Source organism: Ceratotherium simum, chromosome X, assembly GCF_057802395.1.
Source record: "Ceratotherium simum simum isolate JZ-2026a chromosome X, ASM5780239v1, whole genome shotgun sequence".
Lineage (NCBI taxonomy): Eukaryota > Metazoa > Chordata > Mammalia > Perissodactyla > Rhinocerotidae > Ceratotherium > Ceratotherium simum.
The window spans coordinates 66,750,628-66,822,716 of NC_141940.1; the positions used below are offsets into that span (position 1 = coordinate 66,750,628).

The 72,089-nt window shown below is 37.2% G+C and overlaps 1 protein-coding gene across 1 annotated transcript; it reads right to left on the reverse strand.

Moving 5' to 3' along the window:
• Nucleotides 1–6,121: 6,121 nt before the first annotated feature.
• GPR174 (G protein-coupled receptor 174) lies at nt 6,122–40,260 on the reverse strand. Its single transcript, XM_087427621.1, has 3 exons — nt 39,884–40,260; nt 27,805–27,897; nt 6,122–11,255 (listed from the first exon to the last, which is right to left on the reverse strand). Exon 3 carries the CDS (start codon nt 10,701–10,703, stop codon nt 9,702–9,704), a length of 1,002 nt encoding a protein of 333 aa, XP_087283747.1. The 5' UTR covers nt 10,704–11,255; nt 27,805–27,897; nt 39,884–40,260; the 3' UTR covers nt 6,122–9,701.
• Nucleotides 40,261–72,089: the final 31,829 nt, after the last annotated feature.

A 72,089-nucleotide genomic window follows, 5' to 3' on the forward strand; every position in this document is an offset into this window, starting at 1 on the left:
TTTGTCTGGAAAAACTTTTATTTCTCCTTCATATCTGAAGGATACCATTGCCAGATAAAGTTTTCTTGACTGACAATTTTTATCTTTCAACACTTTAAATATGTCATTTTACTCTTTCCTAGCTTGTAGAGTTTCTGCTCAGAAATTTGCTAATAGCCTAATGGGGTTTCTGTATGTTACTGTCTTTTTTTTTCCCTGGCTGCCTTTAAGATTCATTCTTTATCATTGATTTTTGACACTTTCATTAAAATGTGTCTTGGAAAAGGTCATTTTTATTGAGATTTTAGGGTGTCCTATTAGCTTCATTGACTTGTATGTCCAAGTCCTTACCCAGGTTTGAGAAGTTCTCAACTATTATTATTTAAATAAACTCTCTGCCTCCTTCTATCTCTTTTTTCCTTCTTGAAGCCCAATTATTCTAATATTTGCTTTTGTTGTTGAATCCCATAGCTCTTGTAGGCATTCTTCACTCTTTTTAAATCTTAATGCCCTCTCCTATTCTAACTGTATTATTTCTATATTCCTATCCTCCAATTCACTTATTCTTTCTTTCCTCTGGTCTGCCCTGCTACAGATCCTCTCTATTGGATTCTTCATCTTATTCACTGAATTCTTCAGCTCCATAATTTCTGTTTGTTCATTTTTTATAATTTCAATCTTTTTGGTAAAGAACTCCTTCTGTTCATTAATTTATTCCTGACTTTATTGAATTCTTTTTTGTGTGTGAGGAAGATCAGCCCTGAGCTAACCTCCATGCTAATCCTCCTCTTTTTTTTTTTTGCTGAGGAAGACTGACTCTGAGCTAACATCTATTGCCAATCCTCCTCCTTCTTTTCCCCAAAGCCCCAGTAGATAGTTGTATGTCATAGCTGCACATCCTTCTAGTTGCTGTATGTGGGATGCGGCCTCAGCATGGCCAGATAAGCAGTGTGTCAGTGCGTGCCCAGGATCCGAACTTGGGCCGCCAGTAGCAGAGTGCGCGCACTTAACCGCTAAGCCACGGGGCCAGCCCTTTATTGAATTCTTTCTGAGTTTTCTTGTAGTTTGTTGAATTTCTTCATAACAGCCATTTTGAATTCTTTATTAGTTAGATAATAATATTCTGTGCCTTTGAGTTCAGTTGCTGGGGAATTATCATTTTGTTTTTTTGATGCCATATTTTCTTGATTTTTTTTATTGTGTGTACCTATGTGTTTCTGCTTTCACATTTGAAGTAGAAGATATCTCCTTAACTAAGCTTTTATGTCTTCTTTTGTACTTGGAATTCATCAGGCTGGCTATTAGAAACCTTTCTTTTGTATTCTAGAAGGTGGTGCTATACCCAAAGTTTGTGGTTTCTTCCTTGCCCCCAACAGTTGCCTATCTTCTGAGCATGCTCTCTGTGAACCAGAGCTGGCTTTCTCTGAAGCACTTGGAAGCATGCACAAGGATCCAGCAGCAGAGAGGGGGGAGATCTGGGTATAGCACTTGGTGCATTTGGGGCACCTTTAGAACCAGTAGGTAAATCCCTAAGGGTGGCACTACCAGAGGCACATGGGTGGACTTTCTGTTGAGTGCAACTTCTTCAAAGCCCTGTTTAATTCAAATCTGTCTCTTTCTCAGTATGCTCTCTCCTCCCAGTTGCAGAGCTCCCACCTTAGTATTCTAGGTGCTAGTGGAGAGAAATTGGTTTCCCCATCAGCATCCCACTCAGCTGGGGTAGCTGGGCCCTCTCTCATTGCCCTCCTCTTTCTCCATGGGAGAGGTCACCTCTACCAGATAAATAAGCCCTGATCTGTGCCTTCTCGGGGGTAGGGCAGCACCGGGAAAGTTTCTCTTACCACCTCTGCTGTGACCAAACTCATATATATTTTTTAATTTTTTTCTCCAAAGTTGTATTGGATTCTCACTTCAGAAGGCTGGACTTACTTCTGCATGTTCTCTCTTGTTGGAGAGTGCCCAATTCAACACTCACCTAGTTCTTGCCTGACAGCAGCAAGAGGAGTCCAGGCAGTTGTGCTGGCTCTGCTGGCTCTGCAACCCATATGGAGGATTATTTATCTCCCACCATCTGCACTGGTGAACGAAATTCCTCTTGGGTGCTTTGGAGTGAAGTACAAAGTTTGGTAAATCCCACAAAGGAGCTCCTGTTGGTGTATGGATGTCTAATTTGTTGATTAAAAAGGAAGATAAAAAGGAGGAACATCATGCTGCCATGTTGTTGATGTCACTCTCCCAACGTATTTGTTGAGCTTCTACTCTGTTGCAGGTAGTGAGGTAGGCATTATAGACATAAAAGTGAACAAATCTTATATTCAAGTAGGCCAAACATACAATAAACAAATAAACAGCATAATTACAAATTATAAGGAGCCATGAGGAAAAAATCAAAGTAACATTAGAAATGAACTTGTGTCTGGAGGAGTGGGAAGCTCTTAGCTGAGTGGTCAACTTTGAGAACTGAAGGATTTTAACTGAAGGAAGGGACAAGATAGCTGTTGAAAGAACATTCTAGGCAGAGGGAACAGATACTGCAAAGCACTTTTTTTTAATTTTTTATTTTTTGGTGAGGAAGATTGGCCCTGAGCTAACATATGTTGCCAATCTTCCTCTTTTTGCTTGAAGAAGAGTGGCCGTGAGCTAACAACTGTGCCCATCTTCCTCTACTTTGTGTGTGCAATGCCACCACAGCATGGCTTGATGAGCAGTGTGTAGGTCCGTGCCCGGGATCCAAACCTGTGAACTCCGGGCCACTGAAGTGGAGCACATGAACTTAACCACTAAGCAACCAGGCCAGCCCCTGCAAAGCAATTTTTGAAGTGATTTTAATTCTTTGGTCAAATCAAGTTTGAGGGCAAGCCTATGCTCTGCACCTGGGTTGGTTCATTGATGGGAGGTTAGAAAACGGAAGTGTTGTTTCCTCTCTGGGAACAAGGTAAAGAAAGTACAGATGGGACACTGACCTGTGCAATCCCTTCCCATATCCTCCTGTTTGATTCCACATGTTGCAGGCATTAAGCTTTGTCCATACACTCCCAGGGCACCACCACAACTTTTTTCTAGAGGCTGATGCTCCTTTTGCTATAGGTATAGGTGCCATTGATGGTTTAGATAACCCCAAAGGGGAAGAGAAGTTACCGCTCCATTAGAGGGAGGTGGTAGTTTTATAAAATGGAATGAGCATGCAAAAGATTGATGGGGTTTATGGTATATATGGAATCCTCAGTGGAAAATGACATCACGAGTACTTCTGATATCCACAGAATGATAGATAATACATGTTATCCCATATTTGTTTTCCATTTTTTCCATAATAAAAGAATTTTTAGCTTAGTTTGTGGCAACACGGAATAATGATTACATTTTCTAGTCTCCCTTGCAGCTTGGCAGGGCCATGTAGCTGATTTCTAGCCAATGAGTTGCAAGCAGAAAGGATTTCACAATTTCCAGTCATCCCCTTAAAAGGAAAAGGCATGTTTTCCCTTTCTCCATTTCCCCAGTCCTACTAGCTATAATGTGAATGTGATAAGAAACTTGACACCATTCAGATGACGGAAAAACCCAAGAAATGTTGGAGTTACAAGACAAGAGCCTGGATATCCAAATATCTTGCAAAAATAGCCACAAACTGGCTAAGACTTTTACATGAAAGAGAAATACATTTCTATCTAGTTTAAGCCACAGTTCTATTAGTCACAGCTGAACCCGTAGCCTAACTAATACGACTTGTCAGCGTAGATTCAAAGGAAGAAAATGTGAAATTTTCAAGGGAAATTTTAGAGAAATATAGCCATCTAACTATGAACAGTATTCATAAGGTTCACATAACTTTGACATAGGTCTCAGAAAAATTTCAAAGTGTACATTTATGTAGATGCATTCTAATACTGCTCTAGGAGTATTGTTTAGTGGAGCATTTTGACCAAAATGTAGAAATTCAAGCTGTCAGCAGTGGTATTTTTACATTTAGTGGAGCTAAATGTACTGGACTCTTTCCCATGGGAGCCATAATAAATTTGGACCACGGAATCCCCGACCTGAATTCAACATTAGTCCCCATCACACTTCTGCAGTAGAAGGAAGGCTCATCTAAGAAAAACAGAGTCAGGTATATAGATGTTTTTATCTAAGTTGGAACTTGTTCAGATTGATCAAAAGAGAATTTTTATAGTTGTTGGGATTTAGTGTTTGATGTCATTACTGAAAAACACCTAAAATCAGGTGTTTTTCTTACCTTCTTATTTCTTATTTCTTACCTTCTCTTGATCATATATTGAATAGTTCATTTAAATGGTACTATAACTTATTAAACTACATAAAGATGGAACTATACAATGTATGAAATGTACTTTAATATAATCTAGGGTAAGGAGAGTGGGTGCAGGCATAGGGGAAAGAAGATAAGCCATGTATTGATGTTGGTTGAAGCTGAATAATTGGTACATGAGGGTTCATTATACTAATTGCTCTTCTTTTGAATACATTTGAACTTTTCCATAGTAAAAGTTCTTATATGAATCTGAATGAAAAAGTTAAACTTATTTAATGACATAAGGCAGTAATATGACTTCACATCATTTTTAACCCAGTATTACATGTTTCACTTTAGGCAAGCATGATGTGGAGAGTTTATAGTAAAACCACTTCCTTCATGCTTTTATTCCCTGAGACCAAAACTTGGACAATTATTGTTTCAAGCTGTTTTTATTTATATTTTTTTCTTATTATTAGATTAGCATTTTAAAAGGTATGAATGATACTGGTCTTTGTATAAGTTGTAGAGATTCAACATTGTTTAGAAAAGGCTGAAAAAAATCTCTCCAATGTGGGCTGGACTCAAACTTGAAAAGCAAAGATCTTAGGTGGGCCTCTCAGCACTGCTTCTGAAGCTTCCCCAAAAAAGAAGACACTGGGCTCAGGGCGATAGGCCTAATGATAGTCTCCCCCTCACCCCTCACCAAGGAGCAGTTGCTCTATTATTCTTTGAACAGGTCGAATAAGGCAAATGTAAGGCCTTAAATAAGGGCTTTGCCTATAGATGAGTCAGCAGATGTGCAATAAGGAGTTATATGAAGAGAACTTAGTCAACAAACAATAGAAAAAGAAATATGGTCTTGGCAAAATCGAATACATGGTTAAGACTGAGGAAGTTCTGCTGAGGAAATTGTCTGTGAAGTTCAACAAAATTACAACTCACTGCCTACCCCCCAAATACACATCACATCCTTGAATAACTGAGGAATGAGTAAATTAAAAGAGCCACATTTACTTGACAGTTTATCTCTCACTCCTCTCTCCCTCAAAATATGATAGTGAAGGCAATGAAGTACCTTCTGGGCTGGTTTCAGGAAGGTACAGGGGAGGCAGATACATGATTTGAGGACATTTGAAGCGTGGGGCAGATCCGTATTTATATCCCATTATTTTCTTTAGGTCTACCAAAACATCAGAAATTTCCCCTTAGGAAAGCCTTTACCACGTCCTAGGAAAATCTTTCTGCAACAGCCAAAATGCATAATTCCTAACAACTGGGTTATTACAGAAGATACCTGGGCTTCCTGAAATTACTAGGGATGTAGGTGAGATGAGGAGGGAGTTGCTAAAGTGGAAGAAGGAGAACTAGGATGAGAGGAGGGTCAGAGACAATTGTCCTGACTTCATATTTTTTTTAAGTAGATGTTTTAGGAAGAGCAGAGGGAGACAGTGGAGGATGGGATTTTTCCTTGCCAATCAACAGGAAAAATCAGACTGTCAGATCTTAACAACCCTTAAGACTAAAGAGGAAACATCCCGTTTGTCACCTCATCTCCTTTTCTGTCCACAGACTATACTCTAGCAAATATAGGGCTTTAAATCAGTCAGATAAACTAGGTCAACAAGTGAGGATGGGGAATAATCTTAGTAGGGTGAGGATAGTAAAGAATCTATTTATGGGAGTAGTAGATAGCAGAGGTGGTGTAGGATGGGGAAATGGCTCATCTTTCCATTTGACAATAGAATGCACGCCTCCAGGGAGAGTAGAGCATCATGGGACTTTTATCCATGTGTGTGAGAACACTGACAAAGATCCTCAAGTATATCAGTTTGCTGAAAAAATGACTAAATATACATTGAGTTCTGGAGGCAGAAAATTTCCATGTAATTACAGAGACCATATTTATTATTAAAATGCATCTTATAAATTATAGATGTAAATAAATTCCAAGTGCAACATTTTAACAGTGTTTTGGAAGTGAAAACAAAAAGATGACATAAAAATGAAGTTGCACAAGAGTTCCACTTATGCACCATTTCAGACCAAGGTAGCTTGACCTGTTGTTCCTAGGGCAGATGGCTCCTTTTCACAGAATTACAGGTTAATAGAATTAGCTGCTTAACGGAATGACAATGAAAACATATAAACTATTTGAGTATAACGATAATAACAATAACAATAATGACAATAACATGGAAATCACTCCAAATTCAAAATCTCTCTCGTTGGAATAATTATGTGTATATTTTGGAATCAGAACTCAAATAACTTTATATAGGAAATGTAAATTTATTTATCTTGAATTGTATATTGCTGTAGTTGAGAGTGTTTGCTTTTTGCACCCTGATTTCATTGAACCCAGAGAGTGATAAATAGGAGGTTTGGAGAGATTTTCCAATGAAAGGAGAAGCTCAGAGAGGAGGCTGCTGTCTGGACAGCAGCTGCAGCAGTACTTCTTGCCTAGTTTAGACTTTTCTCTGGCAATTAGGTCCAGAGTTGGAAGAAGAAAAGTCAAAAATAAAAAGAAAACGAGCAGAGATCTTAGAAACTGATAGCCAAACTTGTGGATATATTTCTTAGAATTTAGCATCCCCATTATGGTAAGCAAAGTAGGTGATCATTTACTATATGTAATCTGAAAGGCACTGCTGTAAGACCCACTTTCTTCAAAACATCTTCCCCTCCAGTCTGCTTCAGTGTCTTTAATCCTTCCATTAAAAGTGAAGGATTAACTTTTTTTTTTTTTTAAATTGTGTATTTTTCAATGTAGTTTAATACTGTATTTTTCTTTTTCTTTTTTTTGTGAGGAAGATCGGCCCTGAGCTAACATCTGCCAATCCTCCTCTTTTTGCTGAGGAAGCCTGTCCCTGGGCTAACATCTGTGCCTATCTTCCTCCACTTTATATGGGACGCCGCCACAGCATGGCTTGACAAGCAGTGCGTCGGTGTGCACCTGGGATCGAACCGGCGAACCCCGGGCCGCCACAGCAGAGTGCATGCACTTAACCGCTTGCGCCACTGGGCCGGCCCCTGAAGGATTAACATTTTGAGTTAAGGCTTATCCCTAAAGCCTAGATTTCAGATATCCCTAGCAAATTAATTTTAAGCTAACATTAGTCATTAGCACCTTAGTGTGAATAAATTGGTCAGATTACTGACTAGAAGAACAAGGGAATAGGACAGAAAACAAAACATATTGGTGATGAGGAGGGGTAGATAAAGTAAATCACAGTACTGAATACAAACCTAGATGGGCAGGCTTAAGGAGAAGGGGTGGTCCTAGCTAAGCAGCATAAGAATAGTGGACACTTGTTGTCTCTTTGAATGATGTAAATGATCTGCAAGGGCTTCTGGACTGCCTAATAAATGGGCTCTAACCTCAACCATTCTTCTAAGAAGTTCAGTAATCTCCTGAAAATATATCATCTCCCCTTTAAAAAAAATACGTTTAAAGTGAAATTAATATGCTAATAAAAATAAATCACTGGTCTCTCAAAACGACCCCTAAGAAGTGTAATTCATGCTAATCTAAAAATAGTAAACACATATAATACAGACAAGACCCTTCCAAGTACCCACAAAATTGTTACTTGTGATCCCATTACAACACTAAATTATATTCAAATACAAATAACTTCAAAGCAAACAGACCAGACACAGTTACAGTTACCCTTTTTAAAACACAATTTAACATTCATTTAATACATCAAAATATGTACCTTACAACGTATAATTAGGAGATAAATAGATATACTATTGCTAGCAGCACAAAATCAGTCTTCTAATAGGGTATTATTTTAACAACAAAGTACAAACAAAATCGACACTTGTCCAGAGAAAACATTTGAAAAAATTTCCATTCATCTTAGACATTAGAATTAATTTTGATTTCACCAGTTTCCCCCAAACATATTAGTATCATAACTGTGTGCCTAAAACAACTCCCTTCCTCTAAATATGATGGAGCCTTTGGTTGATTTTCACATTCCTTCCAGATGACAAGTAGCATGTCTTCATCATATAGCACACAGATTTTAAATAGAGCATTTTTTTTCAAGTTAGAGCTTTTTGGTAAAACATGTTTCAAAGTATTCTAATATTTAAGACCTCAGGCTTAATTACTACTCATACCCTCGGTCTGTTTCCTGCATACTAGTAGCAAACAGATAGCAGGCAAGGCATTGTAAGGCAGTCCAATGCTGCCAAAATTAATCTTCTGCACTTTTCTCCAAAGGTGAAAGAATTACCTTCCCCAGCTGCTGGGAGGTAGACAGTGCAAGCCACAGAATGGTATGACTGGGGCAAAGCTGGACCAAAAAAATTACTGAAGACTCCAGGGTCCACATGCGTGGCTGCCTCCAAACCCTACTCTGGCTTACAAAGGTGGCTTGACAGTTGCCACCCAACTTGAAGTAAGAAATACAATGTGACAGGGCTTTTAAGAGGTGTATCCAACTCTACTTCATCTTTCCACTCTGGCCTAAGCTTAATAATTAATTAGTGCACTACTTCTTCCATAGGCTCAGACAGTGCAGTAACCTGCCAGAGGTACCTCAACGTCACTCTAGAAGCATGGTGGAAACTTCCTCTTCTAGGCAGGTCCATACATCTCCAGGGGTGTTCTTTGGAAATAGTTTAAAAGAACGAGAATGGTGATTGTCTCCTCTCTGCTGTCTCCTTGACCTATACAGGCAATTCGCGTCACATTGTATGGACTTTGACAAGCTAACTGCCCTGGGTAGATTCAATATGGCATCTTATATAATCACAGAGAGTTATTGTATGTGAATCTGTCTCTTGTTCTCACTTTAAACATACAAGAGGCTCGAGCTCAGATTTTTATTCTAGGAATAGGCTTGACAGATGATGTTTCATATTGACATTGAAATGAAGGAAATAGCTATTTGAGTCTTCAAACCCGAGAGTGTAATCACACATGAGACATAAAAATGGTCCCATGTTTATAACACTTTTGTTTCCCCAGAATAATATATTGTCCATCCTACTTAAATTACAACCAAAAATATGATATTGCAATGTAAACTGTGATTACTAGTATAAATAGACAGCTACATTGCCTCTAAAATACAAAGAGACTCAGTGTCCATTGTAACAAAACTAAGCCCTTATTATGACCCCAAGCTAACAGTCTCTCTGTGTCTTAGGTTCACAGATAAAACTGCAGATTTTATTTGAGAGCATATGTCTATAGGATGTCACTGAAGTTTTATAGTTTGTCTTAAAGACTTGATGACAAATTACTACATGTACGAGTCAACATCAATGATGGTGAAGTATAATGCTTTAAATTGGTTCTGTTATGAAGAAGTGAATTCCTTATATAGATAACATAGAGCATAACTGAAAAGCTGTGAGTACTTCCTGTGATTACTTCTCAGTGGCTTGGGGTATTGCAAATGTGTTCTGATATACTTGCATTTCGACCACATTCAGTTATTTTTATTTTTTAGCATAACTCAGTTGTCAGGGTGGAAGTGGTATGGTTGCTCACAAAGGATTTTGCATGGAGTTGGATGCTATCATGCAAATCTTGTCTTGAAAGCCGTCTTCTGAACTCATTAGTGGTGAAGTAGTATATAACTGGGTCAAGGCAGGAATTCAGACTAGCAAGACACAGGGCAACAGAATGAAATATTAGAATCACCTTTCTGGCTAGGCAGCTGTTAATTTCATTGGACTTGACCAAGAAATCTAAAGGAAAACTGAAGTGATAAGGTGCAAAGCAAATTAGGAATACTCCCGCACAGGTTAGAATCATCTTCAAGGCTTTCTTTTTCTCTCCAAGGTCTTGAGTCACAGGATATTTATCTTGCAGTGATAAAACTGTCTTCCAGGTACAATATAGGACAATCAGAAGAGGAGTGACAAACCCAATCAACTCGCCAATGGTCATCATGGCAACAGACTGGGCCAGATTGACATTCCTGGTAGGAAGATCTACAAAGCATTTGGTTCTGTTGCCTGGAGTGTCATCACTGGTTCTGAGGAGAGGAAAGAGCAGACAGGCAAGGCAGATAATCAGCCAGCCAGCAATGCTGACGTATAGGTCATATTTCTGTTTGCAGTCATTGAAGCGAAAGGGGTACATGAGAAACCAAAATCGTCGCACACTGATGCAGACCAAGAAGTAGATGCTTGCATACATGTTGACATACTTCAGGTAGAAACAGAACATGCACAGGCCAGGCCCAAATGGCCAGTCATGATTCAAGTAGTAAAAGATCCTCAGTGGCAGGGAGAGAACTTGTAGTAAGTCAGCAATGGCTAAGTTTATCATGAATATCACAGCCCGTTTGGTTTCTTTCATATAGCCATAAAATACCCACAAGGCTAATATGTTCCCTATGAGACCTGGCACAAGAATAACAGTGTATGTCACTGCATAGATAAAGTATCGAAAATCTGTATTGTCTCCATCTGGCCCAGCACATGTGTCATTAGCAGGCATATTTATTTCTGGGGAAACTGTCTTTGCCAAATGGTGATTCAGAACCTAAATTCACAATCAAATGCTGCTCTTTCTAAAAGACTGATCATCGATAGGTTGGAGAAACTGAGTATAAAATAACCTTGTTACTGCATCGATCTGAGCCTCTACACATGATTTGGAGGTTTTTCAAAGAACTATCTGCCTGCTTGCTGGGGATTTGTCTATAGTAACTACATGCAAATCTAGTGTACAAGCACAGATGACAAGCTGTTAAAATTTTTTCCTCTTGTTTACTCTGTTATAAGGCCTTCTGGGACGTCACAACAGTTGATCCTCTCCCATTTGGATCGTGAATGTGCCATATAGCAGCTCTTCAAATTCCCATGTGACGATAGCCATCTCTTTACAGGTGTTTGGCAAGCTGTTTTTCTTTTTTTGGCTCACATAGAAGAAAGGTTTGTTTTAGTACTCAGTGGGTCCGCAACTCTTCAGAGATGATTAACTTAGATCAGCGTTTGGGGGACTCTTTCAGTTATGTTGAAAGCTAAAAAGTGGAAAACAAAGGCAGAGCTGCAAGTGAAAAAAAATAAGCCAATTATTATCTGGCACTTTTTGCAAAAATAAAAAGCCTATGTGTAGAAAAATCTATTAGTATGAATGGAAAGTTCTGATGTGAGTGAGGGTGATAAGCCACAGTTTCTATAAGAAACTTTAGAACCATATGAACATATAGCTAGAAGGAACCTGAGGGGTAAGCTAGCCCCTTGCTCCTCCAAATGTGATCCCTGAAGCAGCATTACTTGAGAGCTTGTTAGAAATGCAGAAGAATCTCATGCCCCACCTGAGACCTGCTGAATCACAATCTGCTGTTTAACAAGAACCACAGGTGATTCTTATGCATATTAACATTTGAGAGGCTCTGATTTAGATCATTGCTTCACAGACCTCATGGATTGCCAGAGTCATCTGGAGAAGTTTAAAAAAAAACCCACATCTTTCCATAGCTTTCCCAGTATCTCCTCCAGAGATTCTGATTCAGCATGTACGGCCCGAAATTTGTTTTTTTTTAAATCTCCCCATATGATTCAGATATAGCCAACCCAGCATTGGTCCTTGAACCATCATTTAGGGGCCACAATTTGGTCCAAATACTTCCCAGATGTCTGAAAATAAGTGGCAACCAGCCTCTCTTTAAATACTTCTATTTACATGGGTCATTTAGTCACCTCTCAATTATCCAAGACAACAGACCATAGCACCGGTACAGAGAATCAAAATCCTCAGAAAGTTGACTCAGCTGGGTCCATAACCTTTGGTTCTGAGGTAAACAAATTTTTGCTTAGGGACCTGGATAGTTGCCTCAAGGCTGCTGAAATCCAGGAGGACTTAACTGACTTTAAAGATATGTGGAAAGAACAAAAATGAAATAGAAATTATGAAACATACTGCTTTGGATTATCAAATCCATGTGGATTATCAAATCCATGTGGGTTTGAAGTGTGCTTGATTCAGCCCCTGAAGGAATTTTTCTTGTTATTATTTTGCCTCAATTGCCCTGTAAGTAAAATAGTATGTTTTTTACTTACAAATAGTTTTGTTCAGAGATACGGTGCTCACTTTAATTAAAAGCCCTGATGAATGATATGAACTATGGATTCAGATTGAAGAGGCTAAATACTTGAGATTTCTCAGATAAGGAAGAAGTAGAGAGATGGTGTTATAAAATACAGGGAAGCAAATCTGTAAAGAATAACATCGATATTGAAAGAGTGGTTAAAATTAGAGGTTGTTCAGCTCCCAAACTGAAATACATCTTTGAAATATTTTAACAGGTAGTGATTTTGATTAGGTGACAGGCAAAATGAGGTGGCAGACCAAAAAGTCAAAAGCCCTGGGTTTTCCACTTCCTCTTAGCTATTTATATAAAAATCATTGCTTGCTAATGTCAGTGATTAGACATTAGAATTTTACAAATATACGTCCAATCAACCTCTACTGAATATTCACCTCTCCTGTCACAGCCAATAACTCTTAAATCTATGTCTCATCCGAGCTGTAGCTCTCTTTCCAACTATATATAAGACCTCTTCTCTTGAATGTTTCATCATCACCTCAAAATTCAGCATGTGAAAGTGAAGTCATCTTTTGTATTTTATTAAATTATGTCACATCTTGTCAAATCATGTTATCTCTTTATAAAAATCTCCTAATGACTTTTCATCTCACTCAGAGGAAATATCAAAGTTCTTACAATCGCCTACATCATACTACATGATCCAATTACATACTGGATAATCCCCATGTACATACTACATGATCCCCAGTTAACTCTTCTGAGTTCACCTCCTAAGACTCTCCCCTTGCATTCTGCTCGAGCCACTTTTCCATTTTCTTTCTGTTAGGTGAACAAACCATGCACACTCCTGCCTCAAAGCCTTTGAATTGGCAGTTACCTGTGTGGAGAATGCTTTTCTTTTTCACTTGTTTCACTTCCCAGTTATTTACTTGTTTCACTTCCTCACCTCCTTCAGATCTTTACCAAAATGTCACCTTTTCATGAGGCTTTCCCTGATCTTCCTATTTAAAACTGTAGCTCTCTTCCTACAATCTCCATCTCCCTTCAGTATTTATTTTATCCATTATCAATCATAACTAACATAGTCTATGATTTTTTACTTATTCATTTTGTTTTTATATATTTTCCCTACTAGAATGTAAAGTCCATGAAGACAGGGATTCTTGTGTGTTTTGTTTACTTGCTGTATACCAGAACCAAGGACTGTACAAGACACAAAGTAAGCGCTCTGTATTTGTTGAATGAAATAATTTTAGTAACATATGTATGATGCTGGATAAAAATTGGACTGTTAGTAGTGAATACAATGCAGTCTACACAGAAACTGAAATGTAGTAATATCTCCCCGAAATTTACACAATGTTGTAAGCCAATATGACCTCAATAAAATAATTAAAAATAAATTATTTGACTTTAAAAATCATCATATTTCAAACAAATATCATTTCTCAAAACTTCAAACCATATTCCGCTCTAGACTTCCTTATTGCTATTAAGTTCACCAATATTTTCCCAGGTTGTCTCAAAGTCTTGGAAACACTGACTCTTTGTCACCAATTCTCCACTTACACACAAGTTCCTAAGGGGGAGATAGCATACTATGGGGGAAATAATGTATGTTTAGGAATCAGAATGACCTGGGTTTAAATTCTTGCTCTTTCAATTAATAGCTATGTGACTTTGGATATATCACTAAACCTCTCTGATTCTTAATTTTCTCTTTGGTAATAATCATCATAGTACCTAACTTACAGAGTCAGTGTGAGAATTAAATGAGCTGCTGTATGTAATCCATTTAGCATAGTGTCTGGTACATAATAAGTGCTCAATAAACAGTTATTATAACTGATATTATTACTATTTTCTGCAACTGCATTGTTTCTGATAACCATCTCATTTTTAAAATTTGCATTGTTTCTACTCTAGTTCAGGCCCTTATTACTTAATTTGTCTCCCCATCCCTTATCTTTTCCTACTCCATTCTACATAATGCTGTCAGATATTTTTTTTTTTCCTAAGGTGAGCTCTTTAAAAAGCATTAATGGCTCCCTATTGCCCAACAAATCACAAAGCACATAGTTTGGAAGTCAATGGCTTCCTTAAATACAGTGCCATCCACCTTTAGAGCTTTGTCTCCCACTACTCCCCTAACATGCCCAGCACTGTAGCTAAACTGAGCTCCTTACTATTCAAACTGATCTGTTTTGTTTTTTCACAGACAGCTTTTGCTCATTCTGCTACTTCAGCTTGGAATATCTTCTCTTTGCAGATCAGTCCTACCTATTTGTAAAGGCCTTTCTAAAATTTCCTGTTCTTCATGAAAACTTTTGTGGTTAACTCAACACTGTTATGCTAGCCCCCTTTTTAAATCCCCATTTATACCTCTCTTAAAGCACCTACCTTCCTCTGCTTTTTGGTTAGTAATTTGTGTCTGTGTCTTATTTGTGACCCTGCCCCCCTGCCCACCCTACCCTACCAAAGCTAGGCCAGAAACTCCTTGAAGTCAGGTGCTGGGTATCATATACCTCTATATCCCCTGGAGAACCTAGAACCATGTTTGGAATGTGGTGGGTTCATCCAATATTTATTCAGCAAATATTTATTCAGCATCTACCATTTGCCAGGCACCATGCTTGGTACTGGGGTTATAGACTGTGGAAAAAGGCACATGATCGCTGTCTTCTTGGACCTTATAGTCTAGTGATGGATAATGCCACAAAATATGAAAAATGTGGTCATAGGCAATGTACAGTGTACTGTATAAGCACAAAAGAGGGGAACCCACTAAAATATTAAGGACGTATTTCTTTAAGTGAACTGAACTTAAAGTCAAGACTACCCTCCTGAAAGCTGTACTTTTCCTGTTGGTCATTCCCTCATTAGCCACATATTAATGCAATTTCATCTGTATATCCCAGCCTGTAACCTTGAAATGCTTCTGAATAGTGCAGCTCCCTTAAGATTTCTCTGGCTTTCTCCTGGGAGACCTGATGGTTCTTTCCCTTTGTTATGATAACATTATTTTCTAGTGGGGAAAAGTTGCCTGGGATGATTGAAAAGGCTTTCAAACATGGAAAAACCCCTAGTTAGCTGTGCTATAATAAATACATATACTCCTTTATTTAAGAGTGATGAGACAAAAGATGAAGGAGGCATTTTTTCAGAGCATACCACTATTTTTTGAGATTTTCCTTTCTCAGGAAAAAAATTCATATTGTAACAGACATTGGGACAGTCTCCAAGTTTGAATAGATATTTATTTGAAGGACCCCTTGAGCAAGGACCCAGACCCCTTGAGCAAATTTTTTCTTGCTTTGCGAGCCTATTCTTCCTTAATTTTGCTTACTTTCTTGGGAAGAGGAAAAAAGAAGAGAAAAAATGAAACTGATAGTCTGAATTTAGCCTGATTTCCAGAAATCTATAGGTTAGAAACTATGTCATATGGAGGTCTCGTGGGAAGTTATCTTTATTTATGTTTATTTTATTATGTTATTTATATATGTTTATTTCATTAGCTTTATGTTTTTTAATGTTTATTTATGTTTATCCGAAACTGAAGCTTCACTAAATTTTACTCATGATATGGTTCAAGAGTATGTTCCAGCAATATTATATCTTTGGTTGCTTATCCAGGGAAAACCTGGTTCAAATGAATATCAGAGATAGCTTTCTGTGTCATTTTAACTGAGACTTCCTCTGAGCAAGTTATTGTCTATGAAGATGTTAGACTTTCCCCCATCAAAATGTGTTTCTGTATTTTAATAAAGGAAAGTAAATTATTAAAAATACTAGATCGGGCCGGCCCCGTGGCTTAGCGGTTAAGTGTGCACGCTCTGCTACTGGCGGCCTGGGTTCGGATCCCGGGCGTGCACCGAAGCACTGCTTGTCTGGCCATGCTGAGGCCGCGTCCCACATACAGCAACTAGAAGGATGTGCAACTATGACATACAACTATCTACTGGGGCTTTGGGGGAAAAAAAAGGAGGAGGATTGGCTATAGATGTTAGCTCAGAGCTGGTCTTCCTCAGCAAAAAGAGGAGGATTAGCATGGATGTTAGCTCAGGGCTGATCTTCCTCACAAAAAAAAAAAAATATACTAGATCATCAAATGACCTAATTTTTAGTGGTGGTCTTCGAGACATATTAGTGGAAAGTTAAGGCTATATTTTGGAGTGTGGAGCCTTGCCTGGCAACCATCCAATGACACATCATAGGCAACCAATTGCTGAAAAGCCAACTTTATTTTAGAGTTCTGGTTACATATACACTTTAGTAAGCCAAGAAAAAGCAGACCTAGTGCTGCAAGTGACTGCAAATGATGTGTGGCTGAACAAGGTGTGTACATGTGTGTGGGAGGCAATTGTACCATTATGATATCTGAGTAATCACAAATATTGGACAGAAAAGAGCGGAACAGTTTCTTTCTGATTCTAATCAGCACACATAGCAAATCTCAGGGCTTCTTTTTCACTTTTGAAAATCTTTAGAGTCAAATAGCTTACAATCTTTCCAGGAAACCTGTCTAGCAACTGCATCTAGGTGAAGAGCTGACTATAATGCAGTAAGTAAATACTAAGGAAAGTCTTTGCCTGGCTAATTCTCCTAGGGAATTTAACAGTTCTGCCGTATTATATATTCCACCAGAATTTTTATTTTAAAGAGGGCGTTCTGCCTGGATGTCACATCCAGTCAGGCTCCCAAGTTCTCTTATCTTTAACACCTTCTATGACTCCCCTATAGGCCAACTTCATGAAGGGAGGAAATACCTATGTGTGGACAATGCAGTTATTGTGACCATTGCCATTTTGCCAGGAAGTTCTTTCACTTAGCTAAGTCTAAATGTCTCTTCTGAGATCTGAAGCCCATTTCCTCTTCAGCAGATAGTGCATCTTGTTCCGCTGCTCTGAGTAGTACTCTTTTAATTACCTGGAAACAGCAAGAAGGTCATCACTCAGCCTCACATCACTAGTGAATAATGCCCAGTCATGTTGCCTTTTGTCAGATATCCTAGTTTGCAATAATTTCATATCCTGGGGACCAGGGTACACCAATTGGTATTAGGGGTGAGTGACTCCAGAGGCTATTGAAATCTGTACTGATAATTAATAATTACTTTAGCCACTGTTTACTTCCTTGCTCCTACCATCCATTAAAAAATGTTAGTTTGTTCTTACACAGCTGCCACCTCTCAGGGTCTTGCTCTTATCCACGTGATTCATATGTGTCTGTTTTTATTCTTTCCCTTTTTATTAAGCAGGGTTTCTCAAAATGTGGTCCCTGGGTTAAGTGGAGTGCATGTTAAAAATGAATATTCCCAGATGGACTGAATCTTAATTGTCAAAGGATGGCACCAAGGTATTTACATTTTAGCAAGCATTCCAGAGAACCAAATCTGAGAGCCTTCAAATCTGAGAGTCTTCCTTGAGTGATAAAAGGTAATAACAATATCAATTCTGTCATTTTGTTAAGCTCTATAGCCAAACTAGGTTCTTGCAGGCATTTACTGTGCTTTCCTGTCTCCATTGCCTTTGTTCTTGATTTTCCCTCTGCTTAAAATGCTCTATCCCACCTTTTCCTTTTGAAATCCTGCCTGTCCTCCAAGACCACTATAAAAAAAATGCTAGGGCCGGCCCCGTGGCTTAGCGGTTAAGTGCGCGCGCTCCGCTGCTGGCGGCCCGGGTTCGGATCCCGGGTGCGCACCGACTCACTGCTTCTCCGGCCATGCTGAGGCTGTGTCCCACATGCAGCAACTAGAAGGACGTGCAGCTATGACATACAACTATCTACTGGGGCTTTGGGGAAAAAAATAAATAAATAAAATTATAAAAAAAAAAAAAAAAAAAAATGCTACCTTCTTCTTGAAGGCGTTCAATATCTTCTACCTGGTTGTGATCATACCCACCTGTAAACTCCCTTAGCACTTTGTTTGTATTAGAAATATGCTTCCTTCTTATCCATTCCACAAAATTTTGAGCTCCTTACCAGCAAAAACCATGTTTTATTGACCTTTATAATCCTCCATCCCTAAAGTGCCCAGCTACTTTGCATGTAGTAGGAACTCAATTAGATTCAACTAAGTTTATTGAACATCTAGACCAGAGCTTAATATAATGGGATGATCCTTTTATGTCTCATATATGCTACATTCTTTTGTAAACAGTTTGAATATAGCTCCATTTTGTTGACTATTGTTTAGTTTGTGATTCATAGTGGATCTCAAATATTTATTTATACATGGTTAAAATACTAGAGAAAGTAGTAAATCACTTCTGATAGGTACTATAAAACACTGAGCAGATAGTTTAGAATTACACGTCGCGAAATATGTGACTATCAGTGTCTTCTGTTTTTTTTTTACCACTCTGGGTGTGTGTATCCTAACTCTCTATTTAAAATGTAAGTTACCATTTTACCAAGTTCCATTTTACATGTTAAATTTCAAATGTTTTCACTTTGTAGAAGTGATGAGAAGATCACAAGTTATATTACAGTGGGAAAACTGTATGTATTTCCTGTTCTCAGTGCCGACATGGCTGTGGGGATTTTCCTCAGCTTTTCTGAATGTTCATCTTGTGTCTCAGACCAGACGTGAGCATTTGGACAAGAAGGGAGATTTTTTTTTAAGGAAAGGTATAAGCTTCCAAGCTTACATAAAATAAGCTAAGGTCCAAGATAATCAGGTTCTTCTGGCCCTTTTCACTTTTTTGCAGGGCTTTTCTTGCAATTTTCTCTTTGAGAGTGTGCCCTATCCAGTGCTTCTCAGGATTAATAGGCTGCGAAAGTAGAGGAGTAAACCCACCTTATAGGGTCTGGTAGAAAAAGAAAGGGTGGAGTGGAAAAATTAAACCAGTCTCCAGGGACTCACCCCAGAGTTGGCCTTGATTTTGGGTGTAGGTGGTTACCTAATGTGGTGTAATTTCAAGGGTTGCCAAAAAGCCCTCCTTTAAGAAAAAAGAAAGGAAAAATTCTTTCCCACTTGTTGACTGGGGCCCAAACTCCTTTTTCTTAAGGATAAGACTTTTGCCCTATAGAAGGAGTTTAGGCTTGGAATGCCAGACTCCCCGCTTTAAAGATGGAGTCCAGGAACATAAACCTGGCAACTTTTCCTGAGGGATTGTCAGCACCCGACACAAACTCAGAATTTCTGGATCATGTGTAATAGATCCCAGAGCTTTTGTATCCTTTGCCTTTCAGGTCAGTTAGTGTATCAGCTTTTTCTGGTATTGGTGCTTAGTAGTTTTTCCTCCCATAATTACTTTTGTTTTACTTACATTTTGGGGCCATTTTCTCCACACTATATTATCCAAAATCTATAGCATTTTGTTTTAAAGAGCAAAACAGTAATATGGAAGCCTCTCAGAAGACACTGGGATCTTCAGAATCCCACTGCATAAAGAGTCCTGATGGAAAATTATTTAAAATTTAAGGTTTTAAATACTAAAAGTGTAAGTGGCAAAAAAGGAATTGTTTAGCCCTCAGTAATTACCCTAGAAACTACCCATAGAGCCCTCAGTAATTACTCTAAAATATGCCCATGGAACATTTGATATCCCAAGAGCAAGGCAATTAATCTAAAATATGGAGATCTCATTTTTAGATTTTAAATGACAGATAGATCCTATGCTTAGATAAGGCTTTGAGGGAGGATTGGGAGAGGGGTATAAGACACTGAACACTGTTATCTCAAATGATTGAAGATAAGCCTCCGCTAGTGGCAGTTTTGTTTTTGCTGGACCTATCTTATTTTCTGGCTCTTTGTAGCATGTCTCCTGTGCTACTCCAACTGAACAGGATGATGGGTGGTTACTTCTTTATCTTCTACCCTGTTTTCTATGCTTGGAAAGTGGATCCTATAAATTAGGCAAGACTTTAAAAGAGTTTACTTTGTCTCTCACTTCAAAAAATAGGCCTCCAAACTCCTTGAGTCATGTTCAAGGAGTGACCACATGCCAGGAACCATTACCGTGTTCCTACACTTCTCCTTCCAGCAGCACAACTCCCCTGATTAGTAGAAGCAAACTGAGTCTTCTGGAAACTCTTGGCTCCTAGAGGCATCTTTCAAGTTACTGACACTGAAGTGTCATTGAAAAAGAAGATGGCTGAATTCCTTGACTAATCTTCCACCAGTGATGGGAACTCTGTGATAGGTACATGCCCCCTGGCTTAGGTAGCAGCAGAGACGGTGGCACATCATTGCTAATGCATCTCCTGCTCAGACTCTTTTTCCTTTGTAAGCCACCACATTTTAGAAAAGAGTTATAACCGTAAAGTGTTATAGGTGTAGGTATCTGCTGGTCTGGATCTGTCTCCAAAGGGAGGGTTACAGGGGTGAGGTGGGGAGAGTCTTAGACTAACCTCAAAGGTTAGTGCCAAATCTACTGTACCGATGATCTAAGAACCCAGGTAATGACATATTCACTTGGAGGTCACTCTAGCCCAAGTCTGGAATAAGGATGCACCAGGTATAAAACATCAAACCTCAAATTATACTGTAGATCCTCATCAGAACTGTTGTCACATTTGTGTGAGATGGCATCATAGATATTGATTGAAAGGAGGTAGTGAAAATTGACTCAGATGAGGCCCTTTCATATGACACTCTCTCATCTTTCCACACCAATCTTTTAGGTACTAAATTCACAAAAACCAAGAAATTTTCCTCTTCTTTAGGACGGGGCTGAAGTGTACTGATGGATCACAGAACCCATCCCAAGTCAAGCCTGGGATCACGTCAGCCCTTGGAGCATGGTGCATGGGCAATATTTGACTGGAATTTTCCAACCTGTGTTCATTGCATAATGCTCTATTACTAAATAAAGTAATTTTTCAGTGAGGGGCATTATTTGCAATATTTGCTTCATTTTTGATGACTACTTAATTCACTGGAGTGAAAAGTATTACAAGACTGGGACATAATGAAGGACGACTGGAGAGGCCAATGTTGTATGATGTTCTTTGGCTTTAAAAGCAGAAATACATTATCCATTCTTTTCTTGCAGTATGTAGTGTGAGTTGACAAGTACCTAAGAAGCCAAGAAAATCCCTTATTCCAAAATCTTTAGCAGATGTTCTTATGGAAGGACTATGAGCTTTTATTCTGGGTTGATTCAAAGGAGAAAGTGGCATCTTCTACCTAAAATGAATAGGCAAGCAAATAAGGACTCCCCACTGGCAAATGCAACTTTTTGTACCTTTCAAGCACAGTATCAGTAACACTCAGCAATGTTTCAGGAGGAGGAACCAACAATCATATTTTATCTCTGTTTACAACATTTTGACGTGAGCAATAGCCCTACTTCCTTTTTATTATGTTAAATAGCATAACTTTTTTCTTTTAGACTGACATATTTATGCAGATGTCTTTATCATATACAAGTTTAAGCATATCATGCACTTGTACAAAATCCTTCAAGTGTCCACACTTTGATGGCCTAATAATCTGACAGTTAAAGCTCTATTTTCTCTTTTTACCCTAATCTCTTATTATACTCTTCCAAATGCCCTAGGTTTCCATCATGCCAGGCTGTCCTTGAATACATCATGTACCTTGATGTCTCTGACTTTTTAATTTAGCCTGAATTGTCCTTATATTCCAGTCCCTAATCCCCACCTTCCCACATTGATAGAAAAATACTTGATAGAAAGGAGAATTTTAATAATCGCATTTCCTCCTCCAAGACTTCCTTGAGTCATTTGAATTGGAATTAGCTTTCCTTCCTTTGACTTCACACAGTATATTGCTTGTATCTCTATTATAGCCTGATGTGTTTCATCCTATTAGATGGTATGGTTAGTTGTCTATATAACCACTAGATTGTAAGCTCTTTGCGAGTAAGGACTCTGTCCTAATCATCTGTGATTAGATGATCACAGATGATCAGAATAGACCTGAATAGATCTATTCAGGTCTGGTCAGAATAGACCAGAATAGACCAGAATAGATCACAGAACACTTAGAATAGACCTGTGCTAAATAAACGTCTATTAGCAGACCTTTCAGAAATGTCTGTTGAATGGATAATACAAATGTCCCTACCCGTTTGTAAAACCATTTTTTCAACTATCCAGCTTGTATAATTTTTGCAGTATGTTATTTAAAGTATCATAAAGTTATAAAATCTGAAAACATTTAATAATGTCAAGCTATTATTTTAATCATTGCTATTGGCCATTGCAAAGCATTAGGAGATTACAGAAGCCACTTTTTAAAAACTTTCCTTTTTTATTTACTGAGAACTACATCTGATTTTTTTTCTGTAAAGAATTGTCTTTTTTTTTTTTGTCCCAACAGGAAAATTTGCTCTTCCTTATTGATCATCTGCCAAAGGATAAAATAAATGTTCTGCATGCCATCCTATTGAACTGATTAGGATTTTCTCCATGGTTTCCCCAAAATAATTACAATGTGTTCACTTAAGTGTTTGAGAATCAAATTGAAGAAACTTCAGAAACCATTAAAAAGAAAACACCTCCTTCACAGCAACACTGGCCCCCACAAACTCCATGTCCATTTAACATTTAAAAAAATCATCCAAATACAAATTTATCGTCTTTATCTGCAAGCTATAAGCTAAGGCAGAGTACAGAACTCAAAACACACTCATGCCTTTTTTAAAAATCCCAACTTCTGAGAATATCCATTTAAGCAGCCACATTGTATTACGATCAAAGGAAGTACAAATAAAAGCAAGTCAAATTTAAAAAGTAGCACCTCCCTACCACACACACACACACCCCAAAACGGAGTAGAGCACAGTTGTTTGTGGCAATGTGGTGCTATTTTTACTTTCTCTACCACAGCCTGCTGCCTTCTTATGGCAGGAAATGACAGTCCCTCCCTACCATAGCCAGGGGACTCACTCAGCACAGGAAAGTGTGTTGAACAGGCACTGGTCTCCAAAATCTGCAGTTGAGAAAAGATAATATTTTTTTTCTTAGTAAGTTTACTTGTTGGTTTGCTCACTTTTATTTATGACATAGGCCAATTGCTTACCACTCTATGTCATTATCTACTCAGAGTAAAGCTGTACTTCTGGACTTCGGTAGGCCTAGGGAATTAATTTGGCCTAGAGTGAGTTTAGAATTCATTTAGGCATCAGCTTGCTATTTATTTATTTCTAATTCCTTTCACTTAAATGCATCTTGTGAAAGGCTAAAGAGAGACAGTGTTTCTAAATCAAAACTAGTGACAATAAATACAAGGATTTTTTTTCAGTGAATGGCATTATTTGCAATATTTGGTTGGATTTTGATGACTCTTTATTTCGATAGAATGAAAACGAAGCAACTAGCCACTTCTTGAGATTTTATTTAGATTGAGTTCACTGCATTTTCCACCTGTTTTCTTTGTAACATTTTTGACAAGTGTTAGAGCAATGACATTTAGCTGTAAGAGATGGCAAATGACCTGAAGTCAGATGACTCCCGTACTTACCAACTTAAGTATATGTCAGGAGCAAAGAGATTGGAGAAATAACTCTTTGACAGTTTGGAGGGCCAATCGTTTGTTTCAGCGATTGACATCAGTGACAGAGTAATTGCAAATATGTGAATTCTGGTAATTTTTATTTTAAAATGGCCATCAAATGGTTATGTGCTTCCATTATTTGTTAGGTGATTGGTCTCTTATCTATCTATCTATCTATCTATCTATCTATCTATCTATCTCTCTGTCTACCTATCCATCCATCTATCAGTCATTTAGACAAGGCTTCATAGACAAGAAAAGAGGAAGTTTAAAACAAATGGCTAGCAATCCTAAGAATAAATTTATCTAAAACTGAGACCCGTTCTTTCCCTGTCCTTCTCAATATTGGAAACATCACTGATATCACTAATAACTCAAAGTTTCAACTTTAAAGTCTTCTTTAATCTTGTTCCTCCCCCTGCCACCCCAGCTTCTCTTCTCTGCCTCTTATTTAGAATGCTACTGGGTTCATCTGACCTTCGCTGCAACATTGTTCTGATCTACCTTGTTTTTGCCTTAGTCCTAGCTCTGTCTATCTGACTTTCAAAAAATTATTCTCACAACCTCTCCAACTATGCCATCAACATATCCTACATACCACACTAAGGTATTCATCCCCAAGAAATCTCCTTTGCCTGGGAGGATGAATGGTACTCTCCATTTAGAACCTCTACATCTAGGAAAAGTTACCCAAGAAACACAACACAACACACACACACACACACACACACACACATTACCTCTTTGGACTCCATTAATGAGTTGAAACTTTTAGAACATGGGGTTCCTCACAGTGATAATAATTTTTAAAAAATAAACTTATCAGAAAGCAAGCATCTAAATGAATTGGCCTTTCCTAAGCTGTCACTTTGAAAGGCTACATATGATCCCAATTACACTCCTACTCTTCAGGAAAATTTTGGAATTCTCCTTTAGAATTGCACTCAGTTTCTGCATTACATACTTTAGAATAATCCCAGGGTGACAAATCTTTGTCTTTTAAGGGTAGTTGAATTTTGGGAAATAGTCAAAAGCCATTCAGAACCAAGTCTGAAAGATGAAGTTAAGGTTCGAGTTAAAAATGCCATTTATGGTCAAAAGCAAGGTATGATAAGGTATGGACATACTGTGTTAAGACTCATTTTTAATGATTAGCTCAAACCAGTATCAAAGATAATTTCAAAGAACAAGTTATGAGAATATTAGGTGAAACACAACATGACTAGGGTCAGTATACAGCTTTGCAAAGTGACAATTTGAAGGTAACATTCATTTGAAAATATAAATTGTGATGTATTTATATTTAAATTAGTTATAACAAAGGCAACTTAGTGTAATGAAAATATTAGATTGAGAGTGAGAAGTCTTGAGTTCTTGTTCCACCTCTTCCATTGAATGTCTGTATGATCTTGGGCAGGTCAATTTCTCTGGGACACCATTTCTTCTTTGAAATATGTAGGTTAAATCAAGTAACTTTTAAGGGCACTTCTAGCTCTAATATTTTGTCATTTTACTTCTGGGTTTTAAATAGCCCTGGTATTCCATGTCATATATATGTTTTCGTGTGCCTGCACATTTAATTATTGCATAATATGCAAATATTTTATAAATAATGAGGCATTATTTGTAGTGGGCAAGAGCATGTACTCTGGAGCCAGTCTTCCCGGATTCAAATTCAGGCTCTACCACTGTGTGACCTTGGGCAATTTACTTAAACATTTCTGTGTCTCAATTGCTTCATTTGTAAAATGAGATAGTAACAGTACCTACCTAACTCTATGAGTATTTAATATTTTTAGTTAATATTTCTGTGAGTTAATATCAGGTTAATATTCCCTATATTACACATAATAAATAAAATGAACAAATTTTTAGCATTTTAAACAATATAAAATAACTATATACATACCTAAATGCTGTGGCCAAAGACTGACTGCTGGCTAATGTCTCCAGGAGGAAATTATTTTAAAAAATTACATAGATATCTTTACATACCTATTAATAAAAATGTTTTATTGTTGTTTGTTTTGTTTTGTTTTTTTCTTTGTTTGCTAGTACTAGTGGTTGAGTGCACTTTCTCTCAAGCCTGAGGTTGTGTCTTGGTTAGGGACTTTCATGGCTATTAATAAATGAAAATGCATTAGATTTTTTCCCAGTTAATTTGAATTTCATATCACAACAGAGATTCAGGCTCAACCAGCACTTTCATTTGTTAATACCTCCAATGGAGGTATAGTACTTCACTTGATCCAATGGATAATTACTTTTGACAATAGAAGTATGCCATTACCTCCACCTATTATTAATCATTAATTCATGAGTATTACAAACATAATATGCTTCGGACAGGTGCCGGATTTTTTTCTCCCTGTTTCACTGAGCTCTCCAACTATACTCATCCTGATTGCATCAAGGAAAAATAATCTCAAGTGGTGTTAAACAGAGGCTCTTGCCCCTTTTACAAGAAAGCACAACTAGAAAGAAAGGATAGAGTGGCTTCAAGTTGGCTTCCAGATATCCATAAATTGATACATTAGATACTTAAGTTAAACATGCACATATTCACATACAGGGATATGTGCATTATAAGGAGTTGTATTAGTTATTAAAACCCTGACCTACTGGTTTGGCATATAATTGAATGCAACCATGTTTAGGGTATTTTTTCTCCATGTTTAAGTGATCTATGCACTCATTTTGCTCATGATTTTTTTTAAACTGAGCTTAAGTATTAGACATGTCCCCTTATAGTGCTTAGACAGTTAGGCTAGTACTTCGGTAATATACTTCTTCTAAGAATAGGCATCCAGACAAAGGAGCCAAAAGCAAACATAACAAACACTCCCTGCCTCCGAAATCTGCATATTCCAAATCAGTTCTTAACAGAAGACTCATTGACTTTTTTTTTTTTTAATTTTTTGTTTATTGCAGTAACATTGGTTTATAACATTGTAAAAATTTCAGGTGTACATCATTGTACTTCTATTTCTGCATAGATTACATCATGTTCACCACAAAAATACTAATTACAACCCATCACCACACATATGTACCGAATTATCCCTTTCACCCTCCTCCCTCCCCCCTTCCCCTCTGGTAACCACCAATCCAATCTCTGTCCCTATGTGCTTGTTTATTGTTGTTATTATCTACTACTTAATGAAGGAAATCATACGGTATTTGACCTTCTCCCTCTGACTTATTTCACTTTGCATTATACCCTCAATGTCCATCCACGTTGTCACAAATGGCTGGATTTCATCGTTTCTTATGTCTGAGTAGTATTCCATTGTGTATATATACCATTGACTTTTAAGCTTACCAATCAGTAAATAGACCACTGCCTAATATTCACGTGATTCACTTACAACTACTGTAATCTTCCCTCTCAGCAAACAGCATCCCCTTCCTCAACACACACACATTACTCTCTGCTATATGACTAGAGTGGCCAATATGTGCTGAGTGATATATATATCCTGAAAGTTTAGCATTGAAAGCATTTGTGTAATTTGTACATAGACTTACTTTCAAAAGGATAATAAAGACTGGGTAACCTGGTTTCCCCTTTTGAAGCCTATGAAACAGATTAAGCAGCCCATAAAAAACAGGACCAGGACTAGGGTGAGGTGAGTGAAAGACTCCTTGGACACAAAATTTAAGGGGTTGCTAAAGAACTCAGAACTCAAGATATGCAATATTTTAGTGCAAAATTTTTAAAAAATAAAAATGAATGCAAATCCATGGTGAAAATAATATCAAAATAGTAAATAAAGACAGGATCAGTATGACTGATTTTTCCTTTTCCCTCAGGATCCAATATGACTCAACAGGGCACTATTAAAAAGATCACATTCTACCAAATACTCCAGAAACCGCAGCCTTTAATATTCTATAAGATTACATTCATTGAACCTGGTAGAACATGGCCATTAACTGGTAATCTATCAAGTGGATCAGCAAATGTGGGAGAGGTGGCTAATGAGGCCTCTCAGTACCTGCCCAGGGTCCACAGAGACAGGACTCTTTTAGGGATGATTTCAAAACAGAAATCAAAACCATATTTGAGTACCTACTTTTTTCTCCAGTGCTGGTAGAATTTCTTATTCAGAGCAATAGGGTCTCCTGAGGAAGCCATGGGAAATCTGGCTGGTTTAATTCATTCATGCCTGAAAGAACATAGAAGAGCAGTGATCAAGTGTAGCATGAAGAAAATGCTCACAGAGGACTAGGAAATTTCAGTGGGTGGATGCTGAGACCCTCAAAATGGATTACCATGGGCAAAGGAAAGTATACAGACAGTTACACTCAGCCCTTCATGGTAGCAAACTAGAATGAGTGGGACTATCTTTACCATCTGACATCTCTTTTTGACTTGGCAGCCTTTGGAAAGGGTGAGAGAAGGTAGGAATATCAGTGGAAGGGTTCACAGGTCACTCCCTGCTCACAAGGAGCTCTTAACTATGATGAACTAGCCTAGAAAAATCCCACAGCCTCTAGTCAAACTCATAATGCAGTTGGAGAGTAGAAACTGAGTTTTTCTCATTGGAGATCTTTTCTGAGTTCTCATGATCGCAACTGCTTCATTGATTAGTAGATACACATGGAGGGAGACCCAGCTGGCCATGGGCTGTCAGCACAGCTGGTGAGATAGAGTAACTTCTACACAAAACTGCCTTACAGGTACCCTTGCTATACTTGTAGATGGCTTCCTATGTGGAGTGATTTAAGAGCATCAAAAACCTCACCCCATTCCTCTCTACTCCACTTTACCCAATGATCTCTTACCCAGGCTTGTAACCTTACCTGATATCCCATTATAGATTCAATCCTTTAAGGCACTTTGTCTCCAAGAATCTCCTAATAAAATCAAAATACTACAAGGAGGATTTTCACATTAAACTCTTAACTGTATAATTAATCAGATAAGTTAGTTTTCACCTTAGAAAGTGGATGGGATGAAATACAAATAAAGATACATTTTATTTGGTAGAAGAAGAGAGGTAAAGGAACATAGAACGGGACAGTCTTAGGTGGTGCAATATAGTAGGATTACCTGAGAAGCCAGATTGCATTGTAAGTGTTGGCAGAGAATTCTACAAATGGGAGGAGAGGGCAGGAAAGATAGAAGGCAGTCAATGAATGTAATAGCTGTCACTTAAACAAAGTGCTTCAAGCTAGTCCTTTTAACAATATTTTCTCATCTAGGCTGCAAGCCTTGGAGAGAGGGATCCTTTCAAAGAGTTCAAATGCCGGCTTCAGTTGGGGAATCTTGAAACACTTCCTTCCCTTTATCTCTCTATCTCTCTCCCCCTCACTTTTTTCCTCTTGTAAAATAAGTATAATAAACAATGCCTACTCCTGGTGTGTATTGTTAAGATTACATAAGGTATCCCAGGTAAAAGCAGTACGACAGTGCTTGGCACAAAATAGATGCTCAATACATGTTATTTGTCCTTTTATTTTTGCCTCTAACACTTGGTAAATAGGATGCTAGACACACAGGAACTTCTAAATAAATGTTTTAAAAGGACCTGATAAAGAAAAATTAGTGGTGAGGATAAAACAGACTAAAGTACTTTCTAAATTCCTTTATCTTTTGGTGAAAATGATGTAATCTATGCAGAAATAGAAGTATAATGATGTACACCTGAAATTTATACAATGCTATAAACCAAAAATAAATAAATAAAAGAAGGTACCAATGTGGAAGAAGCAGACCTGAGACAAGGATGAGTAACCAAAAGGCATCCCCAGAGGCCCCAGTTTCCACAGCAGTCTGTCATGGGGGCTAGGAAAGAAAGTCCAGATAGGAAGTTACAAACTGAAAGAGTTATGATCTCTACCGGTAGTTTGTTGTGTGTGAAGGCAGAACCAGAGCTATCCAAGTACCACCTGAGTGGGGCATATATGTGAGGATAAATCAGAGCAACAGTCCACAGGGACAGAATCAGTGACCGATCAGGGTCACATATTAATCATAAACACCACCAGACAAATCCAGCTGGCTAGAAGCAGATTCCATTGAAATGGTGAATATTCTTAGGTGCCTTTTTTTTTAAGTCATTTAATTTATTATATTTCATGGACAGGAGTCCAGCAAGATATCAAAAAGTGGGTTTTGGTTTGGAGGTCACTTCATCAGTTTCTTCTAGAACAGCATATACCCTAAAACTATTCGGTTTTACTTGCTGGATTTTCCAACTCCTAAGACAGGCCACTTAAGCTGAGAGAAAGCAGAGTGTAGGGGAAAGAGCACTTGACAGAGACATAAGATACCTGGCTTCTAGTCTTGGCCTTATCGCTAGTTAGTGGTGTGGCCTTGGCATAAAGTGCCTTCTATCTCTGGGCCTCAGTCTTTCATCTGTAAAATGAAAGAGTTGGACTAAGTTATTCCTAAGGTTCCTTTGAGTTCTGACAGTCTAAGTCTAGTAGAAAGTTTAATTTGGCAGATAGGCGCAACTCGATACAAAAACTGGGGAAGAATTGAAGAAATCCTGTGTCCTTCCTTTCCAGTGCTTCCTTACCTCAGATCTGACCAAGAGTCCTCACACCACAACCCTAACTGCTTGGATTACATATCCAATCCAAGAGCTATACTCTTAGGCAGCCTTTCCTTGTTGGCACAGGCTTGTTCTTGTCATGGACTGCTCCCCATCAAATCATTCCTTAGGGCCAGTGTCTCTACTTTTAAGCTCAAAACCGCTGAGATTTCATAAGTGGATTTAAGCTAATGCATTAATGACAGAGAACTAGAAAATACTATCCAGGACCTTCACAGAGAACATGCAGACATTTTTCCAGTAGCTTTCTTTTAAATAATTCATGGAAACAATTGAAATCCCAAGCGAAAGGAGCACAATACCATGGGAGGAGAGTAGGGGAGAAGTTTTAAACAGGTTGGACCCCTCATATCATACACTGAAGCCTGCTCAGTAGCCTACACATGGAGTAAGTAATTCAACAAGTTCAGTCAGCACATACTTATTGAACACCTCGGGCAGCATGCTGTTTTCACTGATAAGCCCAAAGTTGACATAGGTAATGATTCAATGAACCTGACAATTTTTCAACTGCTGGTATAACTCATTTAGCATTTTAAATAAATGCTAGACTTTATTAATACCTATAAAATCTTTATTAATAACCTATTAATCTCTATTGATGCTTTAGTCTTTACAAACAAGATAACTGAGGGCTAGAGAAAATAAGGGATTTGTCCTTAATTACATAGCAAGTTAATGGCAGACCCAGGACTAGAACCTAAGTTTTAACTCAAAAGCCTTGTGTTCCTTTATCAACATGACACTTCCTTCCAACTACACATTCTCTAATACGTATATGGATATTTCTCTTCCCCTCATATAGTCAGATCATTTGGATGTAAGCTTTATTTATGTTATTAAGGGCTGTCAATTTTCTAAATCAACAGCAGTGTACAAATCACCAGAAACAAGTGTGCTTCATTTTTTTTGTTTTCCTGCATTGGCATGGAAACCAGTGTTCTTAATTATGTGCAGAAAAAATCACCACCTATTCCTCCCTCTTCTCCATTTCTCTCCCTACACCCTCCCACACGTATAGAACACAGACACGCAGACATCCATTTCTGCTGACATGCAAGACTGGAAGAAAGTAACCAAAATGGGACAAATGTTCTTTTTTCCTCTTTCACCTCTTTCCTGCTGCTACAGTTTGCTAAATTATCAATCTACGACAAAGGAATAAAATGATATGAGCAATACTTTGTTGTAAATAAAGTCACCATGCTAGATGTCACTGGAGATAAAAAGAAATGAGAGACATGGCTCTCTCCTTGAAAACTTGTAGGCTGGCAGTGGTGACATAACAGACAAAACAGAGAGAAATTAGTAAAATCAATTGCTAAATTGAGCTAGTCAAATGCTAAGCTCTATAGGAAGCTTCCATATATTTAGGGTACAAACCCATAATAGTCTTTAATGTGGTTGGGTCATTCCCTATGTCATTTCTAAAAACAGTGATTTTACTAATCCATAAAACTCATACGTCTCTTTCTCATTTATTCAGGTGCAAGGCTTATCACTATTCTGTTCCTCATAAGCATTTCAAGCTACAAGCTTGACCAAGCATAGTGCTCCCATGTGCTGAAGGAAATCTGTTCGGTAAAAGGCAGGTGCAACCGAATTTTTCCAGTGTGATTTCAATTCAGTTGCACATGGCATTCTGCAAATTGTACAGAGGAACTCTGACCAAAAGAATACAAAGTACCCATTAGGCATTAGCATAGTGATCCATACCCTTGAGAGAGAGGTGCCCTCAATCACACCGTTTTCACAGATAGAGAAATTGAAAATGAAGCTTACTGCCTTGTTCAGGTTTATACCCCTAGCCACTCCTGTAGGAGCACAATTTGAAGCTCAAGCTTGTGATCGGTGCCTGCTATAAGTATGATTTAGAAAAGAGTTCATGGATGGATGTCCCAAGGCCCTTCCTCTACTTCCTCTTGGATAAGGAAGCATAGACATGGGGGTGGGAACTGCAGAGAGCAGGAGGATATAGGGAATAACCAACATTATCAGGAGACAGACTATCCTAAAACCTTGTCCTGTGTTTCCTGTGTTTTTGTTTTTTGCTTTTTATCCAGAATTCTGTAGCTACTTGGGTCAGATGGTTCCAACACTGAGCTCCTAAACTTAAGTATGTGAGTTAGATTCCAGTTAATTATTTCTGTAACATAGCCATAGATTGTGCTCTGAGCCTGGGACGGGTATCCTGTAACTCCAATTTCTGGGTCCTAAGGGAAAAAATGACTCACAAATATTAATATAGCTCTACCCTCTCTTCTAATGGTTGGTGTGTAGCATCAATTTTGTATATGAAAGATTTCATGTTTTAGCTCCAATTTTGATGCCCTATAGCCAATATAGAGTGTAGTAGGAGGCCAGCAAACAAGTACGCATATAAATAAATCTATTCCCTTAGACGTGTTTAGGAGAGTCTCTAGGCACAATTTTTTTTCTGAGCCCTTCCCTTTTGTTGATTTTAACTTGCGTCGAAAACCATATTCTGTCTTAGTCTCTGATATAGCCTTATATCTGGAATTCAGAACCTTTGTTTTAACCTTAGCATGACACAGCTTAGGTTAGGGATAAGAAAGCAAATCTTTTGCAAAAGCTCTGATATGATTTTCTTTTTGCATCACATCAGCTTAAGTGTGAATGGGGATGGTGACTCTCTGTTTAAGGCAAAATATGTCATGAAGTCACCTACCTTTTTCTAAATCCCCTTTGTATAGTTAGATTTAATATGTGCTACTTTTTCCTCCTCAAGTAAATAAGCTCCATGAGGGCAAGGGCTACATCTTATATGACTCCTATTATTACCCATGCTATACTAGAAAAATAGTAAACAAACCATTAAAATTAAAGAGAATTAAAGTATTTCATATATGCTTTCTATGATCCCCATTTTTTATCCATTTCTTTCCCTATTTTATGTGTTCTATCTCCCTGCCACTTCCTAGTTCAACCAGACTAAATCTAATAAAAGAACAATCTATTTTGAAATTAGTACATCTTGACTCTCTCTATTGTGAACTCTTGATTCTCAAGTGGAAAGGGACAAAATAGTGAGATGTAACTTTATTATATAGAGACAGCATAGTATAATGGAAAGGGCTTTGAAACTCAGCCAAGACAGTTGCACAACGTTGGGCAAGTTATTCAATTTCTTAAACATTGATTTCCTCATCTATAAAAGAGGAAAATAATAGAGTTATTGTCAAAATTTAAGAAATCTTGCCCAATGCTTAGTATATCTTAAGTGCTCAATGAATAAGAATCATTATTTTTGATGGTAGAGAACCCAAAATCAAAGTTAGAGCAAGTGGTAGATAGCCTCCAACAACCTGGTAAATCCTAGACTTTAGGGAGCTCCTTAAATGTTTAATAGCTTCTTCTGGAGTCATTACTAGGAAGATACTCGATTTAGAATAGGGCATGTTTTTTGGGGAGAAAATCAATAGCTCAGGGATGGCCTAAATCTGATGTTGACCCTTAGTCCACGGTGAGGACTTTGGCCCTGCTTTGAAGTTCACACCTTGAGTTTTGAGGAGTATTTGGGAACCACTAAATGTACCTCTAAACCCCTAAATCACATTGGAGAATTCTGGTTATTTCCCCTTTGCTATAAAAACCAGACTTGCCTTCCAGAGCTGTGAGAATAGAACAAGACCAAAGGCTCGGAATTCTCCATTAAGAAAATTAAGTCAGCATGCTTAGGAGTGAGACTAAGCAAATAAAAACTAATTTACATTCCAAAATGAATTTTCAAAACCTAAAAATAATTCCATACCCACAAAAGGGCTATGCGAAAATAAAACTTTATTTTGAAAACAGATTTTTATATATGAAAAGAAATCAATTCCATCTTTTTAATAAATATGCTGAAATTGTACATAAAAAGATAATGAACTAATCACTACTTTTTAGAAGTACTTCATATTCTTTGGCCCAATATGATAAGGGGGCTAATGCATGAAAACATTACTAAATTAGACTTAAAATTTCCAAAGGAACATCATACAGTCTTTGGAGGGGAGTGTATTAGGGTGATTCAGCATTAATGTTCGTTTTATTTGTATACAAAATATTTCCAACAATTTCCCAAATGTGTCACTAAATAAAAAGGCTGGGAAAAAGATTGCATCTCTATGCAGTGTATTAAAGCAGCCTACATGTTGGAGATCCCATAGCATTTGGGGAGGAGCCAGCATGATTAATCATCATGCCCATATACTCCAGATATCGGTTTAGCCTAGGTTTTTACTTCAGCTTTATATGTTTGGCTCAAGTATCAATGACCCAGGGTAGTCAATCTTAATATCTCTTCCTTATTGGACCATGTCACAGGAATTTTCAAATTTACTTCTTCCCGGAGGTCAGGCAGTTTTAAATTTCCTAAGTGATTTTTCCCCTAAGAAAGACTCAAACAGATACACAGATAATATTTCTCAATGTTCAATTCTTACAATTGTAATTTAGAACCAAGATGATTATTAACAAATAATTCTATATCAAATATGATCCAGGTCATACTCTGTGAATTCTGAGAAACAGCACTGTTCTCTCTGCAGATTGCAAAATGTCTTTATAGTGCTTTGCTTAATCAAATTTCATGGTCCAAAATTGAGAGAAGTTTACTCTATTCTCCGTGACCAAAAAGCCACTTTCAGCAAGTGGCTAGAGCAAAACTGAGTATCCCAAAATCCAATGGATGATCACCCACTCTGGATAACTCAGGCCTCAAATCTACTTTTCCTAATTAATCTGGATTGGTTATCTAGACTAGCCACTTCACAGTCTGTCATATTTATATTCTGCCTCAGCAAGGTAGATCATCATTGGGATGGCTTTGTTATATCCCTTGATGTAAAATTAATCACAAATCATTTTTCTTTTTAGTCCTGATAAGCTTTTTGAGGTCATAAACTTTCAAAGGGAAAGGCATTGTGTACTGTACCAGATTCCTTGATATGGACTGTGCCTGCTCTTGATAATAAACCAGGTAGTTCTATTGTCAGCGGTTCTTCCTCAGAGAGAATAATGCCAGGTCAAGTGACTAAACTTGTCTTTGTTATATTGAATTAGTTTTATTAAGTATTAAAAATCAGTACCACCTAGTTTTAACTCTAGTATTCTTAGAAAAAAGAGACTTCCGCTGATACCTTCAGAATTAAAAAATGTTAGAAGAAGGGGAAAAAAGATTAAATAATAACAACAAAAAAATCACGTCCCAATCAAAAGTGGATACAAGAAGATAGAAGCAGGATACTATTATTATTATGGGAATGTGGGGACAAAAAGCAAAGAAATACATCTTTAGAATATTAAATGAGTAAAATCTTTGGCATAAAATTAATAAGGGCCAGGAAAACATACATTGAAAAGTTTCTTCTACAGGTCCCTACCACCCAAGCAAAAAAGAAAAAAAAATAGAAATTTTTAAATTATTTCTGCACTTACAAATTTAAACTATGCCGGTAAATTGGACAAAACAGTAAGAGAACAACACTGTGCCTACTGAAGAAAAGTTTGTTTATTGGACCTGGGTAATGCTCTTCCTCTATCTACGTTAACTGAATTATTTGGACAATCATTTAACTTTCCACTGTGAGAAGCATGTGTAAACATAACTTCATATCTTAGAGCACATCTGATAGAATTTTTAGTAAAACTTATCCAACTTTGTCATATTTTTATGTTTACAGATAAGATCAGGTTTTTGTTTTAGACTCCTTACAAATATGTTTAGTACATGTCCTTCATTCTTTAATATGCACAATATATGGCAAGTTGCCAAATGTGCATTAGTTTCAACAACTTCAATTTTCCTGGAATAAGAGAAATAGCTCTTCAACATTTTATAGCTAATTTAGAACAAATTTTTTTTCTGTAGTTTGGAGCCACTGTCTTACTACTTTATTCGCCTCTGTAATCAAGGTGACTTTATTATATCCATTGATGTGACATTAATCACAAATATCAAGAAAACATTTCCTTTTGCAGTTTTGGAATTGAATGGCTTTTTTAAAAAAAATCTGATAAATAATAAATCAGTCTATCTTCTACATGTAATTCATTTTCCAGCACACCATTAAGACTGACACTTTAAAACAGAGTAGCCAGCCAGGATAACAAATTTTTAGTTTTAAAGAACCAAATCATAGGATACTGCATGTCACCTAAAAAAGATTAAATACTCCAAAGAGTAAATCATTATCATTACTATTACCCTATAAATAACTTGTTAAGAATTATTTTACCATATAAAAATAAGTCATTTTTTATTATATTACTTATAAGAAATATCTGGTAATACGTTATTAGCTTATAAGAAATACCTGAATCTAATATGCAAAGAAAAGCTGAAAATAGCTAAGTAATTATAACAATATTAAAGCCTTTCTTCTGTTGCTGAGAATGTGGAAAAACCTTGCCATTGTCTTCCATATCAATGAAATTAAGAATGAAAAGAATAGAGTGTGGCATTGAGCAAACGCTTTTGGAAGAAACAAATGTATTGTCAAGAAGTAAGGAAGGAGTTGAGAGGCTTTTGATTTCGTGGCAGATATTTGCATATATTTTAAGTACCTAGTGAGAGAGTAATTATGCTGTCCGAGATACAACTGAGCCTGAATGGGCAGCCTTGGCTCACGCTCTGGGCACAAGACATGCTTCTATGTGACCCACATACTGATCATGGCCAACGGTTTAAACTTTGGATTCCTCACTAGGTAATTAGAGTTAGTGAAGTTCCTGGCCCATACCCAAGTCTTCAGAGTCTATGCAGACTTGATTTTGTTTAATATCCTGCACTTCTGATTATCTCTCAAGAAATCTGACTGCATTTTGATTCCTGGCTGATGCTAATGCAGCCATTGCTGCAAATGAAAGTGATGCCTCTGAAGCACACTCTTGTCTCCCAATGACTATACCAAGAGATCCCACTTTAATTTTCAAATCCAAGATATCACCCTGTTATATGATAAGCATTAGTAATAGTCAAGCCACTAACTACTGCATCCTCTTCGGGATTCACATACCACCAATTATAATATTTAGCTTCCTCACACTTCTTTATCCTAAGTCCCGTATGCCTGTTTTTGCCAGGAAGATATCCTGTAATCTTGACTCCCTTCTCAAACTTGGAATCTCCTAGACCTCAGGATTTCCTAAATACTCTCTCTTGTCTTATAGTTTGGCCAAACTGTTGCTCTGACACTTGATATAGCACATAACCTTCCATTACATGGGCAGGTCTGTGTATTACAGCACTTAGTGTGTATCGATTTGCAATTTGAGATTTTTTTTCTGTGGGCACAGTAGGAATAATTCTCTCCTATTCTTGCAAGGAAACAGTGGTAGAGCCCAGCAAATCAAGGTTTGCTACTTTATTAGGGCCCTTGGGAGAAGCCTGAAGTGTGCCCCTGGTATTGAGAGGTTCTTGAGTGATTTCAAAATGACATCTTTTAACATTTTCCAATGAATAATGCATGTGTCTCTTAATCCTTAAGCCTTATTAAGCAGTAAGGAGAAGTGAAATTAGCAGTGGACGAGGCATCAAGAGACCTAGGTTCTAGCCTTTTCTCTGTCACAAACTCACAGAGGTACTTGGCCCAGTCACTTCAACTCTCTGAGCCTCAGGTTTTCCAATTTTAAAATGCAAACTGTCAATCTACGTCACTTCTCAAAGCACGAGAGAGTCTCAGATGCTTGCCATCACTCCTGTGAGTGACAGGATTTGAATCTGTTTCTGATAACTTCTTATTTTTTGACTAGGAGTCTGGAGACTGATCTTGAAAGCTTTGGCACAAGAGGAAGATTTTTGGAAGGTCACTTTCATAGGCAAGGGAAATGGGACTATCTGTGGTCCCTCCTCTCGGGATTAGATGGAGGTCAGAAGAAGGAGTTAAATTCCCTTTCTGATTCTGGGCATCTGACTGGTGCCAAAAGTGTCTATGAGAGGAAGGTAGAAAGCATGCTTCTTTCTCCTTTTCATTTCAGTTACCTAGTGCAAAGGGGGATAATTGAGTTCATCCATTCCTAAGGGTCTCTAAATGGAAATTCATAGAGTTTTATGGAGGAATCAATGCCTCACTTTTTGTTTATTCACCTTTACGATATTTAGTACCATATTACACTGGCCCCAACAGAATAGATACACTAGATGGTTCTTGTCTCACAGAAATATTACTGCAAATATATAGCAAGGTAGAAAAGTACATGTGTTCACAAACGCAAATTAAAAAATAAATTAAATTTTAAAAATTAAAAAATTAATCCCCCCTCTGATACAAACTTCTTGGAGGATGATTTTTATATGATCCAAATATTTGCTAGTGTGGCTGGTGAAATCTTTCCCTAGGCTAAAAAACTTGAATCCCATCTATAAAATTGATGCCTTTGCCACCATACCTGAGATTTACAACAGCTGCAGGAAAGAAATACTCTTTGCTGAATGATCCAAAGCTCTCTAACAAATGTAGCTCTGCTAATTGGGTAAAATTATAACTTTTTTCTTCCTGGAAAGATCAGAGCAGTATAACATGAGGTCCATGCACACCACTGTCGACAGCAGAGAAAGGAGCAGGAAAGTCATTTGAGATTTAATCTTGGGTAACATTGCACCATGGAAATCCATCTTTTCTTTTCTTTTAATCTCTGAATGCAGCTCCTAGCAGTTTCATGCCATTGATAGCCTCATCATTTGGTTTAAAGTTAGAAACTATCTTCCTTAATATTTTTTCTTTGAGTACAAAAGAGAAACAACATGGAAACCAGGAAACAATTTCACGTACATTTTGTTAAAACAAGTCAATTATGTGTAACTAAAAATGTAAATTTAATCCAAAATCATTTTGTCCATTGTTGATTTTTTAATGTACTGATTATTTATTCTGATAGATACAACTTATCTATGAGAAACAGAGCAACTATGCCTGTTGTCTTTCTTATTTCCCCTCTCTCTCATTATAAACGTTTTTTTTTTTTTCTGGAGTACTTTCTTTGAAAGCAGAATCTCTACAGATAACATTAATTATGATTCACTTTTACAGTGAAAATATGTAACTGATACAAGCTGATAGGAACATGAATTCATGTCGGTAAAGGTCCTAAGATATTACAGCTCTCTTATTTTTTTAATCATAGCTCATTTTGAAAATAACACAAATTTAACCATTTTAATCATTCAGCAGATAAAAATAGCATCTCCAAAGAGTTATAGCAAAGCATAGATAAAAACCATCCTGCACATTCATACAAGTAACTCTACTTAATACAGAGTTGGTTAAATTACAAATGTTTACAGGGCTATTTTATTCAATATCAATTGAGTGAAACACATTATGAAAAACTTCTCCATGCCAACCTTACATTTCTCCAAGTTTAAAGTTACCTACCCCCTCCCACCTCAGGCAGCCAACCATATAATTAATTTTGCTTGTGTAAATACCTAGGAAATGACATACCGGGATCTTCCAGGTTCATTATATCCATACCACCCTTAGATCTGACAGGTTACCCAGAACCTTGTGTGAAGAGGCCAATTCTAGATATCAAGGGCAAAAGGAACAAATAAGAGCTAATTATGCATTAAAAAACTGGAGCCTACCGTTTCAGTTTCTTTCTGTTTTCTCCAGAGATCTCCAAGGAATTCATGCCACAGCCACTCCAACAAGGACACTACTGATCTGTGCATCAATTCCAGCTCCTTGTTCTGAGAACGACCAATCCAATCCTCCCTCAATATCAAAAAAAAAAAAAAAAAAAAAGGAAAGAAAGAAAGAGAAAAGGAAATGAGAGAAAAAGAAATAAAGAAAAGAAGGAGGGAGGAAAGAGTAAAAAGAAAACAAAATAAAAGAAAGCCAAAAGAAAAATGAAGAAAGCAAAACAAAACAAAACAAAAAAAGAAACAAAATTCTCATCATTACCTAACCACTACCATGTTGGAAAACATGGTAGTGAAATGTCAGAGTGAAATATGCAAGCCACTCTGTGCACATTGAACATTTCCGTTTTCCAGGGGGCAGCTCGAGCTAGCTTGCTCTCTCTCTTGCTCTTTCTCTCTCTCTCTCTCTCTCTCTCTGATTAATGATGCAGGACTACGCTATGAGCTGTACATAGAGCCTGCAAAGCTTCACATTTAGCAAAGAAACTCTCGTTTCTATTTATAGGGCCTCAGTGCATTGTCTTCCAATCCTGTGGTTGCATTCAGCTTTGAGTTTATGATAATACACAGCCTATTTGTTTACAGAACAATTCACCGAAGCTAGGTGCCCTCTGGCCCCTCCCATAGATAGTGGACCACTGCAATCTTCACTGTGATCCTTTCTCTCAGCCCCTCACAGTTGTTGTGTTCAGGTACCAAAGTGGACACTTCCTGAGGATGTCCCTTAGGTAGCTCCCAGTAGGAGAGGTCAAGGTGGGGATAACCTCTCCTTAGGATATTCTTGGATGTACAAACCTCTGAACTCCTGACGTTGAAATAAATACTACCCTACTCCTTAAGAGGAATTTGGAGATACTTAACTCACCTCCCACTTCCTGTCCACCCACACACTCCCTGTTCCCTTCAGAGTCCCTGTGACCAGGAAGTGCAGATAAGCCCCAATTTCCTCTCAGTGGTTAGAGAGGATTGGGTGAAAAGAGGCTGGTTTCCTGTAGCCTGGACCCATTGCCACAGCCTCTTGAAGATGGTGTTCCAAGGAGCCTCAGAACCCCAGAGCCCAGCGCTACACTGTATTAGACACCTAACACCCCACCACCACTACCACTACCAGCACTGCTGGAATGAGAGGCAGCTAAAGGCAATCTCCAAGACTTTAGTAGTATTTCTAGATCAGAGCAAGAGAATTTTTCACATAGGTCATGGGAGAAATAAGTATGTTAGTGCAGGTCTGGTCTCATGCCAGAACATACCTGTGTGGTGTATTATAGGGAGCACGTGTAAGACTCTCTACCTCAAACTACTTCCTTCACTAATGCCTAAAACACCAGGCCTTTGGAGGTAAGCATTCTCTTCTTCCTGAGGTCTTGATTTTCTAATCCTGATGCTCCTAGAAATATACTCACTTGAAAACCTTGCTGTGAATGAGTTTATCAGAATTGGAAAGATGGGAGTAGGTGGTGGGAGCAGGATATAAAGGGAAACTGAAGAGATCCCAGGACAGGAAACCTGAACTGCCAAAAGCAATCTTTAATGATTTTTTACTAGGCTAGCTATGGTGAGAATAGTCCTGAACAAGTGGGGGAAAATATAAAAGGAAAAAGGGTAAATTAATGTAAATTTGCATTAGGTCAGATATGTTGACCACAACCCAAAATATATTGCCTCTGCTTTGTCTTTTTATTCTGTACTCTGGCAGAATATAAGGGTAATGTATTGTTTGTTTATTTAAAGAAACTTTTCCTACTTGCTTTTGGTGTGTCTAGAGTTTATCGTGATGCTCTCTCTCCCCTCACACGGCCTTAGCTCTATTCAGCAAACATCTATTGAATAACTGCTAAATACAGACCAGTGGATCAAATACAGTTGGGGAGGAGAGAATGAATAAGAGTGGAAGGGGGATAATGGTAAAGGAAAGGGTGCCACCTCCCAGCAGCTTTTTAGAATCTAGTTAAGCACCTAAGACATTATGCAATTACCTCAAATATAAGTTGACATATACATAATGAGGGCCTAAGAATGTCATATATAGTGCTGTAAAGTTTCACATAGGAAGTCAGGGATCCCAGAGGGCTGGGGTAAGAAATGGAATTTCAAGATGGAAGTCAGGCAAGTTTTCCCGGAGAAAGAGAGTTTGGGCTGGGCCTATTAAGAATGGCAGGATTTTGGAGCCAGCCCAGTGGTGTAGTAGTTAAGTTTGGCACATTCAGCTTCAGCAGCCCAGGTCCATGGGTTCAGATCCTGGGCACGGACCTAGACCACTCATCAAGCCATGCTGTGGCAGCAACCTACATACAAAATAAAGGAAGACTGGCATGAATGTTAGCTCAGGGCCAAGCTTCCTCAAGCAAAAAGAGGAAGACTGGCAATGGATGTTAGCTTATGGCCAATCTTCCTCACAAAAAAAAAAAAAAAAGAATGACAGGGTTTCAGCAGGTAAAGAACAGAAAGATATTATTCAGATTTCTAAAAACCCATAAATTTTGCTGCTTTGTACAGACTCACCTTTTAGTTTCCTCATTTTCCTCCTGTTTGCTTCCACCAAATAAGCTTTGGGTGCAGGCATATCAGTCTCCTTGAGTTTTCAGCTTGCTGCCTCAGATAGAACTCATAGGAGCCAATCTTCATGTATTTTGAAATAAAACACACAGTGATGAAATTTCCTGAGCTAGACTGCACTTACCTTTCCTATTTAGGTCAAGGAACTTTAGCCTGATTAGAATCAAAGGAATACTCCTATAAGAACATTGTCAAATTCCACTCCAAATTGGTCAAATAATAATAGTATATTAGAGCTGAATGGGATGAGCAATAATTTAGTCTAAGCTCTCATTTCAAAGATGAAGAAGGTAAGAGAGAAGGAACCCTGTCCATGTTTCACAGTGAATTAATAGTAAAATTGGGACCTAAACACAGGTTTCTTTTTTTTTTCCTTCTTTCTTTCTTCATTCTTTTAAGACAATGTCCCCATCCAAGTCATTTCCATCTGGCCAATGTCTCATGGCATCTATGAAATGGGTGATTTATTTGCAGTTGTATCATCTGTGGCAAGGCTTTGTCTTGTTTAGTTACAGAGAAAATGTCAAATATCAAATAGACTCAAAAGCTAAGTTCTATGGCTCTGCCTTTATACATAAAAGGGTGGACATTTTGACTCACTTAGATCTACTTAAAATAAAACATGGTCGAGCCCACTCTAATGAAGGATACAGACCAAGACAATTCCTTTATCCTTTCTCGATAGCGTAATTCTGAAATACAAAATATATTAAAGTGGAAATAAAGGAAAGGTTTGAGCTTTTATTACTGGTTTGAGGAGAGAATTTTCTTTTCAATAAATGTCTCATCATCTAATGTTTACCTCATGATTCTAAAATTACTAAGTTTCAACTTAGCTTCTTTGTTGTGTTGTACGTAAATATTACATGATACAATATAGATTATCATTAACATAGTTTTACTAAACATATTCATACCATCAGGCCTGTGATTTTAAATTCCAGGAGTTCTCCCTTTCCAAGAATTTTTTATAGTTTAAAGTTTTATTGGTTGTGATTTAATCATGACTAACATTTGTTTAGCACTCTATAATCTGCAAAGTGCTTTATGCCTTGTTATGTAACTGAACAGAATTAACACAACATCATCACTAAACATCAAAGTGCTATGCTTAACAGATTAAAATATGTTTTAAAAAATAGGTTACCTAAATTACTTTCTTTGGGGAGTTACCATTAAAGTACTAATTATGCTCATTACTTGTTTAAGTAAAACACTTTCTTTTGAGGAAGGGGAGGGTATTTTATGGTCTGAGAGTTGGCAGTGTGCCAGACATTGTGCTACCGGTTATACATTCATTATCTTATTTATTTATCCTCCAAATAACCCTATGTGTAGGTACTAATTGTCCCCATTTTATAGTTGAAAATACAGGTTCAGAGATGTTAAGTAACTTTCCCAAGTTACACAGCTTTGATAGTCAACATATGGTGAGAATTGATTTGGAGTGCTGAAATTAAGATTTCAAGACAGAGAATATCATTGCCAATTCTCAGGCTAAGGTGGTAACTATTAGTAAAGTATAATATTGCAACCAAATTCTATTAATCATTATAAATATACAGACAGTAAAAGAAAAACATATAAATATAGATTGAGGAGATGCACAGGTCCAAGAGAAAAATTCTCACAGCATTGAGATTATGAGATAATGGCATAAGAGAGATTCCGTATTTAAGGAACTCCCACATAGTCCTAAATGGACTGCAAATATCTCTAAATATCTCTCAGTACCAAAATTTCATGCAATCCCAGGGTAGATTACTTGCTCGACTCCTTCCTTCTTTGCCAAAGTTTTCAGTTATATTTGATACCTGTGTGTTTAGTTTTTTTCTTGGGAGAGAGTTTCTGACTTGATCATGGAAGAAGGTGGGAAAACTGAATTCACTTTACAGAAATTCACTGAATCTAGAAAAAAGTGAAGGGGAATTTGTGAAAAGTTGTTTCTATTCCAGACAAATAGCCCAGTGGACAAATGCAAAGAGCCGGTTTACTCAAGACCATGCTCATTTGCAAAACCAATATAGTAAAGTTTAATTTGTTCATTGAATTTTTATTCTTTATCTAGAAACTAAAAGAAAAAAATAGGTGGTCTGTAATACAGTGTCCAAAATAAGAAATAATGGTGTTATGTATTGGGACAAGGTCGGGTCCTGAAGGAGGCCTAATTTGTCATTTCAAAAATGTCCAGAGAACATTATACTAAAAGTCACAGTGTAAGTACAAATGAACCTTGGATTTCCCAAAAATAGCACTCAAGGGAAAAGAGCAAAGTGGTGCTATTTGGATCTGTATGCTCGGACCAGAATCCAAGGCAAGACTGATTTTATTGTTATTGATTTTAAGTCTTTATAATTATCAATAAGTAGTTAGTGAGGGTATCTACTGTATTAAATCCTTGGTGATAGGAGATTCAACTGGAGCCCACAAAGGTCACTTTATACAGTCTGTATTCAGATATACACATGTTGACAAAGCCCTAGAGAGAAAGAAACACCCTTATCCATAGACAGACTACAAGGTCACTTATCCCACACGATACAATACTCAATCCAAGTGTTATACCCCCCAAAAACCCATTCACATACCTGCTGCCAGATCTGAAAAGTCAGTATTTCGGGTGTGTTCTTTTTGGTTCTTCCCCTTCTGTGTCCTTTTTGCAAAAGTAAACTCTGTTGAGACGCGTGACTTGTATAGCCTCAAATTCCTTACTTAGTGTAAGTTTATCAGGTAAATCTACTCTCAGTAGAGACCCTGGCAGTTTCGGCCATTTTGGGACAATTAACAGGAAAGGAATGCTGAAGAGGAATGGGAAGGATGTGGGGAAATATCCACCACACAGTTTTGCCTTGGGTCAAATATGCTGACCACATAAGAGACTCACAGAGTATTGGAAGTAAAAAGACTCTTAGACAGCTTCCTGTGCATGAGTTTTTACTGGTGAGCCATGCATGGACTTCAGAAGGTCCTGGAATCTCTGAAAGCATTTATGAAATTTTTTGTGTGCACTCATATGTGCCATTTTTGGGGGAAAGAAGGTCCATATTTTAATCTAATGCTTGAAAGGAACTGGGACCAAAAAATATTAAGAACCACTGAACTAATGAGCATTGCCACCTCAGATTCTCTCTGCTATCAGGAAGTGCAACGTGGCAGGAAAGGTCCAGCAAATGAGGTTTTTCAGATAGTAATCTCCCAAATGGTTACAAACTGCTGATATGTTCAAGTTCCCCATTTTACAGGTGAGAAAACTGAAGCCCAGAGAGTTACAAATCTTGTCCAATATAGTATAATCGGGATGAGCTCAGTGGAAATTATTTTGAGTCTAATAGGAGATGATCTCTCTTATCTTCTTTCTATTTTCCTTGATGTTTCTTTTCTGAGGGTCACTGTGGGTGGAAAAGAGGGTGCTTAGTGTGTTGGATACAGACTTATGCTAGTATTTTCAGATCTGAGTGATGGAAGAAGAGAAGAGATGCTAAAATGGGAAATGTTTAATACCAGGGCTATTACCATAATATTTGATGAAATTTTAAAGCACAAGCTCTTCAGCCCAGAGAATCTCTGTAATTATATGAAATTTTTTGAGTGAGTGTATGTATGTGTGTGTATTTTACTTGGAAATGTTCTATAGTTTTCATAAGGTTCTTAAGAAGCTTTCCGTGACCCCCAAAAAAGTTAAAAATCACTGACCTCATTTTTTCAGTTAAGGCAACTAAGGCCCAGAGAGGGTAAGGGACTTGCACATGCTCTCATAGCTATGAAGTAGAAAAGCTAAGTCTAGAACCCAATCTCTCAACTTTGGTTCAGTGTTTTTTGCACTGCCCCCAAGCAATCTCTTTCTTCACCACCTTATCTTTCTAAATAAGATGCATTTTTGTCTTTCACCTGTTTAATACCTATGGGAAAGACCTGATCAGATATACTCAAGACCAGTGACACTGTAGACCCAATACAGAGAGAGCTTTTTAAATGAGTGCAAAGAAGTCTTCTGAGCCCTAAATCATTCAAACCATGTGTTTTTACATGGATCTAGCCACCGTGGTTAGGGTAAGAAGTCTAAGATACATAGGTTAGTTTTTTTGTTATAGACACTCTAAAATTGACTCTACTTAATTTAGATAGAAATAAATTTATTAAAGATTATTAGATAAATCACTGGATCTCCAGGAGAGACAATGAATGAGGCTTAGATACCACACAGCCAAGGACAGTTCAGCCAAGAGCAATGCCCAGTCACACCATGAAAATATTCTATCAGAAACACCAGTACAGTCACCATCCACCACTCAGTACTTATGACATTAGGGACTGGATGTGACACTTTGCCCAGTTTCTCTCAAAGAATCAGATGCCTCTGCCATAATGATTTCCAGAAGACACACCCCTCCTTATGGCCCTAGCCTCGTATTGCTTTCTTTTACTTCCGAGTACCATGAAGTTTCATCTGCTTAACCAAGCCCGGGTCACGTGCCTGTACACCAGCTGCCAAAAAAATTAATTTCAAAAATATATGTATGTGTATGTATGCATACATGCAATGTAGATTGTAGTGTTCCAGACTTAATAGTACAGGAAACCAAACAAGAAAGGAGCTGGAATGGGTATTGGGTGACCCAAATAGAACATCTTCCATAGAAGGTAAGATTGGTAAACTATTTTATATTATAGTATGCAAAGGAGGCTAGGATTGGTGGGAAAATAAAAGTTACTCAAGGAAAAATTTAAAATCAAAACTGACGTGTTGAGACCCCTTAGGATACTCCTAAACCATTTAACTTCATAGTGAATTGGTGTGATACTCTTTGGAATTTGAGTTTAAGCCAAATGACATTAAGAAGATAAATATTCAAAAAGGTAAAATACCCTAAAGCCATGTCTGCAGTACTTAAACTGGAATGCCTGTTTTAGGAGTTGTCTGGGCTTCTGCATGTTCCTGTAGAGAATTGACTATATCAGGAGTTTGAAGGAACTAAGGAGTGGGACCCTGCCAACTCAGGAATGCCTGGTCTTGATTAAAGAGCACAGTGAGGTAAAAACAAATTAAATAAAAATTAAAATAAATGGAATGGGGATAGATAATTGTGTGCTAGGTATAGAGGGAAAACAAAGGGACTGATAGTTGAGAGGAAAGGAAGAATGAAAGATGGATTAAAGATAGAGGTAGTGAAGAGACATGTTTCAACTAACTTGAAGTATGAGCAGTCCGTAGGCAAGATTCTCTGTCTGTGCTGAATTCTGGAAGGATACAGTAGTCTTCGGGGACCAAAGAGGTGAAGCCAGCTGGAGGCCACAGTATATTGATTTTCCTGCCCAGTACCTCGGCTCTGACTTAAAGGGGCAGAGGCTGGTAGATTATGAAGATGTTTTCCTTTTCTGGGACATGTGGAGGAGAAGTCTTTTGTAGGTGTAATATTCTAGATTACTCATATACAGTAGAAAAGCAAGAATGATCGGTAGGGAGCAACTTTTCCTTGGCTTAGGGAACTGAACTAATTTGGTTCCATCACTCCCTTCTAATCTCAAGGGTTTGATGAAGCTCCTTCTGATTGAGGAACAGGAAATTAATTTGAAACCATCTATCAGAGAAGAATATCCACACTCAAATGGGCTATTTCTATTTCTTCTTAATTAGGCTGTGCAGATTTCACGTGCCACACCATCTATCTCCAATCTGGAATGTGTCTACATGTTTTGATCCCATTTTCCCAGTTGTTTAGCTTTAGAAATTATACTCAGCAACAAATGGAGTCTTTAATGTTGACTTGCTTTTCTAATTTGTGTCAGATCAAAGGTACTTGAAAGCATTTATCAGCCATTGCCTTTTTATTTTTGCTTGCCATCAATTATTAAAAAAGGTCATATCTCCAGCTTACCATAAGCATCAACTTAACTGTTAACAGGAATAACATCAACTCAGTTCTCTATTAGGCCAGCAAGATGCAAGTGATGTAGTAGTGACTAAACTGCTCACTTTGCTGCTATGTAGGGGGTAGCTGAGTCCCTGGTCCACCATCCTGAAAGGCCATGTTCTCTCCCAAGTAATTAATCAAATATGCAATAGGCAGTTTCCAAGCCGTCTGCCCTTTTTTGGAGCCTCTCCGTTGTGTCTCATTACTGTTCCTTTCCCTCTGTCTTCCATATGACCTGGGTAAGAGAAAGAAGTGTAGGCATTTTAATCCTCAGGAATTATTATCACATTAACCAAGTCATCCTCTGCCCTACCCTAGATGTTTTAAGCAGGACTCTTTCACATGCAAGTGACTGAAACCCAATTCAAACTTGATTTAGAAAAAAAAAAAAAGTGTTAGCTAATGTGCCTGAAGTTTCCAGGACTTCAAGCATTGCTGGAGCTAGGTTCTCAGACAGTGGAAGCAGAAATATGTTTCTTGTAATATCTTGTCTCTTATTTCCTCTGGCTTGGCTTAATTCTTCGGTAGGCTTTTCACAAGTGGTGATAAGCTGTACTCCCAACAGTTTTGCAAGATAAGTAGAGAGGCATTTTAATACTCTTCTTATACATGAGGAAAATGAAACACAGAAGATTTAAATACATGAAAGGATTGCTCAAGGTCACATAGCTAAATAGGTAGGTGACGGTATCAGACACCTCACATCCTTTCAGACCTATATTTTACTCCAGTTGTTGCTGAAGTAACCAGCTGTAGACAGATCTAACCTGACATCGTACCTCTACCACACCATATATATCTCTCATTTTTGACTCAGGATTTCTCTGTGCTGCATGAGATGCCTACTGGAAAACTTGGAACTGTGACAGAGCTTTGGAAAGTTTCATCATTGCAGATCCAACAGGTGTTTAAACAGGGCTGGCTCTAATAAGATGGGTGTTAAATAGGAAAAATGCCTTGCCTTACTCTTATATCCAAAAAATGCAATCAGCAACTTAGAGAACAGGAGCGATGTGGCTAAGTAGCATCACACATAGAAAAGATTGATGCATTTCAGCTGACAGTTAGCTCAAGCTCAGTGAACACTGGGCAATAATCACTACCAACAACAAAAAATATACGTCATCTTAGGCTGAATTAATGGAAATAAACTATCTAGAATGATGAAGGTGATAATTTTAGTGTACTCTGAGCTTAATCAGAGCACTCCTAAAATAGTTTGTGAAGTTCAGGCAGTCACACTTGAGGAGAGAATACAATGAGAAGAGAGCTTCTAATATGATAAAAAGGTATTTACAAGATAAAGCAGTTGAAAGAACTGAGAATGTTTAGTGTGCAGAATCTGGGAGTTTGGAACGGAGGACATAATCTCTACCTTTAGATAACTCAGTAGCTGTTATACAAAATAATAACAAAATCTTATTCAGTAATTACTATACACCAGCTACAGAACCAAGCCCTTTACATGAGCAGATATATCAACATAATCCTGAAGGGAGAACTGGAAGCAGTAGATATGAACTCCCAAGAGACATATGCTTGCTGAATGTAAGAAAAAACATTCAAGCAATTATTGATGTCAATAGTTAAAAAAGACAACCTAGGCAAGCAAATGAGTTCCCTGTCCCCGTGGAATTATGAAAGCAGAAGCTTGACTATTCATGATGGGCATTGCTCTGGACTGAATTGTGTCCTCCCCAAAATTTGTATGTTGAAGCCTTAATCCCCAATGTAAGCATATTTGGAGATGACGCCTGTGAGGAGGTGATAAAGTTAAATGAAGTCATAAGAATAGGGCTTTAATTCAATAGAGCAAGTGCCCCTATAAGAAGAGGAAGAGAAACCAGAGTGCTCTCTCTCTCTTTCTCTTTCTCTCTCTCTCTCTTGTTCCCCTATGTGAGAACACAGTGAGAAGGCAGCTATCTGTAAGCCAGGAAGAAATCTCTTATCAGAAACTGAATCCTGCTGGAATCTGGATCTGGGACTTTCCAGCCACCAGAAATATTAGAAAATCAATTTCTGTTGTTTAAGCCACCCAGTCTATGGTGCTCTGTTATGGCAGCCCAAGCAGACTAAGACAAAGATGTTGCAGAATAGATTTAAGCAAAGGAAGAAAACTTAGGCTACACCAAAGATTCTAAAATTATTTGAAAAAGCCCTGGGGGATCTGCAAAGGCAGGACTCAAGGCACACAACTCAAAATGTTCCATGTTAAAATATTTTTTATATAGAATTCCTTTGTAAAAGTTCATTTGATAAATAGTTTGAATGCTTTAAAAATATTTGGAAAAAATGGTTGAACCCATTAATCTTTCCTATCCTTTCCAAACTTGAGATCAAATGCCATATAGCACAATCATTAAAAGCAAAGTCTCTCGAGTTCCACCTGGGTTATAAACTTGGTTCTGCTACTCACTATCTCCTTAACCTTGGACATGAAATTTAACCTTTAAGTGCCTCAATTTCCTCGTTTGTAAAATGCAGATAATAAAACCTACTATATGGGGATGTTGTGAGTTGTGAACAAGTTAATATAATCAAAGCACTTAGCAAGCTTTCAATATATGTTAGCTATTATTGTTAACATTATTATATGAAAAGCCGCCATAATAGTTTATAAGAAGATCAAAGTTCACTCTCAAAGTGTGGCTACAAAATTTCTCGTTCTTCAGGTATCCAACACTAGTATAATAGTATGCTGCCATATACAGAGATCTCATCATCTTCCTTTGACAAGGAAGGGCTTGTATTTCAATAGCTCAGGACTGTAAAGGAACTAAAAACAACAGGTAGTAAGTGTAATGCTGGATGTATATTTATTGGGGAAAAATAAGAAAATTTGCCTGTCCTCACTCCCTTTCCAAATATGTATAGATTTTCCTGTGTGATGTGTGTTAGAAAAGGACTAAAAAATTGGCTTTTCAAAAACATTGCCTCATCCCTTCCTACCATTCTTCCCTGTCCCACAAATTGGAATTCTACCACTTAAACCAAGAATTGGAAAAGTATGGCATACAGGTCAAATCCAACTTTTATATGCCATTAACTTCATCTGTTTAGAGTATTTACAGAGTGGTACACTATCACTATAATCACGTTTTAGAACACTTTAGAACATTTCCAGAACCCCCAAAAGAAACCATTAGCAGTTACTCCCCATTCCCCTCATGCCTCCAGCCCTAGGCAATCACTAACACACTTTCTGTCTTTATAGATTTGTCTATCTTGAACATTCTATATCAATAGAATCATAAAATACGTGGCCTTTTGTGACTGGCTTCTTTCAATTTACATAATGTTTTCCAGATTCATCTGTGTGGTAGTATGTATCAGTACTTCAATATTTTTTTATTGCCAAGTAATATTTCCTTGTGTGGGTATATCACATTTTGTTTATTCATTCATCAGTTCATAAAAACTTGGATTGTTTTGACTTTTGAACTATCATGAATAAGGCTTCTATGAACATTTGTGTACAAGTTTTTATATACGTGTAAGTTTTCATTTCTCTTGAGCAACTATGTAGGGATACAATTGCAAGATCTGGTGGTACCTCTGTGTTTAACCTCTTGAGGAACCACAAAACTGTTTTCCAAACTACACCATTTCATAATCCCACCAACAATATATAAGTGTTGCAACTATTACTCCAAATCCTTGTCAACACTTATTATTGTCATTTTTTATTATAGCCATCCTAGTGGGTATGAAGTGGTATCTCATTGTGGTCTTGAGTTTCATTTCCCTAGTGGCAAGTGATGTTGAACATCTTTTCATGTGCTTATTGCCTACTTGTGTATCTAATTTGGAGAAATGTCTATTAAGATATTTGGCTCATTTTTTATTGGTTTATTTGTCTTTTTATTGAATTATGTGGGCTCTTTATATATTCTGGATACAAGATGTTAAGCAGATATATAATTTACAAATGTGTTCCCACAGTGTATGGATTGTCTTTTCACTTTCCTTATTGTGTCTCTTGAAACACAAAAATTCTTAATTTTGATAAAGTCCAACTTGTCAATCTTTTCTTTTATTGTTTATACATTTTTTGTTATAATCAAAAATAAATTGCCTAAATTAAAGTCATGAAGATTTATTGCTATGTTTTGTGCTGAAAATTTTATAGTGTTAGCTCTTACATTTAGGTATATGGTCTATTTTGAGTTAATTTGTGCATATGGTTTGAAGTAAGGGTCCAATTTCATTATTTTGCATGTGAATATCCAGTTCTCCTAGCACTATTTGTTAAAAAAGACTATTCTTTTTCCAGTTCTTGACCATAAATATATGGGTTTATATTTGAACTCTCAAATCTATTCCATTCATCAATATGTCTATCCTTATGCCAGTGCCACACTATATTGATTACTGTTGCTTTGTATTAAGTTTTGAAATTGGGAATTGTCACTCCTCCAAATTTGTTCTTTATTTTCAAGAACATGGATGTCTTTCCATTATTTAGATCATCTTTAATTTATTTCAATGATATTTTTTAGTTTTCAGTGCACAAGTTTTACACTTCATTAATTTTGTTTATTTTTTTATTTATTTATTTATTTATTTATTTATTTATTTTTTATTGCAGTAACATTGGTTTATAACATTGCAAAAATTTCAGGTGTACATCATTGTACTTCTATTTCTGCATGGACTACATCATGTTCACCACCAAAATACTAATTACAACCCATCACCACACACATGTACCGAATTATCCCTTTCACCCTCCACCCTCCCCTTCCCCTCTGGTAACCACCAATCCAATCTCTGTCCCTATGTGTTTGTTTATTGTTGTTATTATCTACTACTTAATGAAGGAAATCATACGGTATTTGACCTTCTCCCTCTGACTTATTTCACTTTGCATTATACCCTCAATTATTTTTATATTAATGTTAATTATTATAAATGAAATTATATTCTTAATTTCATTTTCAGGTTGTCCATTCTTAGGGTATAGAAATAGAATTGATTTTTGTATATTGATCTTGTATGCTGTAACCTTGATGAACTTGTTTCTTAGTTTTAACTATTAGAGCAATTAGTTCTAATATTTGTTCTAATAGTCTTTTAGTACATTTCTTAAGATTTTCTTTACGCAAGGTTATCTCATCTCTGAAGATAGATAGCTTGCTTCCTCCTTTCTAATTTAGATGAGTTTTATTTCTTTTTCTTGTCTATTTGTGCTGGCTAGTACAATGTTAAATAGAAGTGGTGAGAGTGGACATCCATGTCTTGTTCCCAATATGGGGGGTAACCATTTACATTTTCACACTTTCACCATGCATATGATGTTAGTTTTGTTTTGTTTTATTTTTTTGAGGAAGATCAGCCCTGAGCTAGCATCCATGCCAATCCTCCTCATTTGCTGAGGAAGACCAGTCCTGAGCTAACATCTATTGCCAATCCTCCTCTTTTTCCCTTTTTCTCCCCAAAGCCCCAGTAGATAGTTGTATGTCATAGTTGCACATCCTTCTAGTTGCTGCATGTGAGATGCCGCCCCAGCATGGATGGACAAGCTGTGCGTCGGTGTGCACCTGGGATCCGAACCCAGGCTGCCAGTAGTGGAGTGCACACACTTAACCGCTAAGCCATGAGGCCAGCCCCCAGTTTTGGGTTTTGATAGATGTCCTTTAACAGATTTGGGAAATTCCCTTCTCTTCTTAGTTTGTTGAACATTTTTATTATGGTAGGGTGTTGGATTTCATCAAATGATTCTTCTATTAAAATAATCATGTATTTTCTCTTTTAATTAATGCAATGTATAACATTGATTTTTAGATGTTTAAACAGCCTTGCATCCCGAGATAAGTCCTAATTGTTAATGGTATATAATATATTTTATATTTTACTCGATTCAGTTTGTTAGTGTTTTCTTGAAGAATTTTGCATCTATATTCATAAGGGATATTGGCCTGTTGTTTTCATTTCTTGTGATGTCTTTTTCTGGCTTTGCTTGTAGGGTACTACTGGCTTCATAGAATGAGTTGGGAAGTATTTTCACCTCTTCTATTTTTTGGAAGAATTTGATCCTGAGCTCTTCTTTTTGGGAAGTTATTTATTATTATTATTAATTCAATCTTTAAATTTGTTACATAACTCTTTTCAAATTTTCTATTTCTTCCAAAGTCAGTGCCGTAGTTTGTCTTTCTAAGAATTGGTCCATTTCATCTAAGTAATCTAATTTGTTGACATCCTGTAATTTGTTGGCATAAAGGTATATCATAGTATTCCTATACAATCTTCTTTATTTGTGTAATTGAGTAGCAATGATCCCTGTTTCATTCCTGATTTTTAGTAATGTGAGTCTTCTCTCTTTTGTTTTCTTGACTAGTTTGGCTAAAAGTTTGTCAATTTTGTTGATCTTTTCAAAGAACCAGCTATTGTTTACATGAATTTTCTCTACTTTTCTATTGTCTGTTTCATTAATTTCCACTCTAATCCTTATTATTTTCCTCCCTATGCTTTCTTTGGGTTTACCTTGCTCTTTTAATGTCTTAAGGTGGAAAGTTAGGTTATTGATTTGAGAAATTTCCTTTTTAATATAGTTGCTTATGGATAAAATTTTCCCTCTAAGCACTGCTTTAGCTCCATCTCATAAGCTTTGGTGTGTTGTGGGTTGTTTTTCTTATTCAACTCAAAGTATTTTTTAATTTCTTTCCCATGTTTTTCTCTTTGACCCATTGGTTGTTTACGGATCTGTTGCTTAATTTATACATATCTGCTATTTACAAAATTGTCTCTGTTGTTCATTTCTAATTTAATTTAATTGTAGCCAAAGTACATACTTTGTATAGCTTCAATCATTTCAAGTTTGTTAATGCTTGTTTTATGGCCAAGCATAGGTTTATCCTGAAGAATATTCCATGTCTACCTGAAAAGAATGTGTGTGCTGTTATTATTTGATGGATTTTTCTATAAATGTCTATTATAGTGTTAACATCTTATATTTCCCTGTTGATATTCTGCCTAATCATTCTATTCATTATTAAAAGTGAGGTATTGAAATCTCCGTCAATTATTGTCGAATAGTCTAATTCTCCCTTCAGTTCCATCAGTTCATGCTACATGTATTTTGGAGCTCACTTGTTTGGTACAAACATGTTTATAATTGTTCTATTTTACTAATGAAATGACACTTTTATCATTATAAATGTCTCTCTTTATCTCTAGTAACAGTGTTTGTAATAATGTTTATTTTGTTTGATCTTAGTATAGCCACCCCAGCTCTCTTTTGGTTACTGTTTGTATGGTATATCTTTTTCCATCCTTTTACGTTCAACCTATTTGTAGCTTTGAATCCAAAGTGTGTCTCCTGTAGACAGCATATAGTTGGATATTCTTTCTATTTCTTTAAATCTGCCAATCCTTTTGATCAGATTTAAATTTAATTTAAATTTAATTTTATTATTGACATATTTGAATATTTGTCTGCATTTTTTTTCTTTATATGTGTCTTCTGAATTTGCATTCCTTTCTCCTTCCTTTTACTACTGGTTTTTGTACCCAAGTGAATATTTTCCAATATACCATTTTCATTCCTTTAAGGATTTTTATCTGTAGTTTTAGTTGTTATCTTAGTGGTAGTTCTCAGGCTTAAAAACATATTTTAAATTATCAAAATATGCTTCAGATTTATACAAATTTAATTGCAGTAATATAAAGGAACTTTATTCCTATATAGCTCCATTTTCTCTCTCATTTTTATATTTTGCTAATATATATATTAGCACAAAATATAAAAGAGAAATACATATCTCCTAGGTTCTTTAGAAGAAATAAGATTATATATATATATGAACAATCAACAATACTCTGTTAAAATTACTTTATAAAATCTTATTTATTCTAAAGAAACTAGAAGAAAGGAGAGTACAGATACATTAACTTCCATTTTTATCATTTCTGAGTCTTTTCATTTCTTCCTGTGGATTCAAATTACCACCTAGTGTAATTTTCTTACTGTAATATTATTATCAACATGTTAAATAAATATATGTTATAATCCCTAAAATACAATTGTATGCATATTGTTTTATGCACTTGCTTTTTAAATTTCTTTAGAGGAGAAAGGGAAATATACAAGTAATTATGCTGTCTTTTATAATTACTTCAATAATTATCTTTACTTGAATTCTTTGGTTTTTCATGTGGATTTAAATTATACTGTAGTATCACTTCCTTTCAGCATACAGAACTTCATTTATTATTTCTTGCAAGGCATGTGTGCCAGCAAGAAAATCTCTGCTTTAGTTTATCTGAGAATGTCTTAATTTCTCTTTCGTTTTCGAAACATATTACTTCTGGATTCAGAATTCTTGGCTAATAGATATTTTCTTTCCTTTCAACACTTCGAATATATCATCTCAGAGCTTTGTGGTTTTCATTGTTCCTGGTGTGAAGTCAGTTGTTAATCTTATTGTGGCTCCCAGTACATGATTGTTTTTCCTTTGCCACCTTCATGAGTTTATCTTTGGCTTTCAGTATTTTGACTATATGTCTGGTTGTAGACTTCTTTGTGTTAATCTGATTTTGACATTTTTTTTAAATTTCTTGGATATTAAGATTAGTGTTTTTCACCAAACTGATAAAGTTTGTGACCATCACTTCTTTAAATATTTTCTCTGATCCTTTATTCCTTTCCTCTTCTTCTGGTATTTCCATTATGCATATGTTACTCTGCTTCAGCTTGTCCCACTTTTCTCTGAGACTCTGTTCATTTTCTTCAGTCCTTTTCCTTTCTGTTCTTCAGATTGCATAATCTCTATTGATCTATATTCAAATTTACTCATTCTTTATTCTGAAAACTGTGTACTTTTGAGCCTTTCCATTGAATTTTTCACTTTGCTTATTGTATTTTTCATCTTCAGAATTTCTGTTTTTTATCATCTCTATTGATATTATTTATTTGATGATATATCATTTTCATGCTTTCCTTTAACTTGTTAAACATGGTTTCATTTAGTTTTTTGTATGTATTTTAATAGCTGCTTTGACATCTTTGTCTGCTAAGTCCGACATCTGGGCCATCTCAAAGGTCCTTTCTATTGCTTGCTTTTTTTCCTGTGTATAGGTCAAATTTTCCTGTTTCTCTACATATCTTGCATTCTAATTGAAAACTGGACACTGAGCCCCTTCCCTTGCTGGGGCTTATTGTTTTTGTTGTTTATTTGTTTGATGACTTGGCTGGACTACTTCTGTGAAGTCTATTTATCCTGCATTGTGTAGCCTCTGATGTTCCTTCTCAGATTATCCCCCCCCCTTTTTCAATTACAGTCCGGATCCTCTGGTTCACCCCTGGTGCATCATAAGTCACTTATTGGTCAAAGATTGTGTTCAAGCTCATTAAGCCAGTTAGATTTTCTCCCTTTACTATTGGATGTGTGTTTGGCTGGTAGACTATTATTACAGTTCAGAGAACTTGGATTTTGCTTCACTTTCAACCTGGGACGAGTAGCTCAGAAGTTCCTTCTATGGTTGCCCCTGAGAGAAATTCCCTCCTTGGTCACACAACCTTGGGTGTGTGCAGTCTTCCAGACCACCAGAGCTGAATGTGATCTTATTTTTTTGCCTAGATTCTTAGGAGTCACTCTGGGGTCAGAATAGTTTATTATTTTGCCACTGTTTTGTCAGAGGTTGTGTTTAAGCCCCTTGAGCCAATAAGGCTTCCACCTTTTGAAGATTGACTTGGGGAATGCTTTCAAGTCTACCCCATGTCCTGCTCTGACTGCTCATGAGTGGTAAATGCACACAGGCTTTCCAATACCCAGGGTTGACTGTATTCCCAGGAGAGTTCTTCTTGGGCATCTCTTTCTCTAATTATCTCTACTAAACTTCTGGCTGCTCTGCTGTTTTGCTTATATCAGAGCTAATGGCTGCCTCTTAATTATCTCCACCAAAATCTCCATTGTTTTGACAAGGCCCTTAGACATGGAATTCTCCACTCTCTATTCCAAAAAAGTCAGTCTCCTCAGGCAGAGCTGTCTTTGCGGCTTGCCTCTTCTCTTGGGCAAATCTTCTATGCCTTTGCACAGTAGCCAACGGTGGAGACAACATACTGCTTCTGTTGGAGTACATCCCTGCTCTAGCAGTGGTGTCTGGGGAGTAGGGGAGAAGTACAGTAGCCCCAAAATTTTTCAGCTTGCTTTTCCTGGAATGGATCCTCTGCTCTATGATCAAACTGGGCTGGGGCCAATCAGGCACCAGTATTTTCTGTGACTGCTGGGGCAAAGTCCTAGCCCTATGAGTAGGAGTTGGGTGTCAGGAAGGACCTCCAGACCTCTCAGCCGTGTCTTCTGGGAATATATCTTGAGCAACACAGATCTGGGGGAAGGCATGAGATAAGCATATATCCTGACCCCATCAGGTGAAACTGTAGAGTTCCCAGAGTAAAGCTTCCATAACACAGAGCTGAGTAGGGCAGAGAATGGGAGCAGTTCATCGCTCAAATGCCACAGATTCTGACTTTTATTGCTGAGATTTACTAGATTTAGTAGATTTTCTTGGATAAATGTTTCACCATTTCCTGTGTGCTTCTTAGATCAATTTTCACATAATTTAAATGGTTGTTTTCTATAATTTCACCAGTTAAATGCTTTTTGCTCTAGTGAGAAAGTCTTCTGAGTTCCTCACACTATCAGCCTGTTGTTATAGTTTTATTTTAATACAGCTATGCTCATTTATGTATGAACTCATTCATGAATGTATGTATGTATGCCTGCTTTTGAACTCAAAGGCAGAGTTGAGTAGTTGCAACAGAGATCACATGGCCTGCAAAGCCTCAAGTATTTACTATATGGCCTTTTACAGAAGTTTGCCAACCCCTTACTGAAATAGACATTCCTTTGAGTCAATCAGCCTTCTCTTTTAAGATGCAAACTATCTCAGAGGGCTGTGGGGGTGGGTGGTATAGCTGGGTTGACCAGTGATCCAAATCATGTTATAAATTAGTATGATCAGCTGCTCTTAGGGAATGGGAATTCCAATTTGGGAGCTGGTGCCTATGATCTGAGAAATACCTAGGGATTCTGAGGATTTTAGAGGAGGGAAGACCTGGATAGAGGACTGAAGAAGGGAATTTTGAGTAGTAAAAGGGCAAAATGAGGATATAGAGTGTGAGTAGAGTGATGGAAGAGAAGATTCACTGAAGTGCTAAAAAGGTGTTGAGAGGTACATGCACCCAGGTTCCCTTGATACAGTTTGAATCACTCTTGCTTGCTGACTTCTATATTTTCAACATTATGCTTCCTCCCTTCAGGCAATTTACACGAAAAATGCACATTTTTAATTACCTAACTGGTAATATATCAAACACTGCAGAAGCAGATATTTATTAGCTTTTTAGAAGGTGTCCCCCAGCAAGCTCATAGCCCTCTCCTCCTTGGAGCTCCAGGCACATGGGGGTACATGTTTCCCATGCTCCACTCACTGTTCCCTGGATGGGATACAGCTTTTGCAAATTTGGCCCTAAAGCTGTGAAATTCCAAGCATGATCCGTAACTCTTCTCTTATCCCACAGCTGTGCACTGCTGTTTCCCTTGCTATGGAAAGCTCTCTTGTCTTCCTCCTAGGTATTTGTACTCTGTCCATGACTAAATCCCCTCTGCACACAGGCACACCTAGGTCATTCACTTTTCAGGCTCTCCAGGCAACTGGAGAGTAGGGAACCCTATTTTTTTTTTTTAGGTAATCTGTAAAGCTGAAATCAGACAGTAATCTTTTATAATGGAGTCTTCCTTCTTTAACTGCAAAGTGTCTCTACTCAGACGGCTGTTTTCTTGCTACAAGGCTATAGCTGACTTGGAAGTAGGGTAAAATGGAAAAAACTACAGACAAGGAGTGCTGAGCTGGGCTCTTGCCCCGGCTCGCCCACTAACTCAGTGTGTAACCTAGTTACCCCTGCCTCCATCTACCCAAGCCTGTTTCTTCCTCTATAAAAAGAAAGTGTTAGATTAGATGATTTCTGAGACCACTTCCAGCTCCACCAATTTCTGAAATCTACTAAATCTTTGAGGTTTTTTCCAGGTGTGTTCTCTGGGTTGGTTTGGTTTGGAAGGGCTTCCTACCAGAGGGGAGGGGGATTTTTCCAACAGCACAAAGAGCCCAAGGTATACATTCCCCATGCTCCATTCCCATCACCCAGTTTGGGCCACAGCCTCTGCAAATTTGGCCCTAGAGCTGTGAAATTCCAAGCTTGAGGCATAACCCTGCATTTCTCCCACAGCTGTGAGCTGCTGTCTTTCTCCACTCTTTTAAGTCCTCATAGGCCCTTTCTTTCCACTTCAGGATTTACACTCTTTGGAGGATGAAAGCCTCATGTATACCTCTGGATCAGCACCTTCTTCCTTCAACTGTACAGCAAATATTCATTTAAAGCAAAGTATGTGGTTTTGGCGTCTTGCCTATTGAACAACTGCAGAAACTAGAAGACACATACAATTAATTATAATACAAGTGTTATTTAAGAAAGTATATAAAGAGCTAAGCTATTGAGCTATGTATAATAGTCTCAGATATGCTGCTTATTTAACTTCTGGAATTGAAAAATTATTTGAGATTCTCTGGACATTTTTTTTCTCATCTGTCAAACAGAGATAAGAATACTTGCTCCACTCACTCCATAGTTGTTGGTACTCACCTTAGTTAATGATGTGAATGCAATTTTAAAAGTATTGAGTACTGTACCCTGCATATAGTAAATGCTTTCAACATGTTTGTCAATGGTAATAAAATTATTGTTAAATATTTTTTATTTATTTAAATATTATTGTTAAAAATATTTTTAAAAAATTGTCTTGAGGGGCCAGACTGGTGGCGTAGCAGTTAATTTCACATACTCCGCTTCGGCGGCCCAGGGTTCACCAGTTCATATCCTGGGCACGGACCTACTCACCACTCATCAAGCCATGCTGAGATGGCATCCCACATAGAGCAACTAGAAGGGTGTACAACTATGACATACAACCATCTACTGGGGCTTTGGGGAGAAAAAAGGAAAAGAGGAGGAAGATTGGCAACAGATATTAGCCTAGGGTCAATCTTCCTCAAAATAAATCATTAATTAAAAAAATAAAGATTAAAAAAATTGTCTTGACCCCTATTGTGTAGGTAGGATAGCACAGATAACTGGCCACCTCAAATCATTACTAATTGGGATGATGGAGAGAGGAATACTTTCAGGTAGAGAAGCCAGCCAATTTATCAGTACAAAGGGCTTATTTTGGGATCTCAACACATCTTTACAGGGAATGATGAAAGGAAAACTTTGATTCTCAGAAAAGTAAATTTTGGATTTTCTATCTTTCCAACGTAGATCTCTTAGAACTACCATGGTGTATAGCCCGATTCACCAAAAACGCCCTACAACAGGTATGTCTTCGACTTGTATTAAGTACTTGAAAATCCCCAAGTAACACTTTCTCTGTGTATGCCATATGTGTGCCTGTGTGCATGCACACACACACACACACACACACACACACACACGCACTCGTGTCCATGCCTTTGTTTAAAGCCTTCATCCCAGATCAAATGAAGCAAGAGAACTTACACATATACATGTGAAATAAAGATTTGCTAAGTGTGTTGAAATGACAGTTCCCTTTGATAGGCAAGCTGTTCTTAGTCATTAGCATCTTAGGGAAACGTGGAGCTGAAGTCAGACTAGGAGGTCAAGAGTATCTTAATGGGAAGAGGGGGGAAAGGATAAAAAGCTGATTATTGTAGGGAAAACATATTTTTCCATGGTTTTCTCTAGCACTAGCTAGAGCAAAGATACAGGTGTAGCCTTCTGAAATCAAGCTTGTAGTGACTGGAGAAGGTAACGTGCCTCAAATGTCAGGCTCTGTGCACCCAGGTGAAAGTAGAGTTGTTAACGTAAATGCTGGGTTATTTATTATTATTATTTTTTAAATTTTTTGGAAGTAAGGTGGAGCTCAGAGAAAAGACCCTGACTTAATTTTCCTAAAATTTCCCTCCAGTCTCATGATGGCTCATTGAGGAGAATGAAACTCCTGTTAGAGTAACTGTAACCATTAGGATAATTTTTTTTAATTTTTAAACTCAATTTTCAGGAATTTAGAGAAAGTCCATTATCATAGAATTTACTTGGTTTCTCTTTATTATCCAAACATAAAATTTCCCTTTGAGATACTGCACTTGAAACCTTGAAATTTCAAAGTTTTAAAATTGGTATTTAAAACACTTACTGGGTCTCATATTCTGGCCTGAACTTTCGTAGTCTCTTAGAGAGCTCAGTTGATTGCTCAGAGTTCTCTAATTGCAGGCTTGAACCTCTGGGAAACAAAGTCTGAAGTGTTGCAGCTTCTCAAATTGCAATCAGGTCTCTCTGAGTGCTCAATCTATTGCTAATTTTAAAATTAAAGAGGAGGTTGTTTCTGAATTTAAGCAGTCTGCCAAAGTTGAAGATTGTTTAATGGAGTGCCTGGCTGTGCTTGAGGAAGAGACTGATATAAACGCAGGTGGTGATGAGTGCTATAGGGAACGTTTTCAAGGGGTTCCATATCAGGATTAAAGCATAATAAATTAAATTCATTGCTCTGGAGAAAGTAGTCAAGGTTTCTTATTCAGTTTTGTGTGTGTGTGTAGAGTTATATTTCAACATAAGGTGAATTTAGTTCACAAACTTTTGTGGCTCAGAAGGTAACATTTTTTCAGTTGTTTATTAGGCTTATTTCGTAGATTCATGGAGTAGATACAAGGTAAGTGAAGAGACATGGATAGAAAAAAAACAGATAGTGTATGCTCAACATATTGATCAACTAACCCTAATAGGAACACCAAAATAGTCTGTGAAATGGGAAAAAGCAAGGATTTCTGCCCATCCAAATCATAACTGTTCTTGTTCATTTAAAAGGCCTTTTCAAATTTTCAGAGTCCAACAGTTATCAATCTCCTAGGCCTTAGGATTATCTTATCCTCATTTTCAATGTTCGTAGAGTTCACTATTTTTTTCTGGGTATATTCCCTTTCCTAATTAGATGATAAGTGAGCTCCTGGAGAACACACACAGTTCATAATCAAGTCATATAGAGCCTATTGATTAAATGGTTGAACAAAGCAATGTGGTCTTAGAAATGGCTAAAAAGCAAGGAGGAGACTCATTTTGGGGGGTTACAGGCCCCAAATAGCATGGCATGTGTTTATCCCAGTGGCCTGCATGTTTTAAGCTTTGATGTGTATAGGGGGGATTTGCTTTTCTTTCCCTTTTCACTTTAGCCACTCTATCAAAAGTGGATTCAGAGTATCACTTTGAATAGAGCAGGTTGGCCCAGTAGGATAGGCTTGAGTGATCTGAATTCTCTCTCATGATGTCATGCCTCTCCCATAAATTTATTACCTGGTAAATTTCCAAACCTATACTTTTCTTCATTAACAGCTAAATACTAATGAGTTTTAAGTGTCTGATCTCACATATTCACTTTGATTATACTAATTACTCTTGTAGGGGATTTTTTGTTTTAAACCCAAGGAAGTGATGTTATATCCTGTTTTTGCCAGTGGTTTATGAATAGCAACCAAAGTTCATTGCTCAGCCAAGTAATGAATCTGTAACCTGAAACAACTAAGATAATTGGTTCAGAACTTCTTCCATATGTGCCACTGACTTATTATAAATGCCGAACATAAGTCATCCTGAAGCTGAGGTTTGAAATAATGCAAAATAAAATATTTCTATGCTTGCCGCTGTTCATGGATAAGCCTTCATCTTAACAGTGCTGTAACGGTAATGATTATTAAATATCACACTAATAATAATGCCAGAATACAGAGAAATAAGGAATATCTGCCTCAAACTATTCACAGGGCTATTATTAATATCTTAGAGTGTTTGGATTAGTTTAATTGAATATGTCTTGATTGATAACTGAACTTTATAGTAATACTAATAATAGCTCCATTTTTTGAACACTTACTACGTATTGGTCACTGTACTTGATACTTTATATGCATTATGTCATTCAATGTGTGAGGTAGATATTATGCTATCATCTCTGTTTTAAAAATGAGGGAACAGACTCAGAAATGTTAAGTGATTTGCTTAAGATCATTTAATCAATAAAGATAGTAGCAGCGCCCTTTACAGACCCTTTGCCCTTAACCATTACGCTATATTCCCAACCCTGCATCAAGCTCCAGGTAGAATTCAAAGAGGCACAAGACACGATTTCTGCTCTCTAGGAGCTCATAGCCAGAAACATGTCAGAGACACTATAACAACTGCTCAGTTGCAAGGCTCTAACTTTAAGTCCTATAGGAATCCAGCTATTCTAACTCAGTGCAGGGTACTTGTCAAAATCGTGTGAATGGAATTTAAGCCATTTTAACCATGCTGAAGAGTCACCTGGGAATAACAGAGGCAAATAAGAAAGCCATTTACATTTATTGCCCACTTACTGTTGTATAGATACACAATTTCAATTAAACCTACAATAACCTTCGTTAAAGAATATTTTACAAAGAAGGAAATTTAAATTCAGAGAAGTAAATGCCCCAGGATATCCCAGCAGAAAGAGGTGAAGCTGAAATTTGGATCCGTGTGTGTCTGATTTCAAAACCCAGGAAATAAATATTTTATGGTGGGAAGAGCACAGACATGGAGCTTCATTGTTCCTATCAGTAAAAGTGGGATGATAATAATATCAACTACCTTTTAGTTATTATAACATTAAATCACAAAGCTAGAATATCATTATCTATCCAATTATTTTTCAACCTTTCAGATCAAGTTATTACACGAAGTAAATGAAATGATGTATTAAAAGTCTCTGGTGGGGCTGGCCCCGTGGCTTAGCAGTTGAGTGTGCACGCTCTGCTACTCGCTGCCCCGGTTCGGATCCCGGGCACGCACCGATGCACCGCTTCTCTGGCCATGCTGAGGCCGCGTCCCACATACAGCAGCTAGAAGGATGTGCAACTATGACATACAACTATCTACTGGGGATTTGGGGAGAAAAAGGAGGAGGATTGGCAATAGATGTTAGCTCAGAGCCGGTCTTCCTCAGCCAAAAGAGGAGGATTAGCATGGCTGTTAGCTCAGGGCTGATCTTCCTCACACACACACACAAAAAAGTCTCTGGTATATATTAGACAACTGTCATTTTTATTATTATAATGCATCAAGAAGAGTATTTGTGGTGATGCATTGGTTTTGAAGCATTTGGATCTTGATGCTTTTTAAATATTGAAGATGAAAGAACTGAAACAAATCTTAAGAGGATTCTTGGTTATGTCTATACAGAGATAATTATTTTTAAAAATTGGGTTTTTTTTTTTCCCACAGATAAAATTCCCAACAGAAAAATGGACCAGACAGGCCTTTATTTAACAAGAATAAGTTTCCTTGCAAACTGGTGCTATTAATAGTGCTTATTTCCATTACATTCCATTAGTTATTTATAATAGTACTTACTGCCTTAGTTCCTAAGTGCTTTATAACAGATAACATACTGAGCCTAATACCACAATCCTAGGCAAGAGGGGTTTGTGTAACCCTTCTATGATTTCTCGGTAGCAGTGGAAGAGATTACTCCTCATCCCAACTGTAGTGTGCTTTGGTCCCAGGGAACAAGAGGAATTCTCTGTAGATCCTCTCAGTTGACAGTTTCATAAGATATGAGGATGCTACTCTGGAGCTAGACACAAGTTACAGAATAAATTATAACAGTGTTTACTAAAATGTGGAACAGTCAGGTGTGATATTAGCTTAGTATTAACTGTATTGAATCACAGAGTTAGAAAAACATCTCCTCCTCAATTTTCTTTCAATATTTCTGATGATAATGAAGATGAAGTTTCTGGTTTTAGTCTTTGGTGTCTTGGCAACACTTGATAATTTCCCCTTTTATCATAGAGAAAGCAGGCCTCAGGCTCAGAGCCTTGAGCAGGCACCAATATCTGGAAAGAAATTTTAATTTCAATGTTTTAATTTAACTGCATTTATTTTTAATATTACCTTCTATTTGTGGTAAATGTTACTGATTTTCCATTTATGGTAGTAATATAAAGTTTTAAAAATTAAATTTAATGAAGAACAAGGCATAAGTCAATGTAGAGAAAAATGAACTAAATGACGATTCATGATAACCAGATGTGGCAAAAATCAAAAGATGGTATGAAGTGTGATAAACACACATGCAAAAAGACTCGAGCATTCATGGAAACAAGAACTTAAGCTCAAGAGAATCAGGAGGATTGATTTTGTTAAATTTCTGCGAATATCAGGTTAACACAGAATTATGTAGACAAAGAAGTCTAGATGGTTTGATTGAAAGTAATTATCCCTTATTTTTTTAATGTATCCAAATTCATTTTTATGTTCATACACCTATGCAGCAAAAGAACTGGACCCAAGTGGTAAGAATAAAGTTACTTATTAAAATGTTGCTCATTAAAAATTAAAGTTGCTCAATAAAATTGCTCATTTACCTCTTTAGAGCCTCCTTTAGCTAGTTATGCATTTGGTTATTCTAGGAAGGAATGACACACACAAGCACATATACCTACCACACGTACACACCATGCCCTACTCCTGCTACACACACACACACACATCCGTTTAGAACATGCTAATTTGTACCTGAAATCTGTCTGCTCAATTCATAGTCTCTGAGATGTTGGAATGGTAATTCCACTCTTTTTTGTCATGACCTGAACCATAAGTAAAATAGTTAAGACTATCCAACCAGATTGTATTATCTCTCAAATTCTAAAGTTGAGTGTTATGTGGGGCTAAAAAATAAAGAGGGGATTAAATATATGATAAGAAAATGGGCATGGAGGATATGACACTAAAAATAAAATGAGGTTCATGGAAATTTGTTCCATTGTTGAACTTTGTAGAGATAGTGTTGTATAACAGTAATCATAACAGGTAACATTTATTGAGTGTTTACCATGTGACAGGTATGCTGGGCATTGGGAATACAAGTTGAAGAATAAGATGTGGTCCCTGTTCACAAGATCCCAGTAGCTAAGAAAGACTGGTCTTCAATTTAATGAGACTTTAAAAAAATGAATGGAACACTACATTCCCAGGTAGCAACTTTGGGGCCTAGAGAGTTATATTAATTCTCTGGAGTTACAAAAATCCTCACTTGGTGCATCAACATTCACTGGAAATTATTTACTAAGTGGTATGCAACAATCTATTGAGCCAGACAATTAGATCACATTGACAGAACTGTCCATTTGCTAACTGGAAATCTCCATTTTAAAGCCCTTATATGTGTTGGGTACCTACCTTCAGGCAAATTAGTCATAGCTACAGCAGTCTTAATTCACTCAAGCAGGGCCTTAGAGGTTTGAGGACAGGGACTTTAGAATCAAGAAGACTTGGAATTTATTTTCATGTTCAACATTTACAAGCTGTGCAGCCTTCAATTTCCTAAAACTTGGCTTCCTCATTTAAAAATTGGAAACAATAATAGTATTATAACAATAGAATCCGCATAATAGGGTTTTGATGAGGATTTTAGGAGATAAGCCATGAAAAGTACTTAGTACAATGTCTTAAGTGTATCACTTGATAAATGGTAGTTTTGTTATTATTATTGAGCAGAATTTCTAAAAGCTAGTTTCTTTGAATACTAGTCTGAAAGCTAGTCCACATAAATAAATGAATAAATAAGTAACAATTGTTATTTTTCTAAAAGGGCTCTGTAGATAAATAATTTTGGGAAGTGCTGCCAGCTAATGGCCTCCATTGGGAGATTAATAATGCAATTAGCATATTAAACCCTCTGCCAATTTCTACAGTAAAGAAACCTACTAAATTTTGTTTAACTCAGTCAGGATCTTAGAAGGAAACAGAGTTCACATCAAGTGGTTTACATAAAGATATTTTTTCTGTGAGGAAGATCAGCCCTGAGCTAACATCTGTGCTAATCCTCCTCTTTTTGCTGAGGAAGACCACCTCTGAGCTAACATCTATTGCCAATCCTCCTTCTTTTTTTTTCCTCAAAGCCCCAGTAGATAGTTGTATGTCATAGCTGCACATCCTTCTAGTTGCTGTATGTGGGACGCGGCCTCAACATGGCTGGAGAAGCGGTGCGACGGTGCGTGCCTGGGATCCGAACCCAGGCCGCCAGTAGTGGAGCGCTCGCACTTAACGACTAAGCCACGGGGCCGGCCCTACATAAAGATATTTTAATCAAGCAATGTCATACAGAGTCCTGGTCAGGGTTAGTGGACAAAATAAGGGATGATGAGGCACCCAAAGACTAGCAACAAGTCATTTTAACCCTAGGGCTAAAGAGGCCAGGGGAATTGATAGTGTTTCCTTCCTCTTTGAGAGGCAAACTCCTAAAAATTCTTTAAGACTCAGCTCAAATGTCATTTCCTAGGTGAAGCCTTCAATTTTCTCTACCAATCCTCTGATACCCTTTAGATAGCTCTCATTTGCCAGAGTACAAGAGACCCCAGGTAATGAAATCCTCAGTCTTCAAGGATACAGAGCAAGACAAAGAAGGTCTGGAGAATGGTGGAGATGGAGGCCAAACAGAGAATATTCAATGCCCTAAGTGTTTCCTAAATATATGACTAAAGACCCTCTTTTTGAAAAAGTTATGGAATATCCAGTAGCATACTAGCTTTATGTAAAACAAACTTTAAGAAATGTTAGTATAGGGGCAATGATCTTCCTTAAGGTTCTGCCTTGTCTTAGCAGCTACAGTGTAGTAGGATTTTGTCAGAAGACCTAGATTCAATGAATATCATTAAAATATAGCTTTTATATAGTAAGTGAGACAAACAGATTTTAACTGCATGGAAACTTCAAAAAAACAATCACGGACAGCCTAAAATGACTTTATAGGAGCTCTGAGAAACAATGAAAGGTCTATAACAATCCAGCAAATGCCCAATCAAGAAAAAGCCAAATTCAAAACTATAGGAAATGTCATGGTGTTTTTAATCACCCTTGTCCTATTCCCTCACCTTGTCCTATACCTGAATGGTCTGACCTTGGTCTGGAGAAGGTGGCAGCCCAGTTCTTGATTTATGCCCAGATACCAGAGGAAGCAGAGTAGACCTTATTTACAAATTTTAACTGGTCTATGGACCACCTGAAAAACTGGTATCTGTTTTTCCTAACTTGAATCTCAGACAGGAATAAGCAACATAATTCAGATTTCATGAGAGGAAAGTGTTAGAAAGCATAGGGCACTGCTCAGAAAAACTGCAGGGGGCTACAGACCTTCAGATGCCTGAGACAATAGATTATGGGTGGAGATGTACAATAGACCATCTAAAGACCCAAAGGGAAGCTGGAATGAGACTGTTTGGGAAATTAAGACATTTGAAAGCAGCTGTGTATACAGTGAAATAAAAAAAAACATATTCAGGGCCAGCCCCATGGCATTGTCCTTAAGCTCGGCATGCTCCATTTCGGTGTCCTGGGGTTTGCAGGTTCAAATCCCGGGTGCGGACCTACACCACTCATCAAGCCATGCTGTGGCAGTGTCCCACATACAAAATAGAGGATGATGGGCACAGATGTTAGCTCAAGGCTACTCTTACTCAAGCAAAAAAGTAAGGTTGGCAACAGGTGTTAGCTCAGGGCCAATCTTCCTCATCAAAAAAAAAAAAAAGCTACAAAGCTACATGCAAGAGTCAGCAAGATGCACACTCAGAAAAGAACTGAGAAGACCTTAAGCGTTCATTTCAGGTTGATCCCAAGGCTCAAAACATGCTCAACTACTTGGTGGATGTTTAAGGAATCTCTGTAAAAACAATATTTCACCACAAAGCTAATGGAAAACAAACGTCAGTGGCCACACTAAAGAACAACACAGACAATATAAAAATTATTTATGAAAGAAACTAAATTAACAAACAAACAAAAAACAACAACAACCTACAATAGGCAGTAAAAATAAATCCAGATGAAGGGGGAATCTTATTTCCAGAAGCTGATTTGCAAGAGTTGCCATTTTATAATATTAAAAATGTCCAGTTCTCAAGAAAAAGTTACAAAGCATATAAATTCAGGACCATTCACAGGGAATAAAAAAAGAAATGAACAGAAACTATCTCTCAGGAAGTACAGGCATTGGACTTAATAAACAAAGACTACTATCAACTACCTTAAACACTTTCAAATAGCTAAAAGAAACCATGGACAAGGAACTAAAGAACCAGAAGAAAAAATGTCTCACTAAATAAAGAATATCAATAAAGAGACATAAATTATAAACAGGAACCAAATAGAATTTTTAAAGCTGAAAAATATAACTGATAAAATGAAAAAAAATCCACTGCAAAGGTTCAACAGATTTGAGTAGACAGAAGAATCAGTGACCTTGAAGATAGATCAATTGAGATTATCCACTCTGAAGGAACAGAAAGAGAAAAGAATGAAAAAAAAAATGAAAAGAGTCTAAGAGACCCTTAGGACATCATCATGTGTACCAACATACACGTAATGGGAGTCCCAGAGGGAGAAGTGAGAGAGAAAGAGGCAGAAAAAATATTTGAAGAACAAGGTATTAATGAAGACATTCCCAGATAAACAAAATCTGAGAGAATTTGTTGCCAGTAGTCCTACCCTACAAGAAATTCTAAAGGGAGTTCTTAAGGCTGAAGTGAAAGGACACTATACATCAATTGGAAATCATACCGAGAAATAAAGAACAATGCTAAAGGTAACTACATAGGTAAATATAAAAGCTAGTATTATTGCGTTATTGGTTTTAGACTCTTCTCTTTTTGCCTATGTGATTTAAGAGACAAATGCATAAAACAACAATTACACATCTATGCTAATGGGAACACAATGTATACAGATTTAATCTTATAACAAAACAACATAACGAGTGAGGAGATGGAGATACAAAGTAGCAGAGTTATTGTATACTATTGAAAGTAAGTTGATATTAATTCAAACTTCAATGTTATGAAGTTAAAATGTTAGTTGTAATCCCCAGGGTAACTACTAAAAAAATATATATATATATATACAGAAAAAAATGAGAAGGCAATCAAAATAGTAAACTAGAAAAAAAATCACAAAGGAGGCAGTAACGAAGGAATTGTGGAACAAAAAAGAGATAAGACACATTGAAAACAAAATAGCAAAATGGCAGTAATACATCCTTCCTAATCAGCAATTACTTTAAATATAAATGATAGTGTTAATTGAATAAAAGAAATGTAAAAAGTAATTGCTTTAAATATAAATAAAAAACTTTGGCTAGATTGACCAAAGAAAAAGAGAGAAAACTCAAATCACTAAAATCAGAAATGAGAGCAGGGACATTAACACAGACTTTAGAAAAATAAGAAGGATTGTAATAAAATACTATGAACAATTCCACAACAATTAGATAACATAGATGAAACAGACAAATTCCTAGAAACACACAAGCTATCAAAACTGACTGAAGAAGAAAGAGAAAATATAAACAGACCTAAAAAAAAATTAAAGAGGCAGAATCAGTAATCAAACCTTCTCACCAAAAAACAAAACAACAAAAACCACAAAAAACCCCACAAGACCAGATGGCTTCACTGGTGAGTTTTACCAAACATTTTAAAAAGAATTAACACTAATCATTCTCAACCTATTCCAAAAAAATAGAAGCGGAAAACACATTTCCTAATTTGTTTTCTGAGGCCATCATTATGCAGATAAAGAAATCACAAGAAAAGACAACTGTAGA

Coding starts and splice junctions, on each gene's coding strand:
- GPR174 (XM_087427621.1), bottom strand. CDS start 10,703: ATGCCTGCTAATGACACATGTGCTGGGCCAGATGGAGACAATACAGAT.